At 38.6% G+C, this 54,691-nt stretch overlaps 2 protein-coding genes across 3 annotated transcripts; both read right to left on the bottom strand.

Annotated features, from left to right (window-relative positions):
- Positions 1 to 493: 493 nt before the first annotated feature.
- On the bottom strand, positions 494 to 23,837 carry itih3a.1 (inter-alpha-trypsin inhibitor heavy chain 3a, tandem duplicate 1). Its single transcript, XM_084101382.1, has 22 exons — positions 23,190 to 23,837; positions 22,960 to 22,992; positions 21,962 to 21,985; positions 20,720 to 20,874; positions 20,498 to 20,602; positions 20,253 to 20,415; positions 18,924 to 19,034; positions 18,651 to 18,779; positions 17,313 to 17,429; positions 17,050 to 17,218; positions 9,234 to 9,359; positions 8,874 to 9,055; positions 8,472 to 8,660; positions 7,892 to 8,031; positions 7,556 to 7,713; positions 7,363 to 7,392; positions 6,957 to 7,010; positions 6,752 to 6,865; positions 5,215 to 5,416; positions 2,932 to 3,104; positions 1,650 to 1,761; positions 494 to 1,563 (listed from the first exon to the last, which is right to left on the bottom strand). The coding sequence occupies exons 1-22, from the start codon at positions 23,307 to 23,309 to the stop codon at positions 1,425 to 1,427; spliced, it is 2,745 nt and encodes a 914-aa protein (XP_083957508.1). The 5' UTR covers positions 23,310 to 23,837; the 3' UTR covers positions 494 to 1,424.
- A 108-nt stretch (positions 23,838 to 23,945) lies between these two features.
- itih3a.2 (inter-alpha-trypsin inhibitor heavy chain 3a, tandem duplicate 2) lies at positions 23,946 to 42,342 on the bottom strand. 2 transcript variants are annotated; one of them, XM_084101380.1, is made up of 20 exons: positions 42,069 to 42,342; positions 33,134 to 33,300; positions 32,929 to 33,033; positions 32,654 to 32,816; positions 32,437 to 32,547; positions 30,983 to 31,111; positions 30,775 to 30,891; positions 30,522 to 30,690; positions 30,166 to 30,282; positions 28,956 to 29,137; positions 28,662 to 28,847; positions 28,446 to 28,585; positions 28,199 to 28,353; positions 26,353 to 26,379; positions 26,050 to 26,205; positions 25,811 to 25,933; positions 25,493 to 25,694; positions 25,196 to 25,368; positions 24,340 to 24,451; positions 23,946 to 24,251 (listed from the first exon to the last, which is right to left on the bottom strand). In XM_084101380.1, the coding sequence occupies exons 1-20, from the start codon at positions 42,180 to 42,182 to the stop codon at positions 24,113 to 24,115; spliced, it is 2,787 nt and encodes a 928-aa protein (XP_083957506.1). In that variant the 5' UTR covers positions 42,183 to 42,342; the 3' UTR covers positions 23,946 to 24,112. The 2 variants fall into 2 exon arrangements, with proteins under 2 accessions (XP_083957506.1, XP_083957507.1); XM_084101381.1 differs by having other exon boundaries at positions 33,134 to 33,288; positions 42,069 to 42,240.
- Between the last annotated feature and the right edge of the window lie 12,349 nt (positions 42,343 to 54,691).

Here is a 54,691-nt window from a genome sequence, read left to right as displayed (position 1 = left end):
CATTGCACATCACCTCATTTCAGAAAATGGTTTGTTGGAAGATTCAGTCTCTTTAAACCCCTCCTTTCTGAGAGCTTCCTCTGATCTGATTGGTCAGATGGCCCAGTCTGTTGTGATTGGTCGACTGCTTGAGTCAGAAACACAGCGAAACCTATTACATATCTGAAATTCAGCTCCGGATCTTCATCAGCAATTGTTACACAGTGATATGAACAGTAATAATGGTGTCGGTTTTACTGTGTTAATTCGAGTCCTCGTCCTTTCGAAGTGCCTCAAAATGGATTCGCAGGACAGAAAACAGCATCATCTCGACATGTCGGCAACATGAACCAAACCTTTCCAGTCTCAGTTGCAACTACATAGTTTAAGGGACGATAAGTCAAGTAGACGTTGTTCACGGGCAGCCAATGAAGACTACAGGCTGGCATTTTGCAAAGTTGTTACAAACCTACATGGATATGTAACAGGAAGTGAGACTGTAATTGATGACGACTTGTTTCAGCAGTTCAGAATTTATTGTTTCGTTAAGGAGACAATACATTTATTTGTCGTGCACTTTGTTATTGGAAACTTTGCAGACCTTTTACATTCACAAACAGCTGTATTACACTACATTAAAGGTCAAATTCAGAAAAAACTTTATAGGGCACTTTAATGTATGTTAAATGTCACATGTGTTTACATTTCAATCTTAATTTATATATTTCATTTTTATAGATATATATATATATTTAAATGTATATCCTTATCTCATGCTTATAAGTTCCAACTAGTGTTGTCATGATAGTGGAATTTCTAACTTCGATACAACACAAATTAGTGCAAAATATTGGAAATAATGTGAAAGTGAAAATAAAGTGTATCCCAAATTGTTGTTAAACTCGCAGCACACGCAGAGACTGATTTTGTTGCATTTACTGAGCTGAAAACACTGGATCGCGAGCTGCTTGCGTGCGCACTGAACACAGAGCCATGCTTCACTCTGAAACATGCAGCACCGCTGACTTTATACTCATTTAAACGACAAGTTTTGCTTCATCTGGGGGACTTTTTGCTGACGAATAAATGGGGAGGTCTAGGTGCAGGTAACACGAAGAAAGAGAACTTCTTGTTAATTTAGTACTGACATCGAAACAATAAAAAGATGATTGAAAATGGGCAAACCTGTTCTTTAAAATACACACTGTGGTGTTTGTTAACTCGCTGACGGAGAGAAGAGAGAGCGAGAAACCTCAGGTGGTGTTAGTGTATCGGAAATTAGTATTCCAAATCAAACTAGTATTTTGACAACAATATTTCTAAGTACAAATGATCTGGTCAAATCACATTTAAAGGCTGATGGCCTGATCATTTTGATAATTTCTCTAATCATCTGTTTGATAACATTGTCAATCATTGATTTTTTTGGCTTTAGAGGCTCATTGTTAGACTGTCTTGAAGAGGCCAGAGACGATGTAGTCTGTGTGAACTCCATCCAGGAGTCCGGTGCCGTTATTGTGAACGAACCAACAAGGCACTTGCTCTCCGTTCTTCACATCTTGTCTGAAATCTCTCTGCCAACCCCTGTTGACACAGAATAACGCAGTGTAATTGTGATCGACCCCTCCATGTTCAATGAAAGGGTAAACTGCACAGTGTCTTAAATTCACCTGGTAACTACAAGCTCTTGTCCCTTAACAAACATGATGGCATCTGGTTTCTTTGGATCCTTTCCTGGAAACGGTTCACTCACTTCAAACTCCAATCCATGGTAGAACTGACCTAAAGAGCCGTGAACAAGTTCAGAGTGAAACCGTCACAGACTGTCGCTCAGTAGAAGTTAAGCTGAGTTGACAGCATTTGTGGAATAATGATGATTACCACAGACATTGACTTTCCTCTTGTCCATCCTTTTTTTTGGGGCTAATTTAGTAATGTTTAAGCAATTTAAAAATATTCACCGTTTCAACAGTATAGCCACATAATGTAGAAATATGTAGGCTGACGTTATCATGATTTTGGTGTAAAAAAAAAAAGTTTATTAATCTTTTCTGTGCAAAGTCATATCCAATTTTACAGCTTTGTTGCCATGACAATGGAACACCATAATCCCTAAAACGACTGTAAAAAAACTTTACAAATCTAATAATATGTTTTTAACAGAAGAAACAATAAGAGATTTTATAAGCCTACTTTTCTGATTTAAAAAAACAAAATTGCCTCCTTTCGCTTCCATTCTTTCTTTCTTTCTTTCTTTCTTTCTTTCTTTCTTTCTTTCTTTCTTTCTTTCTTTCTTTCTTTCTTTCTTTCTTTCTTTCTTTCTTTCTTTCTTTCTTTCTTTCTTTCTTTCTTCCTTCCTTCCTTCCTTCAACATTACTCCACAAATGCTGTCTATTGAGCTTTACTTGTACAGTACCTGGACAATTCTTTTAAAGGGGAACATGGCAACTCTAGCCATTTCTTCGCCGATTTTCACTTTTGTTGTCGGGTGTTTTCTCATCGAGCTCCCCCTACAGCTGTGGGCCGTATATTTCACAACACTGTAGTAAAAAAATCTCACTTTCGGCACCCTCCTCCCCCCTTCTACCGCTGCTCATGTGCATTTGTTATTATGGGAGCCGGCTAACTTTATCGTGTGGAGCTATGTCTACTGAGGTGGGTAATACATCATACACAGTATCATATGGCGTGTGTGTTTATGTTGAATTGCCGTAAAGCAGTTTGTGTTTCTCGCTCGTTCTCACGAGACTTCCTATTTCCAACTTACTGGGACGTTAGTCCCCATGTTGCAAGGTTGGTTTTCCGCCGGGGAACGCTAGCCATTCTCACCAGAACAGGTTATTTAACCATCCAAATGATTTCTAAACGGATTTATTAAGTTGAAATAGTGGCCAGGTTCCCCTTTAATATGACATATACTGTATATTGTAGTAAGTCCTTTAAGTGTTTTACCAAGCAGGCCATGGACATTGCCTGAAAACAGGTGACTGTCCAGAGTGTAGAACCCGAGGTAGTCTTGATGATACGGATGTTTCTGCCAGACTTTGTGCAGGATAATAAGAAACTTGACTGAGTTTCTCAGGGTCACTGTTAAACTGCGATCTTTGATCACCTGCAGATCCATGCTGGAGAAAGAAGGACAAAGTTCTGTGAGGAGGTTTAGTCTTTTTCCAACTCCTTTTGAAGAGTACACATTTTAGTTAGCTCACAATGACCTGACATGAATGAAGTGAAAAGATGATGTGTGCTTCTCGAACGGAAGGCTGTGTCCTTCTTAGTCCAGGCTTGTGTAAGTGAGGCTTGTAGGCTAGACTCCTCAGCATTAAATGGCGGAATGAGTTGGTCTATTAAGTGTGCAGGGCTACGTCACACATGTTCCTGCCCCAACTGTCACGGCACAAAATACTATTAAAACTTAATATAATGCATTTAAAAATCTTTATATTAATGCAATACAGCCGTCTGTGGTCTTCCAGTTTAGTATTAAGTGATTAATTTAAACCAAAACAAAAGATAACATTTACAGTCCCTGACAAAAGTCTTGTCGCTTATCTATTTTGTAGAAACACCCGCTATTAACCTGACTTTTAATTAATCAATTGGTGTTAGAAATAGCTCATATGAAAAGCTAAAACCCTCCCAAATGATGTTTAATGCACTGAAATAAATTAGTTTCACTGAAAAAAGATTTATCATTTAATAAAGACAGAAAGGTCAAATTTTGGCAAGACAAAAGTTTTGTCGTCTATACAGAAATTGAACAAATTTACTGCAAATACAAATATATGTCAGCAAATTAAGTAGTGGTGCTGTGAGATCCAAATTTAATATCTTGTATGACTTCCATGAGCTTGAAGGACTGCATCCATGCGGTTTGGCAAGGATTCATACAATTTATTGATGAAGTCATCAGGAATAGCAAAGAAAGCAGTCTTGCATGCCTCCCAGAGTTCATCAATATTCTTTGGTTTCGTCTTCCATGCTTCCTCTTTCATCCTACCCCACATATGCTCAATGATGTTCATGTCTGGTGACTGGGCTGGCCAATCCTGGAGCATCTTGATCTTCTTCGCCTTGAGGAACTTTGATGTGGAGATGGAAGTATGCGATGGAGCACCATCCTGCTGCAGAATTTGGCCTCTTTTATGGTTGGGAATATAAGAGGTAGCTAAGATTTCTTGGTATTTTAGACTATTGATGTTGCCTTCCACCCTGATGCACTGATTCGACCATGGAGGCCATTTCGAGACAGAATCCGACAAACTGTTCTGGTTGACACAGGGACTTCAGGTGACCAGGTCTCGTGGAGCTCTGCTGCAGTGGAAAATGGGCTGGCCTTGGATTTTCGAGCCAATAAACGGTCCTCTCGAGCAGTTGTCTTGCGGGGTCTGCCTGACCTGGGCTTGTCAAAAACGTCTCCAGTGTCTTCAAATGTTTTTTTTTATCCTCTGTACTTGACGCTGAGACACATTGAAGGTGTCTGCCACATCAGCAGTGGATCTGGTCTTCAGCCTCTTGATAATCAAAACTTTAGTCTCAGGGTGAATCTTAGGCATGTTTACAGAGGTCTAGTTGCAGTTGATGTGAAGGTCTAGTGTACTAGGGTTGTTTTTATACACACCTGAGACCTAATTGATCCATTATTAGTCACAGGTGAAGCTCATATGACAAGGCGACAAAACTTTTGTCTTGCCAAAATTTGACCTTTCTGTCTTGATTAAATGATAAATCTTCTTTCAGTGAAACTAATTTATTTCAGTGCATTAAACATCATTTGGGAGGGTTTTAGCTTTTCATATGAGCTATTTCTAACACCAATTGATTAATTAAAAGTCAGGTTAATAGCGGGTGTTTCTACAAAATAGATAAGCGACAAGACTTTTGTCAGGGACTGTATGCCTTCATCTCCGAAAACATTATACTGTATTTGTCTTACATTTCATAATGAACCTTGTCTAAGATTATTATGAAATGTAAGACAAATACAGTATAATGTATACATGAAGTGCCGAATCGTTTTCCGTCAGTTCTTTTTCAAGAATTGGAATGTGTGCAAATGATTCTGGGGGATTTAAGAACGCGAAAATGAGCTGAATGAAGGACGCGAAACGAAGGCCGCTGCCTTCTAATAATATTTCAATTTGAGACAGCCTTTGACGAAGCTTGATGAATACATATGAATATGCAAGATATGCAGCCTTCCGATTGAGAAGCACCCGAGATCCTGCATCTTACTTGGGCCCTTTAACCGTGGCAGTCTCAGTCCAGAAGAGTTTTGCTTGTTTTCCCACATCAGACACTGAGATCTCTTTTGTGCTCACTGTCAATCTGATGCCAAACTTCTCATGAACGATTCCAAAGCGCCCAAAATAGGTGTTTACTTTTTCCCCAGGGATGACCTTCTTATCGCCAATGGTTTGTCCATTTACCAAAATACCTGTGGAGCACCAAAGAAACAAATAAAAAATACTAAAACATTGAACTTCAGAATAGCTCAGAAGATAACAACAGACATATTGTCCTCTTGAATTCTGTCATTGGTGAGTAGCTACTCTGGGGAGCTTAAGCCCCTGATTATTGTATACTGTCAGATAATACAGATTTTAATATAAAATTTGTGCACTTTGTTCGCCCTAGCCTAGTGGTGATGGAAAAATAGAAAAGGTTTTTATTTATTTAAACATGTTAAACACCGTTGACTTTCATCTGCTTTTTCAGCTTTTCTTGAAATGGCTAATAAGCCAATAAGTGCTCCTCTGCCGCCATCTACTGGCTATAGTGGTAATTTCATGTCTTTTTTATTTTTAAATAAAAGTGTTTGTTTGCCATCAAGTGTTTGCCAACAACTTTTAGTTTTGCAAATGGGAACAATCTTTGAAGGATGAACAAAGAATTTTTTTTGTCATCACATTAAATATAGACATTAGATTTCTATCTCGCTTGATCTCGCAGCAGTGTTATTAATACTATGGCGAATGCAAACTTTTTCTCTCTTGATCTCCCAGGTCTGTGTTGTAACGTTGTCGCGTGATCGAGATCGGCCTGCGGTGAATGGCACCAAATGGCACCCTAAACACTCGCGGTCTTTGACTGTCGGGAAGAAGTCTGCTTTCATAAAATTGACCCATGTGACTGGTTTTGTTGTCCAGGTTCACAAATGACAAAAGGGACACCATACGGTCGCATGGGCTTAATGGACACGCGCACGCGCAGCCATTGTAAGTCCACAAGACCGAAAGGGCATATAAAGTGTGCCATTTGGGACAGGGCCTAAACCTGCTCTGAACTTGCTGTGCTGTCTATTATTGGTCCAAGGTCATAAATGGTGCGTGCTGCGCAGCTCAATCTTGTAGGGAGGTTTCTTACGCTACTTCTTAGGTTTCTTCAACAGTGCGAAACCAGTCGATGCAAAACAAACAAACTGCAAGAATCAGTCCCAGTATGCTTTGCATGGGACTGCATTAGGACAGTAAATAAAGCAATTAAGTGTTATGTGATTTGAGTAAAGGGAAAGACTTGTTAGTGAGATTTCTGTTATGTTGGAGTTTTTGTTGTTACCAATTTCCTGAAGGGGCTTGGAAAGCTGCACTTGACAGCTTGAGAGAGCCACAATTCAAATAAAAATGTTGAATAGTTTAAACCTATTAGATTTAATATGAATCAATAATGCCAGGAGGGGGAACCACGTTTACGATAGAAGAACTGTGTTCTATACAGCTATTCCTGGGGAATGTTAATGTACTTTTCTGCTAAAATAGCAAGTTGTTTTTACCTTTAAGCGGGTCTCTAACCAGGTTGAAGATGGTACCAGGCTCGTCATCAATGTTGAAGCACAGAGCATCATTCTTTTCTGGCAGCTCAATGATGAAGTGTGGATCTCCATCAACTATTGACAAATTGTAAGAATAACACCGCTGATGTGACTTATGAATCTTTACCTACATTTCACATGGCCAGTACATGGTTTTAACATTTACCATAATATGTAGGTGGTGCGTAGCTCACATGTGAGTGGCTGGCCGGTATGAAACCTGCAAATAAGATAAAATAAATGCACCAAAATAGTTCACTTGGCTTTAAATAATGTAAAATATAAAAGAAAGCTTTAAAACTCTAATTTGCACATTAGTACACTATAGTCTCCATGCTCATGGCGTCCTGGACACCAGTATTTAAACGATTCATAAACAATTAATCACTGCCTGGCCAGCTAGATTTCGCTATGGAGATAACGGGTAGGATTATCATGATTGTTCGGTTGCTCAGCACATTGTGATTGTATTTTAGAACATTTGTTGTTTGTTTTTGGACTATGAAGGAGCGGATAATGTGATAGTGATGTCAGACTTAACCAGATTAATAAGGGTTAGTGTAATGGCTTACCACCATATCTGACAAGTTTTCCTCGTTCCTCTGTGGATGAATGTTGAGAAAAGAGTAAGTGTCATAAAACTGAATAAACATTAACAAAATCATCGAGAACACTGGAACTCGGTTTCTAAATGTATGGGCTTCTCCTCTGAGATTTATTTGCCATTTCCAAACTTCTGTTTGCTATTTGACAGTTTAGTCATACCTTCAGTCAGCTTGTCGGCAATGAACATGTCGCTTTTGGTCTCATCTTCAGGTTTAGTGACGACCATGGAGGTAAGCGGCGTAACAAAGTTGTACTTTAATGAAAGGCTTAAAGCTTCAGCAGTGGTGTTTCCTTTCTCCTCTGGTGTACCTTTGTCTCTGTCAAAAAATATTTTTGTATTATAATTGGACTTGATTCAAATCTTCTGGTTAAAAAATTATGAATAAAGTCAGAGCAAATTAAAATCAGTAAAAAGTTTATACTAGTCATTTTCACATTAGGTTAACTATGTAAGAAGGCTTGTTGATCTTTGATAGTTTTAGGTTAGGAACTGACTTCTTATCCAGGAGCTCCTGGATGGTCAGATACGCCCAGAGACGCTCAGTGAAGTCCCCAAAAATATACTCTTCATCAGGAAATATGGTTTCCCACTTCTGAGCATTTGTCTGACCTTTCAACTCAAAATTATTTTCAAACTGTTGCAAAACAAACAAAGCAGGATTAGTCCCCCAAACAAGCTCACCACTGATAATGATGGAAGTTCACTGAGAATTTGATAATAGATATTAATGATAATATAATATAATTCAATTGTTAAAATAATTGCCCCTATCCAGCTTAATATGCAGCAGCAGCTTTAATAAGCCTGACATAGCAACAGTAGCTCAACCAATGGTGTGAGTTTGGGGCAGAGCTATCTGTCTATGTCCAACCAATGGCTGACGAGGGGAGTGTGCCTCTTTAAAATTATCTGCATCATAAAGGCTTTTTTTTTTTTTTTTTTACTTACAAGGAGATGATTTTGCTGCACATACACCCAACAACCAATGTCCGCATTTAAAACAGATTTATATACAAATTACAATTACTATGGACCATGTGTATGTGTGTCTGGAACTATAGATTATTTACTCACCCCTTGTGCGGACACTTCAATTGCAAAGTTGTTTATGTCATTTAAGTCATTAAGTCGGCCAGCGACCATGATCTCCGAGCCGTTGAATAGCTGTTTAAAATGGCTTCTTGTCAATGAGTTAACAGTGTTGTCTGGATAGTGAAAATTCACCTCTGAAAGTAGAGGACTTGACACTTCTTCATAAAATCCCTGGGTGGAAAATAATAATAATGGTAATATATTAAAATACTCCATAACGGAAGGTATTGCTAAAGTTGAAAAATGTATCGTTACGTTTTTAGGACTTTATGATTCTTAAAGTGATTTATGAGATTTTTTTGAATGAAGATTGATTTAATTGAAAATAAAAAATAAAAAATTACTTAAGGAATCAATAATTTGCAAAGACCCCAGTTGTGATACCTGTAGCTGAAGCGGAGCATCTGAGTCCTCATAAATCCTGCGAACCTGGCCATTGTTCTGCTTGCTCAATGTATCCAAAAATCCATAGTCTGCATCGTTACCGAAGGCCAAACTGAACAGAGTGATATTCCCATTAATTGCATTACGAATGCTCTCTTGGATCTCAGGAAGCGATCTTGGCCCTAAGAATTAGTAAAATTTATGATTTAAGATTTACCATCACAGACGACAACAGGCGACAAAAATGAACAACAGCTACAAATAATTGATTAGTTAATCTATAGTCTGCTCTTGAGCCCAGCTTTTTTGAGCTTTCTTAGTCTGGAAACATTAAATGGTTGTTGGTATGTGCATACATACATCGGTTTGGTTCCCCATCAGTCAGCAAAATGATCATCAGGACCATATTCTCTGCGGCTGTCCCGTTACGCTGTTCTTCATACAGCATCTCCACACCATGAATGACAGCATCATGCAATTCTGTACCTGAGACACAAACAATAGGTGCTCGTGTCACACATTTGATTAGTGGTGCAGAATATATTTTGTCTTTAAAATGTGATATTTTGTCATAACTTTAAATTTGGAAGTAAAGTTTTCCCAGTTTTTTTTTTTTTTTTTTCAGTGTAGACGTTTGCAGGTCTAAAATAATGACTAACACATTTTAGATTCTTATAGAGTAACTTTCCTGATTTTCAATCTGCTTTGAAACTGTAACTGAACAATGTTCCCTTGTTCTCCTCATTACCTGGACAGAGAAATTCATGTTTATTTGTCAGTAAAAGTTAGCCTGGTCCTCCTACCAGACTCTCGTACATTTCATTTGTACAGAGAGTCTGGCCACTCTCCATTGACGGCGGGTATTCTGTTGAAGTTTAAAACTATTGGATCTGCCCAGAGTCACTCTGGATCTGCCATAACCAATCGCTAACGTTCGGTTGTGACGCACGCAACCCTACAACTCAAACTAGCACCGTTTGCCAATCACGTCTAGCAATCGGCAAAGCAAACTGTGGTACACGCCATTTACCAACAAGCGATGGGTAATTCGCAAAGCACAATGTTATTTTCTGTTTTCCCAGCACGCTACCATAGAACGGCATAAAGTAAGCGGTTTGAGAAGTAAGAGGCGGGGCACCAGTTAAAAAATGTCAAAGTTAAAGTTCACGCAAACAGGTATTAATAGACAAGGTTTAGTCAAATATTGATTGTTTATAGCTGAATTAGTTATATATACAATTATACACAACCGATTTTATTGGTTTATAGCCTACAGCAATCTTATTGGCGTAGACGGTTGAGGCATGAGCATAGCCTGCATGTACACGTCTGGTACGAGATTATGAATGATCTATGACGCTGTTTGGCCGTACTACAGAAATATTAAGTGATAACCATGACGATTTCAGTAACAATCAATTGGATAATGTTTTGATGAACTTACGAATCAAGTTAGATGAAGTTAGCCTACTGTAAAAATGTATTCGTATAGAGCTCAATTCACATCGTTTTCGTTTCAAAGTTTTACAAAAAGTCATATTGTAAGCTTTATTGAGCAGGTTTATGGCTGGACGATATCACGAAATATGTTGCTGATAAATGATACACTGTTTGAGAGTTAGCCTAGTTATACTATTAAATTAATTTACCCGATATATCAGTGCCACTTTTAGTGGGCAATGAGCATGACTGCATGAAATCTTCAACTACGGGCACTTTTGGCCTTGTGAACTTGAGGTAAAAAAAAGTGTTCAAATCAAAATTGTCACAGTCTAACAGTTAAATATAACTACTCTAGTTTAATGATCCATAAGAGAACGCACTTACATTATAAGACAAATTGGTGTTTTTTGACATATTTTCCGATCCGCACTGAACAAATGTCATTTCCATCACATGCAAATATTTGATTATTATTTAAAATTATTATGATATACATAATTTCTTAACAGTGTAAGACCACTTTCACACATAGTTTTACCAATTTATACCTATATTGCAATTACCATATATTTGTTGATTAAGTAAATTAATTGTCATGAGGCCCAAACACAAAGCTTACATCCACCACAACCTGAAATATAATATTGCATTGGTTAGATACATTTCAGAAAAATAACTACTTGTGTTATTACATTAAGTGGAACATTATCCCATAAACTATGCAGTAATTTTTAATGAGTGATTCGAATTTTGTACATATTTTTTAAAAAGTTATGAGGTGGTGGAAATGACTGGGTGTTGTGGAAATGACAATGAATGGACGTCCATGTAGAAAAACAGAAAACATTTATTTGAAACCCATTTAACAAATCATTAGTCATTACTCTGTTTGGTTCCATAACCAGATGAACAGTTACAGTCTTACTGTAAACAACTTTAACCACAAATAGTGAGACCTTTATCCAGTTGACCTCCGCAGCATCTTAAAAATAGATGAAAAGGCATTTAAACAAATATATATTTGAATAAATACATAAGCGCTGTACATTTCAATAAATAAAATATTCATATGTAGCCACTCAATCTATGAATTCCACCTTGTAAGCATAAATGTCATTTCCACCTCACCTTTGTCATTTCCACCCAAGAAGGTAATGTGGTGGAAATGATGGTAATGTGGTGGAAATGACGGTGGTGGAAATGATAATCCTACAGTATTTTGTAAAAAAATCCAAGCTAGTATTACAGATTAGCTATGAATTGGTAGTTAGCATTGCATGCATGCAAAATACATCTATTTGTGTTAAAAAATCTATTTGTTTACAAACTCATTTATTGTTACGCCATGTTTGGAAATGACATACAATAAAAATATTTTCATTTAAAGCAACATTTACCTTGAGTTTTCTTCTCCAAGTTGCTGAAGAAATGTAAAATCTCCTCTATGTCAGACATGTGCTGTGATGTCATTGTTCATATCCATAGAAACTACCCAAACAATCTTTCAAAAAAACTTTTTAAAGGGACATTACAGTGTTGTGGTGGAAATTACGGCAATACTGTGGGACAACTATATTTTGTATATAAAATCACATTAATAGTTGTCTGACCTTAAATACCTCAATTATGTTTTGATTCTTTTACTGATACTTTATTCAGTCATATTAAAAAAAAATAGATAAATAATTTTTTTACACTTCTTTTTCATTATTGAAGGTCAGAAGTCTGGGTGTGGGACAAACACAAAACAGCAATATTTGCATGTATAATGATGTTTAAAAAGGCGAAAAAATCATCGTAGACTACTGGTAAAAAGTTCCTAAAGTACTTTCATTGTAAATTTAACTATGAAAGTGTTAATTTTTCAAAATTAAATGTTTTTTTATAAAATATGATCAAAGGACATGAAAGTGCCCATAGTCTAAGAATTGCCCATAGACAATATTTTTCCGCATGCTATGGCTCCGTAATTTTACTTCATTCATGCTTCTTCGTTTTTCCATTAGGATCTGTGAATAAACACAACATCTGGATTTTACACAGATGGTGTAGGCCTAATAATTCACTGTATTTCAGTAAAACATCAGATAAATCCGAAAGTGTGATTTATTTTATTTTAAAGCAAAACCACCGTGACAAATAAGACAATAATAGGCTACCAAATAGAATACAAGCCCTGCATGGCCATTGGGTTTTGTGCGTTCAATGGGAATAAAAAACGCGCAGTGCTAAAATGTGAAAATAAATAAAGAATTTTTTTTTTTTTTTTTACTAAAACAGATGTTATTATGTCGATCTTTAGCAAATATTATTATGTATACACGTGCTCAAGAGCGTATTTAAGCAATAGGCCTACATGTTCATATCACTTCTCTGCTGGGTATTTTATTATTTTATTATATTATAATTTTACAGATTTACAGCAGTGGTTTTTATGGTTATGCAGCTAGCTATATGTGAGTGTTAATATTTGAAACCATTTTTACATACATTACATATGGAGATTAAAACATGAACACACAATGCGGGGGTGGATAAATAAATAATTGGATTTTTAATATGATGTCACAGTTGTAGGGCCTATGTTAACCGGTTGACACTTATTAGAAAACATGAATCTTTAAAAAACAGGGCTTTACAGAACCAAAACCAATATATAGGCCCTCATATTTTATTAACAGGTAAACAACAAGGAAACATGAGTTCGCCATTAAACATTGTATTTGCACTTTGTAGGCTACCAAATAATTGGACAACAAATCTCGTTAAAAAATGACAACAAAAAACGGTCGTGCTTTAGAATTTATAATCAGCAGCTTACATTCTTACAGTGAATTATCATCAAATCATCCCGAGTTTGTGCTGATCCACGGATCCTGATAGAAATATAAATAAGCCAAGTGAATGACGCGCTAATGACGCGTGTCTTAAGAATGACGCGTGTCTTAAGTACAATACAACAATAGTCAATAGATCTTAACTAAAATTACCATGGTAAACAGATAATAATACGATTAAAGTTAGCATTTAATATTTCTTTAATAAGGCCAAATCATTCACAAAATCGAAAAACTCTGCAGGACAGCAGCCCTCCAGAACCGAGTTTGGTGACCCCTGGTCTACTCTTCACCAATAAGATTGCGGTATTATAAACCAATTAAATTGGGGGTGGGCGGAGCGACACGTGTTGACCCGCCCAAATGTGTCGCCCTGCCCCATCGTCCAGACTGCACTCTGGGGTACTTGGTTTATTATGACCATACAGCCCTTTGACTGGATTATTTCTTAAATAATTATATAAATGTATTATTTGACCTACACATTTAGTTACGTTTGCATATGTTTGAAAGTGTATATTCGCTTATTTATCCGATTTAAAGAACTTAAAAAAAATGATTTTATGTCATTTTACATGGACAATATAAAAGGGTAGCCTACTAATGTAACGAGCAGACATTCTGCACCAGGAACGATATACCTACACTGTATGCCTACCATATGCAATGTGTAGCCTATAGGCTACTGCAATTTTTTTCGTATTCTCAAAGCTTCTAAGAATACTCTCAGAAAACTCCTAATTTATCTTAAAACTTATACGTAGGAGTCTTCTACGGATCTGAAAGCAACTCTGAGTGAGGAAAAGACAAAAACGTTATAAAAAAGATGTGATTTTTGTTATAACTTTATGTCTGATAACTTTCAGTAGGCTGGACCAGAAAAGCACGAACACGTGGATTAAACAAATCACAGTTATTAAAACTATATTGACAGTCAAAAAGTTTTGCTTATAAATGTATGTAAAATAAAGTAATAAAGAACTTGCGATTATTGTAGGCTACTGTGCGCGGTGCGGGCTGCAAACGCAGCCGGTGTGAAAGCACAATGGGCACGCCCGCGCAGCAAACGCTCTTCCGACGCGCCACAGGCGTGCTGTATGAAACCGGCCTTAGAATAATTTTAATGTGGCGATCGGGTGCGGATATCTATAAATCAGAGAAAATTATGTTGCGGGTGGGTGGCGGTGCATTATTAATTAGAAGCAGCCGATTCGGGTGACGTTTAATATGATCCGCGCATCTAATGTATAGCCTCAGTATTAAACGACCAAGCTTTAGATGATTTTTTTCCACAGAAAATGAATGACACAAAACCGTTTAAAACTTAAAAACCATACATATGAAATAATAGCCTACAATAGAATGCGTTATGCAATGATTTAATAAATTCTGTTGGTTGGAAGTCTTATTTCTCTGATGATTGGCTACACTGAATTTCTGAAAAATTCTATAGTTCATAAAACGTCTTAAGTGTGGCTTAGGCTACCCTGTACCATCTGGAAGCCTTACAGCATGGCCACCAGTTTGAGAACCACGATTAGGCTAAAATCTGTGTTAACGGACTTTACAATTATATTACAAAATGGAGGTGTGAACTTAAAGATATTAAATTCGATATTTTATTAAGATATTACATAAGAATGGGGTTGCTCATGCCAATATCTTATATCGTTGGATTCTTTATTGGATTATAGGCTATTCTATGTTCCAAATATAATTGCTTTCTACTAATTCAGCTATAAACAATCAATATTTGACTAAACCTTGTCTATTAATACCTGTTTGCGTGAACTTTAACTTTGACATTTTTTAACTGGTGCCCCGCCTCTTACTTCTCAAACCGCTTACTTTATGCCGTTCTATGGTATCGTGCTGGGAAAACAGAAAATAACATTGTGCTTTGCGAATTACCCATCGCTTGTTGGTAAATGGCGTGTACCACAGTTTGCTTTGCCGATTGCTAGACGTGATTGGCAAACGGTTTGCCAGAAATTCCAGAATATACCCTGACCTCTCAGCCACTCCCCCTGTTCGCTGATTGGACCGGTAAAAATTTGGCCGGAGACAACCCAAGAATATACCGCAAACCCATGACGGAGTACTGAAGGAGAATGAAAATTGAGCGGAAGTACGTGGAGGGCGGAGCCAGGCTAAGTAAAAGTCTGCTGGATGATGTAAAATGCTCCGGGGCTTTCGTGACAATTATAGATTATACTTCCACATTTTGTATCCCTGTTATTGTAACAACGGTTATTGCAAGGGTAGGTTTATCACTGCAATTTGTATTGTAGGCCTACTTTGTCTACGCTTTAAACAGCAGTATGATAAAAATGGAAAACTATATGGCAACAGCTTTCTTACGTGTACACCATTACGTTTTGCTTCGGGGCATTGCGAATTGGCAGTTTCTTTCAGTTTTTCCCCTCCGTTTGGCCTAAAATGAAAGCTGTGTTCGAAATCGCCCCCTATACCCTCATTCCCTATTCCCTACATTACTCCACAACTCACTTGAAGGAGTGAATGAAATCGAGTTAGTGAATTCGGACACAGAGTGTGCCGGAGGCTTAGCAAACTAGCGACTCCAGTGGTAATGAAAAGATTTATCCTGAACTCTGTCATGGAAACTAGCATTTTTTAAACCTTAATTGAACAATTTAAAAATCAATTAAAAGGAATTTATACCTATATAAAATTGGAAAATTGGATGGATGATTCAGCTGTGGGAATGCATGCCCTCACAGTTCATTATGGGTATTCTCTAGCTGTTGAGTGTACAGCAGTTGTACACTCGTTATTGTGGTGCATTATGGGATTAAATGAGTACACTCAATAGTGTCCACTATGGTTTCCGACACCACTACACAAGGCTGTTCCCTCAAATAGTGCTCTATTTAAGGGTATAGGGGGCAATTTCAGACACGACCATTAAATACTGACTACAAACAAACACAGGGCTTTCAGATTTTCTTTTGCAAAGTTCTCCATTAACGATAGTTTGCATCCTTTAGCCGCTGCCTACAACGTGCTGGATTCTTCACTGGAAAGTGGAAACCAAAAGTAACTCGCTTCTGTTAAACGTTTACTCTGTTTTTGCGCCCGGGAACAATACAAGTTGACACCACCATTATGACTAAAAGTTTGCCAATAAATATTTCCTACTAAAGCAAAGCATTATTTGACTCTGGTAAGCGTATTCATAGCAGACTGGTGGGAGTGACCTTGGACAGCAACATTCCCAGTGCATTATGGGTGTTGAAGTTTTCCTACCTATTTGGCAAAAGGGAAGACAACAGCCTTTTTTTCTTTGTTTTCTCTAGTCAGGTAGTACCAATTTATTTATTTTTTCGCTTTTGTTCTGTATATTGAAAGCCCATTTTGCCTGTGGTGAAGTACACCTTTAATGTAAGGTAAACTATATTAAGTGAGATTTGCTGTTCTCAGTGCATAGGCAACTTTAGGGATTCTTTCACCAATTTAAGTAAATATGAAATTCTATATATTTATTGACATTCCCAGTTAATATAACATGGAGCAGCAAAATTAAAGCAATAATCCAGGTTTAATATGAGTAAAGCTCTGTTGAGAATCTTCATGAATTACGTATTCACAGAATACATGTACTATGTTTATGACAAATGATTAGAATAAATCTGCCTAGAACAGTAGTTCCACCCCTTTACAATTAATTTAGCATATTTGTAAAGGAAGAATTAATGTTCTTTAACAAATAAAAGCTTAAATTTTTGCTTTTAACCCTCAAATGGTTCCTTTCCTAGTCACGTTGCATTGTACTGTTGTGCTTTATTTAATGTTTTTATATGGATTGCACCAAATTAATCTTGTTTATAATTTGTTCAGTGATAATCTCAGTTTATATATTTCATATTCATACTTACCCCCTATAACTTCAATTGTTTTGACATATTCCTGGGCTGCATGCACATTTTCCTTTGTTGCTTTACTTAAATGTGGCCGCCATACAACAAAGGTGTTTGAAAAGACGATGATCGCAAAGTAGTCATCCTCTGGTAGTTCACCCAGGATGGTCACTAGGGCCTCTTTGGTCTCGTTTCGGAAACAAACGGACAAATTAACTGTCCCAAGTACTGACAATCTATTGAAAACAGTATTTTCTCATTTAACAGACATCATAACTCACCTGACTCATTTTTTTCCCCAGCATAGAGTAGCTGTTGTCTATCACAAAAACAACCATCTTTGGTACTCGTGGAAGACTGGCTGGTGCAAAGAAATGCACAAAGTAACCATTGACAACCTGTAGATGACACACACACACACACACACACACACACACACACACACACACATCTATTTATATATATTTCTATTTTTTTAGAAAGAAAGAAAAGTAAAAAGAGTAAAGGAAATGGAAGGGAGAATGGACTAATGACTGGGATATAAAGGTGCAGTAAGCGCCTTGTAAACACAGTAAACACACTTGTGGGTCAGGCCAGGGTGTCAGTTGAGTGTATAAGTTGCATTGACATACCATGGCTGCCTGGTCATGTCAATGCAACTAATATATTTTTATTCATTGCATGCAGGATTAATATACTAGTTACTGTATGTTACTATGTGTTACATATAATTTGTATTGTTACATAAAACAGAAAAGTAAGTAAATTAAAGCGATCTGGTTGTTATATTCATGTCATGTGAAATCAACGGCACTGCCAATGTATCTATTCACGACATGATTTTGCAGCGTTGAGTATTGTAGCTCATCACAGGGATTTCTGTTGGAAATAATGACCAATCAGAGGTGTTTAAATTACCGGTAGTGAGAATCCGCTCAGTGGCTCTCAAAATGTCTTTCTTGTCATTCGTTCGTCATCTTCACTTTATTTGCATTATTTTTGCTGGTGGAGCATTATTTTGCTCTTTGAGAGCATTTGTATGGGTGCAATGATTGTTGTGGTTCGACCTGTTTTAATTTCTCTACAAAACATTTGCTAATTATTGCCCGCTGTGAGCTGATACAGTGACCGGTCCACCGTTCTATTCAACTATACATAATCAATTCAACTTTATCTTTACATTCTTAACTTTAATGCTGATTTTGGTTAATATTAGCCGTCAAGCACTCCCTTTCGCTGCGCTCCGATGTCACATGACTGGGAGCTAATTACCGCGCAAAATGTAGAGTCGAAGACAGAAAATGAAAAGAACACTGTGAGATTTCTTTTGTAAGCTGTGTAAAGTTACAGATAACGTTAGTCGCAGAGTTGGAGATGCCGATCATGTGGTGAATGTGGATCCACCTGCGGAAAAGAAGGCTTACAGTTTTTGAAAAGAGTGTCTGAAAGACTTTGAGAGGCTCGCTATAAAAAAGATTCAGTGATCTGCGTTCACTATAAAGCCTGTGGGACAGAGGTGAGCCACTCAAGATTTAGGTTCGATTGTTGAAGCTTTTCATCATCAGGATGCTGCCGATTCAGTTGTCATTTTTACTTTTATAATCATAATGAAATCTGACCTGAATGTCACCAATGTCATGAGCACGGTTGACATCATACTTAATGAAGAAATCTCCATCAATGAGTGTGCCGTCACACTCAGAGCATTTCCTCTGTTGATCCAGTGTTGGAGAGAAGGACACATGGGCCTGAACAAAGGTTACAATTTGATATCATTATCATCACTACCATTATTATTGTCTAGCAGAGATTCTGTTTAGTTATTAGTTAGTATACTAAAAATGCTTTACACTAAGTGGCATCCATTCATCCAAAGTTTTTTGAATAGTCACCTTCTTATCACTGACAGTTTTGTCCACTAGAGGGAGCAGCTCATTGGTAATGAATGTACCATAGGCGTCCACAAATGTAATTCCCTGAGGCTCATAGATATCTGCCACAATCTGAGGATGAGAGACAGGACTAATTAGTCATTTATTTCAGCTTTTAATTATAATTGCATAATATGAATTCAGTCAACAAGTCATTCATTGTTTAAATGCGAGGTGTTCAAATTAAGAGAGGAATTATTACTGCTAAAAATTTTGGTCACTTTACAATACTGTCTCATTTGGTAACATTAGTTATTATTTAACTATACTTCTACAGCATTTATTAATCTTAATGTAAATCTCAGCATTTACTAATACGTTTTTAAGATCAAACGTCTTTAAACACTAAGACGCAAGACACTTTAACAATGGCATGCATAATAGATCTATGTAATCATATTAATAGGCAGGTACACTGCTAAAAATGATTTTGTGAAGTAAATGCTACAGAAAAAAACAATGTAATTTACATGAAAAAGTTAGTTCAGGCAATAAAAAAAAAAGAAGTAAATTCTATATTAGTACTCAATTCAAGCGTATAGAAATGAAAATGTTAATATCAATGTTATAAAATTAAGTAAAATTACTCAACCTTTCTGATACTGGTGTTCCCATCATGCACTGGGCCTTGAATAATTAATGAGGTTGATTTTTCACTGTTTTCCAGCTGTATTATAATTGCTTTTGTTGTTAGGATTAGTAACTTGCCATTTTGTGACATTTGGAGTACATTTTCTACTCAAAATGACACATTCAAACACAAAAGCGATCCGTCAAATTTTACCGTCATTGTGTATTGTCTACCAAGTATTGAGGTCTCTGCGTTCACATGAAGCGCAACCTCTGAACTGTAGATATGGTGTTTCACATAATATCTATTGTATAAATTACTTAGATATTTAGTAAGCCATATACTTAAAACGTGTGGTTTAATTCAGTGTTATATCGTTTGAGTGAAATGTATTGCAAAGGAAACTTCAACTAAATAAATATTACTCAATCTTTTACAAGTTAAAATTACTTATTTTCTTTGTTACTTTCACTTTACTTAGTTAAGTAGAGTTTACTTAATTCCATATGTGAAATTTACTTAAAAAATAGGCTATTCGTGCAAAAACGTGCCAAAGAAAAATTAAGTAAATTTTACTTATTGTTTTTTTTTTTCAGTGTAGTTGACAAGTAACATGTCCATGAACATTAAATTTTTTTAAGTTTTCCACCACTTCACTTATTAAAAATATATCATGTGGCTTCTCAATTAAAATCTGCTGCAGTCAGTTAACAGTGAACCTGGAAGTGCTGGACCAGCTGTTTGGGTTTGACTCTGATCATGAGCTCATATTTGCCAAACTGTCGCTGAAGAAGTTCCTCATGGGTGAGAATAAATACGACACTGCTGTCTGCTGCGACGTTCACAGAAACAGAAAACTTCTCCATTTTTCTACCTGAAGCCCTGAAATACCAGAACACCAGTTAGTTAGTAGGATTTGAGCAACAAGCAAGTTCATGTTGACTTCTTATTTTCTTCTTCTCACTTGACTAAACCAGCAGTCTGGCCAGATGACACAGCCTTCTGATACTGCTCCTTGGCCTTCTCTTTTTCCTTCACTACACCTGTATATGTCTTGCCATCAATCTCCCTGAAAATCCAAAAATGTCACGACATTAGTAGCAATAATTTAAAAAAAAGCAAACATAAAACCGAAATGCAGTAGATTCTCATGGCTCATGCTGAGTTCTGATGGGAAAGGACTGACATGCTAAAGTTGGTGATGAAAGACTTCTTGGGTAACTCCACCTCAAAGGACACTTCCTGTGAGATGTTGGCCTTATTCAGAGCTTTCGTGGTCATGACAGTGTGGGCGAAACGTGATGTGACTTTACAGTCCACCTTCACGCTCTGTACCTCTATCTGAAAAAAAAAAAAAAAAAAAAAAAAAATGCAACGAAAAGGTGATATACTTTGTCATTTCAACAATGACAACAATTCTTTCCTATGGTACATTGCTTGGTAACTGATATATAAACCTCTTGTTGCAACAAAAGTATTTTTATTACTGAGTAGTTTAAGCAGTCCCTTTCAAAGGACCTTTCCAAAACTAGCTGAACTTTTAGTGAAAGGACAAAATATTCCACAAACAACACATGTTGCAACCGCGATTGTCTATTGACTTAGACAGCGGTCATTTCAGGATAAAGGTTGAGCTTGTTGAGGTCAGTGTCAGCTGCACTATAAAATGTCAAATAAACTATATTGTAATTAACTAATTTTATTCGTCAAATGTTATGAATAACCACAGTAAAATGGCACGCAGAAACATGCACACACAGCTAAATTAAAGGGTTAATTCACCCAAAAATTTGAAATCTGTCATTAATTTCTCACCCTCATGTCGTTCCAAACCCGTACAACTTTTGATCATCTTCACAACACAAAACACAATCTGAGAGATTTCTGTTCCTCAATTGACAGTCTATGCAACTACTTTGATGCTTCAAAATGTTCATAAAAATATAGTGAAACGAATCCATATGAATTGAGTGGTTTAATCCAAATTTTCTGAAGAGACACGATTGCTTTATATGATGAACAGATTGAATTTATGGTTACTAAACCGCTTAATTCATATGGATTGGTTTTACGATCTCTTTATGAACTTTTTGAAGCGTCACAGTGGTAGTTGTGTAGACTGTCAATGGAGGGACAGAAATCTCTCAGATTTCGTCAAAAAGATCTTCATTTGTGTTTCGAACATGAATCGACGATGACAACAACATGAGGGTGTTTTTGGGTGAACTAAATTAATTGAATAAAATGTAATAAAATATAATTCATTAACTTTATATAAATTAATAACTGTATCATTAGGCAACAAAAGTATTTTTTTTAAGAGTCAAATCAGTTAAAGATAGCTCATTAACTGCCCACATTCATTTCAAATGGACTTTCAAATCAATGGATTGACGAGATTGTGTGAGATATAATGAAGAGTTCCCACCTCAGCACTGCTCACACTTCGCTTCTGTTAGGAGGCAATTGGAAAATTTATTTTGTATGACAACTATGTGTTGTTGTAAAATGTTAATATAGTCAAGCTAAACACACACACACACACGCGCGCACACACACACACACACACACAACACACACACACACACACACACACACACACACACACACACACACACACACACACACACACACACACACACACACACACACACACACACACACACACACACACTCCAATGGTCTAAAACTCAAACTGGTCCTCGCAAAGATAGTTGTACAAGTACACACACACACACACACACACACACACACACACTCCAATGGTCTAAAACTCAAACTGGTCCTCGCAAAGATAGTTGTACAAGTACACACACACACACACACACACACTCCAATGGTCTAAAACTCAAACTGGTCCTCGCAAAGATAGTTGTACAAGTACACACACACACACACACACACACACACACACACACACACACACACACACACACACACACAAATAGCCAACTTAATGCATTTGACTACTTTCTGTACATCAGTGGTTCTCAACCTTTTTGACTCAAAGTCTTTTCATTATTGGCTTGGATATTTACTCTGGTGTTTCTGCTGTGATTATGACATTGCTGCTTGTTTTTGAACAGACACCTGACATTTGTTGATTACATTCATTAAAAGTCCCGTAAACGCAACCGTAAAAGTAAAATCTCTACCAGTTAATCGTGTCTACTGGTATATCGCCCACCCCTAGGATTCATGTATGCCTATTCATGCACCAGCATATCCTACATGTTCACAGCAGCGTGTCTGTGTATCTATTGGCAATCACAAGTCTGTATTTGCTTTTTAAATATATATTTGAAATGAAATGAATTGAAATGATGTTGGCAGAGGCCCCCCAGTTGGCCCCGGCCCCCTGATTGAGAACCACTGCTTTATGTAATCTATTGGCAAAGCAGTCTTTTAGGAACATTGTTGCAATACCTTTAAGAGTCTGGCCGTGCTGGTTTCACTGTCCTGGAGGGGCAGAAGAGGACACATCACTGTACATATAAACTATGACGGCTGAACTGTTTTCCCATATTTGATACTGTAATGACATTGAAGACATACTGCAGCTCATAATGTTACTGATCACTGCTGATGTGTTAATGATTATAAGGCACTTTATTAGTGCAGCAAAACATAAATTAGGATAGCAAAAGCAGACCTACCCATTGCTCGTCGCCTTTTGTGATGACCAGGGTCTCAAAAGACCCTAAAGTAAAACATACGCACACAAACACACAAAATATCCACCCTGTAGACATGGTGCACTGTCTGCTCAATCGCATTCAGGACTACTGAATACTCTGAACCCTTGTGTACACTTTAAAGCAGAGCACAAACCTGATTGAGTGGGAGTTGGTGGATTTGTGATCTTTGTTCCTGAATTCTTGAATTGAGTGCAGTATTGATAATTTGCCTCATGGTATTGTCGTTTTAGACTTTGAGGGTGCGAATTACGATGCAAATGGTTTGTTAAAATAACCACAATATTAATGACAACAGTAAAATAAGAGTGCTGTTTATCTGTTAGTCAGATGCACATGAAAGTTGTGTTCGTTACTATAACAAACCCTACACACTTTCTTTCAGAATCATCATTGGTTGGTAGAAAGAAAAATTCAATACATAAAAGCTTTTTAATTAAAATGAAGATAAGCAAAAGACCCACTTGTCATGTGAGGTGTATCCGGTATAAATAAATATATTATGAATAATGCAATGAAATGTCAGTCACTAGTGAACGAGCTAGAGAAACAAACAGGTGTTTTTTTCTTTCTCCCCCCGTTCCCTGACCCTTAATTCACACCCTGCTTGATGTTGTTCTTGCTCACGCAGCTTTCTTCCCTCAATGAGTTACTAACTGATTTCATGTTGGACTTTGTTCAATCAATCAATATTGAAACAAAAGATGGAAACACAAGGAATGTTCAGATGGGTGTTTTATTTCATAGCCGTTGAATTCCAAGCAGCTTTGTCAGATATGGCATTATTTCCAAATAAAAACTATCACATTATATACTTAAGACTACATGAAAGCTAACAACATGTACTTTGTCCGTAGTGCAAAGTTCAGTTGGACAGATGTTGTCTAGATTGTCTTAAAGAGACCAGAGACGATGTAATCTGTGTGAACTCCATCCAGGAGTCCGGTGCCGTTATTGTGAATGAACCAGCAGGGCACATTGTCTCCATTCTTTACGTCCTTTCTGAAATCTCTCTGCCAGCCCCTGGAGTCATGTGAGATTCAATGAAAATCTGCATGAAAATCTTCAAGTGTGAATTCAACATTGCATATTTACGTTCAATTTCATTTACCTGGTAACCGTGAGCTTGTTTCCTTTCACAAACATAATGGCATCTTGTTTATCAGGGTCTTTTCCTAGAAACAAGTCACTGACCTCAAAGTTAACACCCTGGTAGAACTGACCTGCAGTAAAAATAGAGACCAAAAAAGCTATTGTTAACGTCAAGATTAGTGGAGTGGAAGTCTAGTGAGGTTGCAAGTAGCAGCAGTAATTTAGAAACTGTGTTCTTATACACTCAAAACTCGGTCCATCATGAGCATTTCCCCTACTTTTACATTTAGATTATCTGTGATGTCATCTAATGCTCAAGGTTAATATTTAAAAATGTTAATAATTTAATGTGTTCATTATAGGCTAAACTATAGCATATCTCAACATGAATATCCATTTTACAGTTCATCATACTGTACCTTATAATGTTATGGTGCCCAAATTTATTTAGATAACATAGTATAGAATTTTAACATCAGCCATTTATCAGTTATCGGTGTTAACATATAAAATTAAATTACCTAGATAATGCACTTATTAATGCACCCCCCCCCCCAAAAAAATAAACCCCCTCCTATGCCAAATGACAAAATAATCTGACAAATACACTAAACGATAGAGTATTGCTTAGTAAGTGCATAGTGTATAGGATGTCATTTGGGATTTTTTTTAGACAGACAGCAATAAAAAATACAAAATGTTTAGTGAAAATAATGAAGAACAAGCTTGATTTGATAAAAAATCCATAGTGTAATTTTAAAAGACATCACTAGTTTCATCACTAAAAAAAACAACAAAAAAGTTAAAGTTCCCTTAAGTTAAAGTAAAGCAGCTGTAAGGTTTTCTGCTAATATTTAAGAACATCTTAATTTTACCAAGCAGGCCGTGAACATTGTGTGAAAGATGGTGACGGTCCAGAGTGTAGAACCCGAGGTAGTCTTGATGATACGGATGTTTCTGCCATATTTTGTGCAGGATAATGAGAAACTTGACTGAGTTTCTCAGGGTCACTGTTAAACTGCGATCTTTGATCACCTGCAGATCCATGCTGGAGAAAGCAAAAGATGGAGGATTGAGCTCAGTTTGATTCTCATTCAAGAATAATTAAATTCTGCCTTTTATTTTACTATCACGGACTCAGCACAGTTTAATGTAAATTTATTGTCACTTACTTCAGTCCTTTTATAGTCCTGTTGTCAGTCCAGGACAATTTTGTCTGTTTTCCCTCTTCAGACAGTGAGATCTCCTTTGTGCTCACCATCAATTTGATACCAAACTTCTCATGAGCAATCCCAAATTGCCCAAAATAAGTGTGCATCTTCTTTCCTGGGATGACCTTCTTATCTCCAATGATCTGGCCGTTCACTATAATGCCTGAATATTAATTTTTTTTTACACAGATATGAGTAGAAAGAGAAGATGGAAAATAAACCTAGTTCCAATTACCCACATCAAAACAGATGTTTCTGTTTACTGACAGAATGAATCACCTGTAAGCGGGTCGCTAACCAAGTTGAAGATGGTTCCAGGTTTGTCATCAATGTTGAAGCACAGAGCATCATTCTTTTCTGGCAGCTCAATGATGAAGTGTGGATCTCCATCAACTAACAAACCTAAAGAACAAGAGACAAACATAAGTAACAGGTAATAAATGTTTTTTTTCTTTACTAAAGTAGTTCTCTTTAAAATGTATTGAAATTCACACCACAAAAATGACATCACTTCTCACCAAGATATGAAGGGAGTAGATTTTGTTTTTTTCTGGCAGAGAGTTGTCTTTGGAGGTTTTTGGCGGGGAGTAGACCTTGGGGTCTTTTGGCAGAGAGTCTGAGATTTTTGATACCACTGCTGATCAACTGAGGTGGAGCATAAAGTGCACCGATATCTTCAAGGGTAGAATTGTGCGATGGAGACAGAGAGAGAGTCTTCATTCAAAAGTTTTTGCAGAATCCATTGTATAGTAAGACATGACAAGATAAGACACCTCTAAATGTTCACAATGATGGTTAAATCTAAGGTTAATTCCTCTTACCAGGTTCTGTTGTGTCCTCTCGCTGCTCTGTTAATCAAAATAATACAGTTGTTAATGTGTCACATAAGCACCTCTGCAGAAAATTGTAGCTTCAAACGGTCACATTTTTGGGCCATCAGTGTTGTAATACTTATATTCAAGGCAGCCTAGAGAACTCATAATTTCTGTATTGCCTTTTTCCTTGAATTTTTATATAGGCCTAAGTCACTTTGGAATAAATCACAGCATGTTTCATGATAAAAAACGTGACTTTGCAGTCCGAAAAATACAGTAGGTTATAGCAAATTATTTCACGGACCCCCCTGGCATTTGAGAACTGCTGGTCTACACAGGAGAAAGCCCTGTCTAGGCTCTTCCCCGGTACGGGTTGTGTCGAGCCATTCGTTAGTTGAGTTGTTTGATGAGAAGAAGATTAAATGTAGTTGCAATAAGCGCGTTAAGAATCCGTACAACTGCAGCAGCGGAGGACTATTATTAGAGTATTAGAAATCTAATATTCTAATATTCTACTCTTAAATCAAAAAACGACTGAATGAATGATACACGGATTCTCTTGAACCACCACCACATTTGCGCCAGAAAACTACTGCAGTGCAGCTCCTTAATTGACCGTTCGCCAAGACCCCTGCCCCCTTTAGTTACTGTTGCTATGTCCAACAAGCCACGCCGCTCTCACGCAGTGAAACATACATCGCAGAGCAGAGAGGACACTGACAACACACTAACAGACAGGACAGACCAGGTTACTTTTGATATGTAACAAAGTCTCAACTTTCAAATTTGGTCATTTTTTAAAAGAAATTTAAACAATAAATACCGTCTTGTGGCTCTTTAATGTGTCTGACAGATCGCTATAGAGCCTCAGTTAAAGCTACTCGTGAACCGATCATCTCTTCCTTCTAGTTAATGTATAGCATCAAATAAACATGAATGAACATCAGAAGGAATATTGTTTTAACCACGGAAAGACGTCAGTACACTCCGTTTTTCAAGTTCAAATCCTCCAATGTTAATCTACTAACTCTCCTGACTGCTTTGTCGGACAAAAATGGCGGATTCGGCGGATTATGATTGGTCAGATCACCCGTCGATCAAACTCCCTGCGAAGGGTCAATTGGCCAAAATTACTGTTCGACTTTTCTGAGACCCTCTACTCTTCCCTGTGGATGACCTGTGACATACTTTCTGTCCGATCTGAATTTTCTGCGTTTTGAATTTTAGAAAAGAAATTTTTAAATTCCACATAATATTTAATTTTGTTAGATTACACTATTAATTCAAATTCAAATAATTTTGTCATATTATAAGCTCTATACTCATGCTGTTCCAATCCCGTAAGACTTTTGTTCATTTTTGGAACACAAATGAAGATATTTTTAATGAAATCTGAGCCAGTTTTGTACTGTTCATTGACACAAATGTTTCAAAAAGTTCTTAAGAGAATGTAAAACTAATCCATATGAATTGAGAGGTTAGTCCAAATTTTCAGAAGAGACAATCACTTTATATGATGAACAGATTTAATTTAGGCTTTTATTCACGTATGAATATTCATTAACTCACACATCAGTTGTGGTAAATGGAAGCTCAAGGATGTTCATGCAATGACATGTGAAAACCAGTGAGGTTTAGCTTCTGTTTATGTTCGCTGAACAATATTTACAATGTTTCCAAAGATGAACGAAAGTCTTATGGGTTTGGAACGTCATGAGGGTGAGACAAAATGTTCAGTCTTGGGTGAACTAACCTTTTAAGCCATACAGGTTTGGAATGACATGAGCATAAGTAAATGATGACTGAATCTTCATTTTTGGGTGGAATATGGCTTAAAAACATTACCAAGTACCTTCAGTCAGCTTGTCAGCAACAAGCATTTCTTCATCCTCGGCCTGTGGTTTGGTGACCACCATGGATGTAAGTGGTGTGACAAAGTTATACCTTAGAGAAAGGTCTAGAGCTTCAGCTGTGACATTCTCCTTGTCCTCTGGTGAGCATTTCTCTCTGTCAACAAATTTTATTGGACATTGTATTATTTTTTGTAATTCTCAGGTTGAATAAGTTGAATTATTTGAGCGCATATGTCTCACGCTGACATTTTATCCAAGAGCTGCTGGATGGTCAGATATGCCCACAGTCGCTCTGTGAAATCGCCAAAGATGTACTCCTGCTCAGGGAACACACTGTCCCACTCTTCAGCAATTGCTTGACTCTGGACCACAAACTGGTCCTCCAACTGAAATTGGATGTATGGCACTTATGAAACTGTACAATGAAACTGATTGTTATTCAACCAATAGTGCTTCCCTTACCCCATGTGCAGATACTTCAGTCAGAATGGTGTCAGTCTCAAGTTCTTGTAGGCGTCCGGCTACCACTATCTCAGAGCCTTTGAAGAATTGCCTGAAGTGACTTTGTGTCAAGTCAGTTACAGCATTGCCAGGATAATTTAGGTTCACCTCAAAGAGAAGTGGGCTAGCCACCTCTTCATAAAAACCCTATAGAAAAGGAAATCATTCAAGACCCGGCTATTATCTGGATCAGGCTGCATATATTAAATGTAAGGTATTATATTTATTGATTGAGAGTACAGTTGTCAGGTCTACCTGCAGTTGAAGGGCAGCATCTGAGGCCTCATAGACTCGTCGAGCGAGTCCATCATTCTGCTTGGCCAACTTATCAAGGAGACTGTAGTCCACATCATAGCCAAAGCCCAAACAAAAGAGACTTATGCTTCCATTAATAGCTTTATGGACATTTTCTTGGATTATGGATAGATGTGTCTGCCCTTAAACACACATTATTAAGTGCAGAAGATTGTTAAATCTATATAATTGATGGTTTGAGTTTTCTAAAGCAGGGGTTTTCAAACTTTTTGTTGCCATGGACCTACCATATAATAATCCACTTGTAAGTGTCAGCCTTCCTAAAATATAAAGGCGACTCTTTATTTTCATAAACCCTGTTTATACTACTGGAGAAATGTATTGTTTCCTAAATTAAATAAATGGCCTTTTTATTAGGGCTGGGAATTGCCGTAGACCTCCCGATTCAGTATTACAAAAATATTTAGCTGCCGATTCTGTATGTATTGCATTTTTTGTATGTATTTAGCGTTTTATACATTTTAGCCCTCAGTGTCCTGAATGCTATTAATGCTATTAATAATAATAATAGATTTAAACCAATGATGTGGAGTCCAGTAATTAAGTGTCTTCAAAAATGAAGAACAAAAACGCATTACAAGCAATAAAACTGATTGTGTTTTAAATATGTATCTGCGGAAGGCTTAAGCTGCCAAAATTTTCCGTACAAGAGCAGTGGACTGTGCTTTTCTTTTTCTCAACATTATTAATAATATAATATAATAAGCATAATCAACATCATAGATAGCGGCAGCTCGCTTTACGCTTCATTTACCACTGTAAGACTTTTACTTTGGTATTTTAGATGTTTTGTCCTTTCTGATTACAATCCCTTAATCAATTCGCTTCACACAAGTTTATTTTGCAGAGGCGAATACCTGCTTGTGCCTGACTATTTTAACTTGGCACATAATCTTAAAAATGTGAGCTGTGAGCTCATCTGTTTTTCCTATTTTTTTTCCCTATAAAGCCATAGCACTCCTCGGTACCCAGTTTGAAAACCCCAGTTGTAAAGCATTTTGAATGCCCAATAAAGACAACACCTTTTGAGCTAAGATTACTTATCTTATTACTTATAAGATTATTACAAATTAATTGATTTAGTTATAGTAATTATTACCAAAGAAAGTTTAAAACAGACTTGTATTCTCAATGCAAAGCCAATACACACCAGAACTGGGTCGGCCATCAGTCAGTAGGATGATCATAGACATGTCTGGGAAGAAGTCACTTTTTTCTGAGGTAAGCATGTTCACGGCATACAAAATTCCCTCATTTATATCAGTCACTGTTGGAAAAATATGAGATAATGTCAAATGTTTAAATACAGCAGCAGTGATTATGGCATTTAATGTGTGGAATTCTATGCAAGATTTTCCCTCAATAAAACCAGTAATTTACTGTAAAATAGAGGTGTTATACTGTGTTACATGAGAACCATGGCTCTAAGTGTCAAGAGTACTAACAGCTAAGCCATGATTTTAACCTTGTGCAGGGTTTACAGAATGACTTTCGCTTCATACTTACTGTGTCTTGCTTCAATAGTCTGGACGAATTCTTTTGCTTCTTTCACATTTTCTGGTGTAGCTTTGCTAAGAGATGGTCTCCACGACTCTATAACGTTATCAAACGTGACCAGCCCAAAGTAATCATCTTCATGCAGTTCACTTAATATGGTCATCAGAGCTTCTCGAGTCTACTAACAGATAATCGGGCGATGACTTATAAGTGTGAACTAGGAAAGTGGATGAAAAGTATAGAAAGTATTTGTTGGACTTGCCTGTTTCATCTTCTCTCCCTCCATGGAGCCACTTCTGTCTACCACAAATACCACATTCTTAGGCATTTGTGGCAAATTATCTGGAGCAAAAAAGTGTACAAAGTAGCCATTTACTATCTGAAACAGAAACACAAGAAAACACCACCATCAGAATAATGCATGATTAGTAAGAAATGCATTGTAAAAAATGTCTTTGCTGATATTGTACCTGAATTTCTCCTATATTCTGTGGGTGGTTCACATCATACTTGATGAATAAATCTCCATCAATCAATGTCCCTTCACAGTCTGAGCATTTTTTCTGCTGATCCAATGTAGGAGAGAAGTACACATGTGCCTGAGGACGAGCATAGAGGATCAGTGTTATGAGGATAGCAGGAAGTGTTTAGACATTACCGATTTGTTTTAGACTCCTTATTAGTGAAATGAGATGCTGTGTGTTCTGGTAGTAAGATTGTAGTTGTAATCAATCACTGGATCAAAATGCTTATTAGAAACTGTCCCTTAGTTAGGACACAGTGTAAGGAGGAGCTAGTCAAACAAATTAAACTCCAGGGGCCAGCTCCAGGTAATTTGAGAATTTAAAATAAACTGTACTTTTTTTGTGTGAGACATTGAGTTTCAGTTTCGAGATAAAGTTGCAATTACAAGAAATTAAGTAGCAGTGATGAGATATACTCATAATTGTGACATTTAAAGGCACAACTAAAAACAAAATTGTGAGATATAGTCACAATTTGAGAAATAATCAATAGCCCCTTTGACACATACAGTCTTTACTGGTAAATTATCGGTAAGAGATTATGCGTGAACAGGACCTTTTAAAAAAATACCGGTAAATTGGTTCTGGCAATTTACTAGTAAGGGAAGTTGTAACATTATCAGTAAATTACTGGTAGATGCTCTGTGTGAATGCAGAATGAATGAAGATTACCGGTATGATCACGTGTGAAGTCAGGTCACGCTGACGTAAGAAGTCTGCTTTGGGCCAATCATAAAGTTCTAATGGGGATGACGTGATTACTCTGCGCTGTTTACAGTAAGATTTTTAACAGTTTTTCTATGTAAATATGCGCTAGATGGACATCTTTGACCGTTGCACCACATCTCGCTCGAGACTCAGCCTTCTTTTTCGATCATCGGCGTTGTGACTCTGCAACTAGATACTATAAAGCGCGTCTAGTGTAAAAGCGCGTCTTCTGTTTGATCATCCCTTATGCCTGTCATTCAGACGTCAAAAAATGTTGATATGCGGGCTGATGAAGACACCGGCGCAGCGTTTAAAGATCACTTCTGACTGACAACACAGAATTGACCGGTATTTTGGTGCTAATGTGTGAATGATCTCTTGCCAGTAAAAAGCCAGAACGCCGTTGCTTGTGTGAACACCATATTTGTGTATTTACCGGCAAAGTCATTCTGGTAATTTTACGATAATTTACCAGGATTGCTGTGTGAAAAGGGGCTATTGTCTAAGAGATTTATATATGTATATTCACAATGGTTGCAATTATAAGAAATAGTTACAAAAAGTTGCAACTGCATTTTTATTTTATTTTGTTGTTTTGTGTATTTTTTATTTTTTTATTTGACTAAGATATAAACAGCCTTCCATATCAATCCACCAATGTTGGGGGATTGTTTGAGAGTTTTCATTCTAACCTTATTATCAGCGACGGTTTTCTTCACTAGAGGAAGCAACTCATTGGTGATGAATGTACCATTGACATCCACAAATGCAATTCCGTTAGGTTCATAGATGTCTACCACAATCTGTTGATGAGAAGACAGGACTGATATAACATAGTTTACAGGATTTCAATATTTCCACTGAATATGTGTAGTAAAAAAGAGTTTGAGAGAGAAACTAATGATGAACCTCAAAATTCTGAACCAGCTGTTTAGGTCGGACACCTATCATGATCTCATAGCTGCCAAGATGGCGCTGTAGCAGCTCTTCGTAAGTAAGAGTGAATGTGACGTGGCTCTGGGGTGGGATATTCACGGAGACTGAGAACTTCTCCATGTGCCTCCCCGAAGCCCTGAAAAAGCAAAAACAACTCTGATATCTGATCATTGAGATTAGCAAATACCGAAAAGCAAATATGTGTACTCTGTCAGCATTCCAGAGCTTTGGCGTTGACCTGTACTCACTTAACCAGACCAGCGGTCTGGCCGGATGACACGGCGCTCTCATACTTCTGCCTGGCCTGCTCCTTTTCCTTCACTTCACTGACATATATCCTGCTCTCAATCTCTCTGAAAAACAAACACAAAGAATTTCATTAGGTCATAGTGGGTTTTGGGCATGTTGCAAGTGTAATGTATTTATAGCTTGTGTAAACAAAGGAGGACTAACATGCTAAAGTTGGTGATGAAGGCTGTTTTGGGCAAGTCCACCTCAAAGAACACTTCCTGTGATGCATTGGCTGTGTTCAGGGCTTTGGTGGTCATGACTGTGTGAGCAAAGCGAGACGCGACCTTGCAGTCCACTCGCATACTTTGCACTTCTATCTGAGAGAGAGACTGAAGATAGTAAGAGAAAGTTAAGGAATCTGCTGTACAGTTGTCACTTATATTTACACACACACACACACACACACACACACACACACACACGCACACACACACACACACACACACATATATATACAAAACTAACACATTCTCTGCCATCAATAATGGCATATCCCCGACAAAGACTGTTGCTTTCAGTGCTGTGCAGTTTTATGACTAACTTTGCAAAACCACGCCCACTATTTTTTGCTTGTAATTGAAAATAGGGGCATGTGAGCTATAGCCAAGGAGTCAGTGTTTATGTCTGTTTATTCCACATACTTAACATTAAATGACCTTAAATGGCACTGCTGTGAAGAACTGTTCTCTTACTTGTCAATGTTTTACATCAACAGAAGGTGAGAAATTTCACATGTAATATGTTTAAAACTATATGGAACTTCCATGGAACACCAAAGGAAAAATTAAGTTGAGAAATGTAGTTTCTGACCAATTCTACATTCTCTCTTCTATCAAAGTGGATAGGACCAGGGCCTGTCAGGCTCCAAAAATCAGCATCAAAGCGTCATAATATTAATCCATTTAAATTGTGCACTATTTTTCAAGTTAGGGTTGTCAAGGTACAAAGTTTTCAGTAGTCAGTACCAATACCAGTACAATTTTGCAGTTCTCTGTACCAGTTTCGGGACCAGAGCAAAAGCTGTTGAATGAAAAATCAGTCCTGTTTTGTCTCATCTGTTGTTTATCACTGTCAATCATCACAGTTTATTATTCAATTGACAATCTAGAATTGACAATCTAGTGTACTTAGCAGCATGAAAAGCTAGACTTGTATTCAGATTGTGAATGGGTAATAAACAGAAAGCAACAAAAGAGCCTCCCTTTATAATCACTAACTGTGCATTTACACCGCCGCCAGCGAGAGCGGCAAAATTCGCTCTGGCCGCCCTGCCAACAACGCTGTAGAAACATCTGACGTAGATTGAATGCTTGGTCTTTTTTTAAACTTTATTTAAAGGGGCCGCAAAGCAAATAAGCATGTTGATCGTTATTTGTGCAGACTGACCAAATAGGGTATAAGTTAACCTCATTGAATCTTTTAAATGTGAAAGTAAGGGCCTTCTTATCAAATTCACATGATCAACCTCTCCTCTATTTTGCTTGGGAACTAATGTGGTCGGAACCAAAATTTACTCGACTGCATTCTCTGGAATCCTCTCAAACGGAGGACTTCTACATTACAATTGGTTGCCGCCAACAACAATAGAACAAAATCATTTAAAATAAGAGCCAGAGCAAATACTTGTATTACATTATATTTTTTACATTGTATTGGCATTTTTACATTCGGAAACAAACTATCTGCGAAAATCAGATACTAGCAACACTTCCGTGGATATTCTGTATCATAGCAACCAAAGCGTCTCAACTAAACAAAATGCTGCCCCGCCAAAGCGTTCTGAAGTGCCCGCAGCAAGGCATTTTCAGAAGGCCGTCTGGAGTTTTCCGCTGAATAAAAATTCTCTGGTAGACACATAGCCTAAAGCAAGGTTTATACTCGATGCGTCCGCACGAGCGCGAAGGTGCGCACGCCAGAAATGACGTCATTGAGGTGTGTGCGGTCGTGCACGTTGGGTGCGCAAGACACCATTTCGCTTGGCGGTGTGCACAGCTTTTTTTTGTAACAGCGAAGATCCGAAGATGCACGACTTCGAGCCGAATCTGGCCGAGCATGTACGTCTCACTGCACCGGCACCCAGTTTGTGCGTCTTAAATTAGTTGCTTACATTTACAAAATGAGCCTATAGCAGACATAAACCTTTATTAATAAATTTTTTTTATAAAATGTCCACGAAACTTAATGAAATGTTTAGTGAAATTAGAAAATATTTAAGAGATCGTTAATTTCGCTGTATAGCCTACATACATTTTTTTCTATCCACATATTTTGTTCTAATGTCACAAGTAATAATCTCAGGTTCCCTTTCAAGGGAACTCCCGTTGCGTCGAGAATGACGCTATGGGGAACGCTTTGCGTGATGACGTCTTGAAGCACATGTAAAATCAGTCCAATGGTGTGGCGGAACGTCAGAGGCGGGTGACGTCACGTACCAGGAAACTATAAAAGCCGGCCCGAAACAGAAAACGAAAGCTTTCTGAGTCTTCAGTCGCGCTCTGTGTTGAAATCTGTCCTTGTTATTTGGTGTTGTCTGTCTATATATATATATATTTATTCAGATATGGCGAGCAAACAGCAGTATCGAGTGTGTGTCCATCCCTGCCCGCGTTATTTAACGGGAGGTGACACACACATTCTTTGTGTTGTTTGTTTGGGAGAGGAGCATGCCCAGTCAGCACTCGAGGGTGGTGACTGTGTGCATTGCTGTGCGCTTCCATTGCGGACGCTCCGATCCCGGTTGGCTCGGTTCAATCCCGACCACGTTCCCCAGGGCTCGGGTCCCGCCGCGGCTGAGGCTCGGCGGCGATCTCAGACCTGGGGTTCGCAAATGGATCTGTCAGTGGATGTTGAGACGGGCTCTGCCTTATCTCAGCCTCTTACTGACAGATCCAGTGCCTCTCATCAGGGTGTGGAAGCACGCGCTGCGGTTTCTTCCCCCCCGATAGAGGCACCAATACTGCAACTATCCAGCTCTGAGGAGTTGGATGTTGTGAGTATTGAAGCTGAGTCTGAGGATTCGCCACCTCAGTCTCATGCATTCGAAGAACTGCTCGATGTAGTTACAAGAGCAGTTGACAGACTTTCTCTTGAGTGGCCAGAGGATAGGCAGGACGTTTGTTCGAAAAGCAAGCTCGACGAACGCTTCCTGCCATCTCGTACACAGCCTCAGCGTAGGAGTCTTCCGTTTTTCCCCGATCTCCACACCGAGGTGTCGAGATCGTGGGGAAAACCTATGTCATACAGAGTATATACACCTCAAACATCACATTACTCTTCCATCTACAAATATAAAGAGTATGGTTATGGGGAGATGCCGAAGGTGGAAGAGACGCTTGCGAGCTATCTCTCTCCAGCAACGGCATCTTCCCTGAAGGCTCCTACACTTCCCACCAAACCAGTTAAATTCACTTCCTCCCTGATTCATAAATCGTATGCAGCCGCTGGTCAAGCTGCAGCGTGTCTGCATACGATGTCCCTTATGCAAGCATATCAGGCAGAATTACTGGGTGATTTAGAGGAGGGCGGGGGTATTGGTCCCGACACAGTAGCCGAACTGCGTAGAGCCACAGATTTGTCTCTCAGGGCCACCAAGGAGACCGCTAAATCAATCGGGCGGTCTATGGCAGCCCTGGTGGCCACTGAGAGGCATCTGTGGCTCAATCTGAGTGACATCAAAGATAGAGAAAAACATGTTCTTTTAGATGCTCCGGTTTCTACTGTTGGGCTATTTGGAGATGCAGTGAACAGTGCGGTAGCTAAATCGCAAGAAGCTTCAAAACAGGCTGCTGCACTCTAGAAACTTCTCCCCCGCCGCTCTTTCATTGAGGCTGCTGAGCGGGAGCAGCCTCACTCCTCTAAAAAGAGCGCTGATCATCGTGCCACTCAAAAGCAGAGTGTGTCCTCCCGTGCTCCCCCACAAAAATCTCGGGGACACGGAGGGCGCGCTCAAACCCAGCAGTCTTCGAGGGGTAGAGCGGATCTGCGGACCGTTATTACTGCCAAGAAGGCTGCTGGGAAGAAATCCTGACGTCCGAGGGCTCAGGACAAATGAGGGTAGTCCCCCCCGAAGCAGAGCGGTTAACACCTCTTTTTACGGTGCCCGTCTCTCTTCGGTACCCTCAGGGGACCGTTCTGCTAACCCTGCCGCCTCCGGTGTTACAGGGCGCAGCGGTCTCCGGCGAGCACATATCTCAAGGACCACCCGGAAACGTAGTGGCCTCGGGATGCCCGCCCCCTCCGAGGAGGGTGTTAGAGCAGTCTGTTCGATCGTTCCCTGCCGGTGCGCCGTTACAGGGCGACGAATTGACTGCTCAACAACAACAAAATCCAGAAACCAGTCTCGAGAGGCTGGTACCTCTAGTAGAATCTTTGACAGCGTGGAAGCTACTGTCAAATGTTTCTCGTTGGGTCCTGCAGACTGTGGAAAAAGGGTATCAGATACAATTCAAAAAACGCCCACCTCGGTTTATGGGGGTCCTGCCCACAGTGGTGGGCCCCGAGCAGGTTCTGGTCATGGAACAGGAAGTGAACACTCTGTTAGAGAAAGGGGCCATAGAATATGTACCTCCCTCCGACAGGGAAACCGGGTTTTACAGCCGGTACTTCATAGTTCCAAAGAAGGACGGGGGATTGCGTCCCATTTTAGATCTTCGAGTTCTGAACGAGTCAGTCATGCAGCTCAAGTTCAAAATGTTAACATTGAGACAGATCGTGCCACAGATCAGGTCCGAGGACTGGTTTGTCACGATAGACCTCAAGGACGCATATTTCCATATTTCCATCCGTCCGTGTCATTGGAAGTTCCTGAGGTTTGCTTTCGGGGGCAAAGCATACCAATATCGTGTTCTTCCATTCGGCCTAGCTTTATCACCCCGCACATTCACCAAATGCATGGATGCAGCTCTGGCGCCGCTGCGCCTCCAGGGTATTCGCATCATGAACTACATCGACGATTGGTTGATTTTAGCTCAGTCGCATCAGTTGGCGGTTCAACATCGAGATGTTGTTCTCGCCCACATGAAAGAGCTGGGGTTACGGCTGAACGCCAAGAAGAGTGTGCTTTCTCCTCTCCAGAGGACCACTTTTTTAGGCGTGGTTTTGGACTCAGTGTCGATGCAGGCGCGCCTGTCACCGCCACGTATAGAGTCCATCCTTGCAGCTGTGAAAAGTGTAAAGCTAGGCCAGCTACTCACTGTCAAACAGTTCCAGAGACTGTTGGGTCTCATGGCAGCAGCTTCCAACGTGATACCTTTTGGACTGCTGCACATGAGGCCCCTGCAGTGGTGGCTCAGGACCAGGGGGTTTTCCCCGAGGGGCAACCCATTTCGCACAATCAGGGTCACGCGGCGATGCTTACGTGCCCTGGTTATGTGGAAGAAACCTTGGTTCCTGTCCCAGGGCCCAGTGTTGGGAGCTCCTTGTCGTCGCAAACTGCTAACGACGGATGCTTCCCTCACGGGTTGGGGAGCGATCCTGGAGGGTCGCTCATCTCAAGGTCTGTGGGAAGACCATCATCGTTCCTGGCATATCAATCGCCTAGAGATGTTAGCTGTCTTCCGGGCTCTGAGGAGCTTTATCACAGATCTCAGGGGACACCATGTGTTAGTACACACGGACAACACGTCGGTAGTCGCCTATATCAACCACCAAGGGGGTTTGCGCTCGCGCCCGTTATCCAACTTGGCACGCCATATCCTCTTGTGGTCCCAGGGGAAGTTACTGTCACTCAGGGCAGCTTACATCCCCGGGGTCCAGAATATAGGAGCAGACACTCTGTCGAGGCAGGGGCCGAGGCCCGGGGAATGGAGGCTCCACCCCGAGGTGGTGGAGCTGATATGGAGGGAGTTCGGCCAAGCACAAGTGGATCTGTTTGCGTCTCGAGAGACGTCTCACTGTCCACTTTGGTTCTCCCTCACGCATCCAGCTCCTCTGGGACTGGATTCTATGGTGCAGACGTGGCCGAGGCTATGTCTGTACGCTTTTCCCCCAGTTGCTCTGCTCCCGGGAGTTCTGGAGAGAGTTCGCAGGGACCGGGTTTGCCTGCTTCTTATAGCCCCGCGCTGGCCGGGCAGAGTATGGTTTCCCGATCTTGTGTCGCTCCTCGACGGGCCTCCTCTGGAGCTACCCGTCAGGAGGGACCTTCTGTCCCAGGCGGAGGGCTCGATATTTCACCCCCGCCCAGAACTGTGGAACCTGTGGGCTTGGCCTCTGAGGCCTGCAGTTCGCTCTAGGGTGCCACCATGGGACTTGTCCATTGCACTTCAAGGCCTGTCCCTGGCCCCCTTTGAGCCCATTGAGGAGGTTCCTGAGAAGTTTCTAACTTTGAAAGCTCTTTTTCTTCTGGCTATCTCTTCTCTCAAGAGAATTGGGGATCTTCAAGCATTGTCGGTTGCTCCGTCATGCTTAGAGTTTGCTCCGGGTATGGTGAAAGCTTTTCTACATCCGAGACCGGGTTATATCCCCAAGGTCCCCACTAATGTGGTCAGACCTATTGTCCTGCAGGCCTTCTGTCCTCCTCCCTTTCAAAATGCTGACCAGGAGGCTAATAATTTGCTTTGCCCTGTGCGGGCGTTAGACGCGTATGTCCACAGAGCTGCCCTGTGGCGTAAAAGTGATCAATTATTTGTGTGCTTTGGGTCCCCTAACAAAGGAGGTCCAGTGTCTAAGCAAAGGATGAGCAAGTGGGTGGTCGAGGCTATCTCACTTGCTTATGAGGCGGCTGGGCAGCCTTCTCCTTTGGCTGTCCGGTCGCACTCGACGAGGAGTATGGCGGCCTCTAAGGCCCTTATTTCAGGAGTTTCTTTACAGGACGTCTGTGATGCGGCAGGCTGGTCCTCACCGCACACTTTCGTCAGGTTTTACTCTCTGGATCTAGACTCTGCTCCAGGGTCTCATGTTTTGTCTTCCTAGTGCTGCTCTCCAGATTACACACAGGACAGACATTCGTAGCTATGGAGGCGTTGGTATAGACATTCCCCATAGCGTCATTCTCGACGCAACGGGAGTTCCCTTGAAAGGGAACGCCTCGGTTACGACTGTAACCTCGGTTCCCTGAAGAGGGAACGAGCGTTGCGTCGCCTTGCCATATCTCCTTCATGCCTGTCAGCTCGACTTCAGACTTTTACGAAGCTTTCGTTTTCTGTTTCGGGCCGGCTTTTATAGTTTCCTGGTACGTGACGTCACCCGCCTCTGACGTTCCGCCACACCATTGGACTGATTTTACATGTGCTTCAAGACGTCATCACGCAAAGCGTTCCCCATAGCGTCATTCTCGACGCAACGCTCGTTCCCTCTTCAGGGAACCGAGGTTACTTCTTATACTTATTCACCTTCTTTCCCACATTTAGATAGGTGGGCAAATGCATTTTTGTCTCAGTGCATGCATTGTTTTAGTTTGACAGGGTCGGCGCTAGCTTAGCTTAGCACAATGAATGGAATCCTTAGTTTGTTGCCAGCTAGCATGTCCTGAGTAAAAGTGATACATTTAAAAAAAAACCCCACCTAATTACTTCATGTGGCCTGCGTATTCACAACGAGTACAAATAGCGATGCAGATTAACACTAGGCGATTTCCTAGGCAGATATTGACTTGAGACTATATTAGGGTGAAGCACTGCTACTTGGGCGCAGAGATATCACGCAACACATGAAATCCCACAACTTCCGTCAACATACCGGCTTGCAACGCGCCACATTCACACCACCAGTTCGTGTTGGCTCTCATCCTCACGTCCTCAGACTGTTGAGCGATCGCAACCTCCTCCTCCTGTCGTTCTATTCGTTCTATTTCCAAAGCACGCAGCTCATCTTCTGAAAACTCTGGTTCATAGAGGTATGGTTCTGGATCTTGACTGTCTGAGAAGTCACCCTCTTCGTCTCTCACAAAATCAGCCATGTTCATTGCCATTCATGTACTGTAGGAAAAATAGCCAGCTACTATTCACGCCGGTATGTTGACGGAAGTCGTGGGATTTCATGTGTTGCGTGATATCTCTGCTCCCAAGTAGCCGTGCTTCGCCTGTGCTTCACCCTAATATAGTCCCAAGACAATATCTGCCTAGGAAATCGCCTAATGTTAATCTGCATCGCTATTTGTACTCGTTGTGAATATGCAGGCCACAAGAAGTAATTAGGTGGGGTTTTTTTATTTGTTTTTTTTTAATCACTTTTACTCAGGACATGCTAGCTGGCAACAAAGGATTCCATTCATTAAGCTAAGCTAAGCTCGTGCCGACCCTGTCAAACTAAATAAGCCCTATTTCAAAAAAACGGTGGAGTGTTCCTTTAAAGGCCCGTTCACACCAAGTACGATAACTATAAAGAAAACTATATGCTCCAGAAGTAAACACGATGCATTAAGAGCAGGGGGGGTGAAAACTTTTGAACAGGATGAAGATATAATTTTTTTATTTAGTACAGCCCTTCGGAAGCAACAGAAGATACTTGCATGTTTCCCGGAAGACAAATTAAGTATAATTTACCTTGATCTTCAAATTCAAAAAGTTTTCATCCCCCGGCTCTTAATGCACCGTGTTTCCTTCTGGAGCATCAGTGAATGTTTGAACCTTTTTTAATAGTTGTGTATGAATCCCTCGGTTGTCCTCAGTGTGAAAAGATGGATCTCAAAATCATATAGTCACTGCTGGAAAGGATTCAAATATGCAAAAGATGCTGAAAAACTGAAGAATTTTCAGGACCTGGAGGATTTTTCTGAAGAACATTGGTCAGTTTAATTGTTCAGGACAAGGGTCACAAGAAAAAACATCAAAAAAACAAAAAAACAAACAGTTGTGGATCATCCAGGTAACGACGCACAATATGAAGAATCAAGGGTACATAAACTTTTGAACGGGTCATTTTTATAATTTCAGCTTTTTTTGTCTTGTGGACTATATGTAAACATCTTTTATGTAAAATATCTTATTCAAGGCAGTACTAAATAAAAAAATAACATGCATTTTTTTATGATCCCTCTTATTTTGTTGAAATTATTCACATTTTTCACAGATTCTGCAAGGGGTTCACAAACTTTCAAGCACCACTGTATGCTCTTTATGTAGATTTGAAAAAACATGAAGCACATAATGTAAAATCTTACCTGTTTTGCTGAATTATTGTTTTGATCTCTGATGGCTGTAGTGTCTTGAGCTTTAGCAGTAAGAATCACACAAATACACAAACACATCCACAACATGACTTTCATTGCAGACATGGTGAAGCCTGGCCCGAACTGACTTCAACTCTGCCTGTAAATGTTCTTAAACGAGAGTGAGAAAGAGAGAGACCGATGAATGAGTGCCTGTGTGTGTTGTACGGGCACTGTAAGAGTTGCCAAAGGGGTGTGTGAATGTGCCCAATAATATTGTACATTCTCTACTGCCTACTCACTCCATCCACCCAAAACAGCAGAATTCACCAATGACACCCGACTAAATTATTTTCTAATTATTTTCACCCAAAAAAGAGAATTACCCCATGATTTACTCATCCTCAAGTCATAGGTGTATATGACATTCTTCTTTCAGATGAATACAATCAGAGTTATATAAAAAAATGTCCTGGCTCTTCCAAGCTTTATAATGGCAGTGAATGGCTGTTTCTGTTTTGAAGTCAATAAAAGTACATCTATCCATCATAAACAAACTCCACATGACTCCGGGGGGTTAATAAAAACCTTTGGAATATTTTTTACTTTGTGTGGAATATTTTTATGACAGAAAACCGAAACAGCCAATCACTGCCATTACAAAGCTTGGAAGAGCCAGGACATTTTATATATATAACTATATAACAATATAACTCTGATTGTATTCGTCTGAAAGAAGAATGTCATATACACCTAGGATGACTTGAGGGTGAGTAAATCATGGGCTAATTTTCATTTTTGGGTGAACTATCCCTTTAAGGGATAGTGTACATTTTGCAGATTGTTCTGCAAGAGAAACCTCTTAAGGGTGATACAAGACCTTACTGCGAAATTATCCCGCTTATTATGTGGCTACTTGGCACATTAATAATTAAAGGGATATTTCACCATTTCACCGGTCATTTATGTAGTAGAAATGTAAAATTATTTTAGAAATTTGTGCCTTCTAGACTGAGAAAAGCCATAAAATGTATTTTTGGCTCATGTGGATGAAAGACAACAACTCCCAGAATGCACTTGCTTCGCTGCCCTACGAGGCCACTCCCAAGCTACGCCTACCGGTTACAGAGGGCAATATCGGAAGAAATGATACAACTAGGCTACTAGTCAACTCGAAACTGAAAAGACGCCGTTTTATGGTGAGATCCCCCTATGGCCAGGTTGAAAACATGCAGAACGAGCGCCTCCTACTGGCTGTAGTCTCTCGCCTCTGGAAAAAAAGCCTCCGATGACGCAAAATGAAGATTTTTGCGTCATCGGAGGTTGTTTTCCAGACACACAATACAGAAATCTCTCGTCTCAGGGGGACATGAGGGAGGGAAGCACGGTCATTCAAAATACTACCGGGTTTCTACTGATACAAAGCTTAATGCTAATTGGTGAAGTATCCCTTTAAACAAAATATTAGTTTGACATATTTTATTTGATCTAAATGTCAAGATGAGCGGTCTGTTATTAGCTGTAGCGTTGTTTGTTGTCCAATAACAGACCACTAGATGGCGCAATTAAAAATATATGTAAAAATATAAATGAATATAAATGTCCACTAAGCATGGGCAAGTTTCTGAAAGGACTGCCAATGCCAGGTAAACGTAAAGCAGATGAATCTACTTCAAACTACTTCATCTACCAAAAACAACAATTTTTCTATTAAAAAAAGGGAGGCTGTTAGAAAAAGAAACCACTGCATTGCTCCATGGTCCGGTTCTGACGTTCACATGTACATTGTAGGTGCTCTCTGCAGTGAACAGGGGTCATCAGGGGCAGGCTACGCAGCCCCATACACAGCAAACTGCAATGCATTGTGTGTTCTGACACCTTTATATTATGGGCAACATTACGTTTTTCAGCAATTTGTGCTAGCTTTTCTGTGTGATTGAACCAGTGGGCTAGCCTTTACTCCCCACACATGCATCAGTGAGCCTTGGGTGTTCATGACCCTGACCCTGACCCTGGTTCATCAGTTGTCCTTCCTCGCACCCCATTTGGTAGATACTAACCACTGCATACCAGGAACACCCGATACTAGACTTGTGTTTTGGATATGCTCTGACCCAGGCATCTAGCCATCCATATTTGGCCTTGTCAGAGTCACTCAGATCTTCTCACTTGGCCATTTTTCCTGCTTTCAACACATGAAATTCAAGAACCGACTGTTCACTTGCTGTCTAATATATCCCACCCCTTAACAGTTGCCATTGTAACAATATAATCTGTCTGTCTGTATTCTGTCTGTCTGTCCGTCTGTATCTTGTCTGTATATGTCCTGTCTGTCTAAGAGCTAACGGTGGCGTTTGCTAAGACAAACACCAACATTATTTTAATTTATTACATTTATTATTATTATTATATATGTAACCCTAACTTTTTAAATGTTGCATTTGGATGTGAAGTGAAAATATAAACTAAAAATGCTGTTAATGTATAAGAGATGTAGCCTATATACATTTAAATTAAATTATCCTTGAAACACAGAAGCTTTTGAGTACAGAACCTCTCATTTATCAGAAGTGCCTCTTACAAACTGCTTTTATACAGTATGTTCAGAGAGTGAGAGTTAATTTGCCGTAAGTTATGTCGAACATCGGCCAAATGAATCAAACTGCTGAGAGAAATAGAGAGAGGGATCAAGCGTGTCAATGAGTCTGTTCATGGTTTTCGGGACTTCAGTGTGTCATGTCTGGTCATTGCTAGGGCGTGAGTGTTTGTGTGTGTTTTGCTTTTCTCCCCACTCCCTTTTTAACAAGACTGAAGTCAGATATGATGTCAACATTTATCGAAAGGTAAACATTAAGTCAGCGCTTCAGAAACACAGCTCAAGGGTGGCTGCAAACGTCCCGTCAATGTGCGTCAAAAATATTTGCATGGGATCTACCTCTAGGTCTCCTCTTTTTTTTTCTTTTCTTTCATTTCTTTTTTGTGTATATAGCCAACATCATATAGGCCAGGTGTTTTAAAACCCACAGGGGCCACAAGGTATTGCTAGAGACTCTACAAAACAACTGAAAGGAAAAAAAAATAGAATATATGAATATATAACACTGTCGCAGACTAATAATATACTGAATATAAAATACAATAATTATATAATACTGTTATTATATTTATTACTGATATTTGATACATATTTGATAATATTGCAATTTAATTTTTTCTAAATATTAAATCATGAAAATCTGAGATTCATTGGGATTATTCTATTGACCACACTACTTTTTTAAGTAAACAATCTGTATGTATTGTCAATTTACAACATTAAAGCAATTCTTTATTTTTATTTATTTCCTTATAAAAAGACAATTATATATATATATATATATACAGTATATATATATTAAAATACAGCTGCTCTTATATTTTAGGACAAACATCCTTTGCAAAGGGATCATCAAATTTCGGGATGGGCTGGTCTTTTCACGTCAGAAAAATTTAAAGCTCTTTTTTTTTTTGTAATTCAAGACATACAATTTAATTGAATTGAAATAAAATTGAAATAGATTTGAGTAAGTCAAAACTACAAAAATAAATAAATAAAATAAAAATAAAAATAAAATAAAATGGAAATATATACAGGCCACGGAATAATAAAGTTATTTGCGACTTTTTATCTCACAATTCTGTCTTTATATTTAACAATTCTGACTTTTTTTTTCTTGCAATTGTGAGTTTATATCTCGCAATTCTGAATTGTTTTTTTTTTGCAATTGTGAGTTATAAAGTCCTATTCTTAGGACAAAAGACAGACTTTATAAAGTCACAATTGTGACTTTATTACTCGCAATTGCGACTTTATATCACACAATTCTGAGAAAAAAAGTCAGAAATGCGAGAAAAATGTGCAATTACCTTTTTTTTTTTTTTTACTTTTCATTAAAAACAATTGAAAAAAAACAAACAACTTTCATATCTAAAGTTTTTATTATTTTTTTTTACTGATATTATAATGAAACAATGTGTATTAAATTAGAATATGCGAAATGGGGGGCTGGTGACCATTTGGACCCCACTGTACTTTTTTCATCTATGCTCTCTAAATATCCATGTCTCTAAACATTATTTTGGATGTTCTATTTGTCACCATGGCTGTGGACATTTTTAACCCCTATAAGAGCATTTTGAATCCGTGTTTAGTCAGTAATGCATGTTAAGTCTGTGTGCTGTAATGAAGATTTTAGTTCTGTCCTGTGGTTCCTGCAGTCTCACACACACTGGGAAGGGGTGAAGGTGTGCTGGCAGAATCTCCAGTTAGGAGGTGACATCATCACCGAAACATCATTGCCATGGAAACAATGCAGGCAAATGAGGAGTTTGATCCTACTGAATGTTAGGTCCTTTCTCACAGGACGTTTGTAAAAAAAGAAAGAAAAGAAGCTAGACTCAGAGGTGGGCACAAATACATCAAAAACTATTTTGTTACAAACTACAAATACTGGCTCATGAAATGTAACAAAATAAAATACAAAATACTGATGTGAAAAATGTATTTAAATAAAATACAAGTAATTAGTATTTTGAAAATACAAAAATACTCCAACAATAATCTTAAGTCTTTTTTTTTTTTGTATTACTGAAAGGTCAATAACACAAATAGTAGCAATAACACAAATATGAGAAATGTGTAAATTCAAAATGGCGAAGTAGCAAAAAAAAAGAGACAGAGAATTTGTCACAAAATCAAAATTCCATTTTAATCATAATATATATGATTAATCATATTAATCATAATATGTGTGGGTTTGTTTTACACACAAGACTCTAACTGCCCTGATCGCGTATGCCTTTTCCATAGAAGAATCGCGCTGCGTGCGCAATTATTGGAAAACTATAGGATTGATGTAGCCTGACTTCGTCATACTCATATTCTAGGCAGAGTGTGAGTCTGATACTGCTCCATAGGGCTTTGATTATGAGGCGTGTCTTAACCGAACCAGGAAAAAAAAAACCTCTGCACTCAATTGGATAGACCTACAACCAATCAGAGCAACGCAGTAAGTGATGTATGTTGAGCGACGCATAGTTGTTAACAGAGCTCAACTGCACACATGCAGGAAGAAGTAGTAAAGTAATGAGTAAAGTAATAATAAAGCACTCCATGAGTGCGACCAAAGGAGAAACCACAATGACCACAGGGTTTTCATTGCGTCCCATCTTCTTAGCGACCATCGGAGTCCGCTGATAAATTAAACTTTTGCCGAATCCCGTAGGAAGGACGGCAAACACATATTTCCGATCGACATATGCCTTGATTGCGGTTCTCTGTTCGTCTTTTAAAATGAATGCGCTGTCGATTTCTTTTATAACAGACGTGATAGCGGAACATCTCAATTCTCCTGCTGCAGTCATCTTTGTTGAAAACCTTTGGTGACGTGGGTGATTATGTAACCGCAGATCATCTGTCCATCATCGATTAAAGCCCGCCCTGGCAATTTGATTGGCTCGGCCTTCTGGGAGCCGAGCATAATTACTCCTCAACGGATCGAGTCCAGACCGAACTTCCCGACCAAAAAATGTTGTGGGCGGGGTTCGGGCTGGCACCCAGGCTAGGATTGGTGATTATTTTATACAAAATCCGACGGAATATCAATATTTCTCATATGTAATACGTTTAAAAACGTGTAAAACCTGCAGATGGATGTTATATTGTGAACGCTTGCATAGTATGGAGATTTCAGTGGAGTTACGACAGACGCGCTGTTTCATAATAGGTATTGAGGTCCTTTTATGAATGACAACACAGTGCATTGATCTCATAAGGCACAATTATTTTCTCTATAATGCTGTTCAGTGTGCAATATGTGTGTGTGTGTGTAGACTGTATATTTTTCACAAAACACTTTACCTTAAAGGGATAGTAAGTTCACCCAAAAAGGAAAATTCTGTCATCATTTACTTATCCGTATGTTGTCCCAAACCTGTATGAGTTTCTTTCTTCTGTTGAAGTAAAAAGAAGATATTTTGAAGAATGTCTGTAATCAAACAGTTGACGGAAGCCATTGACTTCCATAGTAGGAAAAAAAATACTATGGAAGTCAATGGCTAGGCTACTGTCAACTGTTTGATTACAGACATTCTTCAAAATATCTTTTTTTGTGTTCAGCAGAAGAAGGAAACTCATACAAACTATCCCTTTAATGCCGTTTTTAAGAGGAGCAGCACAACTTCTTCTCCTGTGTTCAAAAAAATGACTGTAAAAAAATATGGACGTAGTGTCCGTGACGTCACCCGTAGGGGTTCAAAACTCATTCACTTCTTGGAGGGAGCCCGGTCTACAGGGTGTCACGTGATTTTCGTGCATCTAACCTGGACATTGCCATTGCCAACATCAGACCGAAAATATGGCAAAATCATTTACTATGGTGATAAGCATATGGTGATTTTTCTTAAGTATTTAAGTATTTGAAATACTCTAAATACACTCCCTCAAAATATTTTGTTACAAACTACATTTTATTTTTTCCACACCTGCAAAATACAAATTACAAAATACACTAAAGTAATTAAATACGTATTTAAAATACATTTAATTGAAATACTGCCCATGTCTGGCTAGACTGAGCAGATTTAAAAACTTTTTCAAAAATGTGGTAAGATGCTCTGACCAATATGTCTGCAAAACACACACAGAAAGTGTCCTGCAGGGCCTGTTGCTCTCTGCCACTTGTCTTTTCTCTTCCCCGAGCATGAATATCAATGCGTCATTTCAGTTTGATTGTCAGTGCTCTCCATTGGATATTAGTTTGTGTGTGTTGAACCCTCTAACTTGTGTTTTGCCGCTTTTGCCTTGATTAGATGTCTGAAGTATATTTCCTCGAGGGCGAGGGCAGAAGAATTGACCCAGATCATGTCGGAAGTTCAGGAGTTGAGCTGTATTTGAAGGAGTCTGAGAGGCCAGAGGGAGATTGGGGCGGCTGAGGCCTGCTAACTCAGAACAGATGTGCTTTTCAAAGTCAAGAGAGGGATAGATGTATGGCGGCAATAGATGTATGCTCAATATAGTCAATTTGACCTGTTTTATAGAGCTGCTTTACAGTGTGTGAAGCGCTATGAAACCTGTATCAGGTGTCATTTATCTACATAAACCCCACAGTAAAGATTTCCATCATGTCTTGGATGCATCTTGACTGTCCGGTGAAGGTTCGGGCGTTAAACACAGGATGGCAGTAGAGCCACAATATTGATCTAGATGTGTTATTCACTAGATGGCAGCACAAGCTGAGAGTTAGGTAGTTGACGTTTGAAAAGATTTATCTTGGTTTTCTTTGGTTATGTGAGTTTTTCTTATTTATTTCGACAGATTTACTTCTTATACTGCAACGTTTATTTATCTGTTTAATTTATTTTTATTTCTTAATCTGTCCATATATAGCATTATAGAAATATAGCCTAATTAACGAAATGTAATCTATATATAAATATCTTGATTTTATTGTTATATTTATTTAATCATAATTAACCAAAATGAATGGAACATCTATTTCAGGAAATAAAACCATTGAACAGACAATATTTAATAGTAAAATTATGATTTTTAGTACATTGCATTATTGGGACAGGATATTTATATTCCACTAGACATATATATTTTTTCTTTATTCTTGTTATACTCTCTTCACAGTGTTTAATATTGTTTGACAGGCAATACTTTTTAATTGTGTTGACTTGAAAATACGACACACACATCCAGCTCAGATGAATATGTGCGCTGTGTAATTATGTAGATTAGGCTTGTTCACAAAAAAAAAAAAAAACATAAATCAAGGTCATTAACCGCATATATTGCCTATCTCTGTTATCACAATTCATATTGTAATTTTAATTTAGAATAATAATAATAAAAAAAAATCTCTAAATTTTGTTTCAGTTATCATGGTATCAGCAAAAAGCCTTTAGTGTTCAGATTATTTTCTCTAAACCTCAACCTTAAGTGACTTTCAATTTTATCTCATTGTATTCAATTGTGTGGTTAAACTAATATATACAGTAATAAAAACTTGGTTACATGTCTGAATGTTAAAGTTGAACCTTTCGAATTACCATGACCATACATCACAATAACATGTTTTTCTTTGGCAAAGGAAGTCTGGTGGATATGGCAGATTTATCTTGATTTTTTTATATAGTGTCCTGATGTCCTGAACTATTTAACACTTTAATGCAATCATCAGTATAGTAACAGTGATTGATCTTTTCCCTTATTTAAAATACACCTAAAGTCATATTGTAGCAACACTCACTGACAAACGATGTTAATTAGGGGAGAAATGGGCTTGTTATCAGATTCTTTATTCTAGTGAATATTTCTCAAGAGTAGGTTTACCTTAAAACCCCATTTCTGGGAATAAACCCATCTTGTCCTGGCTGTTAAACCCCACCAGTGAACATTTCCACTGCTCTATACCCTATATAGTTCATGTTGGCCTTATACCACACTATATTGGGTAAGTTGTCACATTGGGCCTTTTTATGCTTTTCAGCAACTTCTAAGCTGTAAAATAAATGTGAAAAAAAAAAAATAATTATATATATATATATATATATATATATATATATATATATATATATATATATATGGCCCATAAATATTGTAAATCAGTAAATTCTATAAATTTTCAGCATGAAACAACCTGAATTTTTATGAAAAAAACATGTCTTGAGAATGAGCGTACCTTCATGTTATATCTGACCATTGTCTGTGGTATTATTGTGTTCACCTGTTTATCCAAAAGCAATTACAACAGGGTTAGGTTAACCCTGCCTCTGAGCTATTACAACAATATGATAGGACAGAATGCACAAAAATGCTGAATTTGAAACACTGCTAGAGAACAAAGAATTTGTGTAAACTGGCGTTTGACGCAAAACTTTACTTGGATATAGCCCATGTAACAGCTCTGTGTGACTGACAGTGAGTCTTTCAACTTTTTAAAATGGTTCTCTACTCTGTCTGTACTGTAATAATGCTCCAGTCTTTTAGATTTTTAATGTTGCTCAAGTCTGTCAATATTATATTGTTATTGCATTTGTCTGACAGTTTACTGTATTAATTGCTCCTGTATAGCATCTTGCTCTTGTTAGTAATGTCACTCTAGTCTCAGTATGTAATGTCGCTCTTGTTTGTCAGTATTTAATTATGATCTAGTCTGTATATGTCAGTGTCGCTCTTGCCTGTCGGTATTTAATGTTGCTGTATGTTAATGTTGGTATTTAATTCTGTCATCATTTACTCACCCTCAAGTTGTTTCAGACCTGTATTCATTTCTTTCTTCTGCTGAACACAAAAGAAGATATTCTGAAGAATGTCGGTAACCAGACAGTCCCTTTGACTTCCAGTATGGAAAAAAAGATAATACTATGGAAGTCAGTGGGGTCGATCAACTGTTTGATAACCCATGTTCTTCAAAATATCTTCTTAAATTCATGCAGGTTTGTAACAAACTGAGGGTGAGTAAATTATGACAGAATTTGCATTTTTTGGTGAATCCCTTTAATGTTGCTCTAGTCTAAAATTTGATGAATATAGTTTTTATAGCATTTTGCTCTGTTAATATTTTGGCGTTGCTGAGCTCTAGTCTGAAAGTATCTTAAATAATGCGATAATGCTTTAAGTGTATTTATATTAATAAATATTTAAAAACCAACATGCACGTTTCACATTCTTTTTGTGAGAAGAAAGCATCCCTACAACTTCTGAAAGTGAACAGCAGTGTTTCCTGTGGCATTACACAAAAAGTAAGTGTCCTTTTAATGTCAGTGTAAAGCAGGGGTTTCAGGGAGGCCTACATTAGGTTTATTTAACAACAGAAACTGAATAAATATAAAAATAAAAGTTCAGTCTTCACTCTATTAATTCAGTTTATACTGATTCTTATTAAAGTTACAAAAGTTATTCAGTGAGCAGTTTCTCTTTGTCTTTTGTTGTTTGATTAACATGTCAGCAGGGTTATTAGGCTGCTGTCACTTTAAGAGCTGCACAGATCCAATATATTGTTACACGCGCAATTTCTTTCTTTCTGAACTGTTTACTTCACTTAAGACGTAACTGACTGTTTACATGAATACTCACCAAGACGGGCATTTTAACATAATTTTGTGTGTATTTGGCCATATAAGCTGCAGAAGAGAACTGAATTCAGGATCACGTGCCGTCTGAGAGGTGGCTTTCTGTGCGTGTGAGTACTTTGCTTATTGCATTTAATAACATTAAGCATGTTACACGTATGTAACGGTTTTGTGTCGAGTCTCTTCTGTGCTGTCTGTGTCGACCTAAAACTTGGACTTTTGGAGTATTAAAATCATGCAGTTATTGCAAGTCATTGCGTTATGCATATATTTGCAATATTTCGATAAATTCTACATATCAAGCAGCCCTACAGTCTTAAAGGGATAGTTCACCCAAAAATGAAAATTCTATCATTGTTTACTCACCCTCAAGTTGTTCCAAACCTGTTTGAGTTTCTTTGTTCTGCTGAACACAAAGGAAGATATTTGGAAGAATGTTTGTAACCAAACAGATCTCGGTCCCCATTGACTACCATAGTATATTTTTTTCCTACTATGGAAGTCAATGGGGACCGAGATCTGTTGATTACAAACATTCTTCCAAATATCTTCCTTTGTGTTCAGCAGAACAAAGAAACTCATACAGGTTTGGAACAACTTGAGGGTGAGTAAATGATGACAGAATTTTCATTTTTGGGTGAACTATCCCTTTAATGCCACTCTAATCATCTGACAATATATTAATATTGCTCTTTTTTTATTTTTGTTGCTTACGCACATATTAAATAATGTGATCATCAAACATTAAACAGCAGATAAATCAAAACGGCCTTGCATGACTTCGTCGACCCAGAACGAGCTACAGGACTGTGAAGCTTTGAGATGTTGATGGGCTTGATCTACTCTGTGTTTTGATCATCGCTCTGAATCCGATGCGGATGTAGTCTTTCATAAAAATTTGTCAGATATTTATACAACAAAATATTCTGGGTGCCATGAAAGTTTTATGAAATGGTTAAAAAACCGTTAATATCTTAACGTCACTAGTCTGACAGTATATTAATATTGCGCTTATAGAATTTTGCTCTTGTTAACATTTTAATGTCGGGCTAGTCTGTTGGTACTTTGTCTCAATGTAGTCTGATCATATTAATAGCGCTCTACCCTGTCAGCATAAACGTTGCTCTAGTCTGTCAGTACTTTGTGTCATGCTTGTCTGCACATGTCATATGTAACAGGATCCGTTTCATTATCATTCATCCGGCTGAAATACTGAATGTAATGAAAAATCTAAACACGGCGTGTCACTGAACATGACCTATGACCTAATTCCTCTTGAACTGTATCTAATGGTCTTGACCCTAACCCTTAATGGTCCCAACTCCATCAAAGTTGTGTAAAGTTGCTCCGCTGTGATCTCCGTGTCCCGGTCCCGTCCTCACCCCTCGGCGGGCCGCCACGATCCCCTCACACCCCTCCTGTGCTGTACCTTTGTCCCTGTTTGAATATTTCACATTGCTGCTGCCGCTGGTGCGTGATGCAGGACTGAGCTCTCATTGTGTACATGCGTGTGGGAGCGCTGGTATGCGGGCCCTTGGCGTGTGGTGCGACAGGGCATGCGTGTGGCCGCTGACGCCAGTCTGCCCGCCTGTGCCCGCCTGTCTGTCTCAGCACGCCGTGTTTGGACACACCTGACCGAGGCTGGAATCACCTACGTGGCCGCCCGCGTTTTTATCTCTTTCCCGTCTCCTTCGTTCTCCGGTCGTACGTTGACTCTTTCGATCTCTGTCCTTGTTTCTCCCCGTGCTCCTTAGTGTGCTCTTTGTGTTTTACTGTCTCCCTCTTTCACTAATTTTTCTTTCATGTCTGGAGTGGTAAAGAAAGAGTTCATTTATTTCTCGCGTCTCTTTCTGAGCCTTGTGAATCGTATCATGTGATTTTGGGCTTCATTCAATCAGATTTGCTTGAATTGCTTATGCTAGTACCTTACTTCAAGTTTATTTCCGAACATGCCCACGGATGTCTTAAAAGCTTTTTTAGGTTTAGATTTGTCCAAGATTTTAATATCTTTTTGCACCCTAGTGGAACATTTTAAATATGAATTCTCTTTACCCAGTATGGAAATCAGTGTTGCTCCATCCAACCATGATTGGTTTCTTGTGTGGGGATTATGGGGGTTTCACACTTCCATTGACTGACATAGTTCAGTTATGTGGTCTGAACAATGAGACGCATGTACATTTGGATTTTGTATGCATGATCGAATTGCTATCAATCTAAAACTGCTCAAATATGTCTTAGATGGCATTTACACGTAGTCTTTTCATGATCAGATTGCTATCTGATCAGTACACTGTAAACAGTGTTCAGTTCACCTACTTCATTTTTTTTTGGAAACCCATTGCCTTAAAATGATTAATAAATAAACATAATGCTTAATTGAATTAAAGTTATGTGGACATGACAATTTGTTTGATTAAGCATGAAGTTTATTTACTTAATAAATTTAAGGCAACAGGTTTCCTCATTTTTTTTAAGTTAAGTCAACTGAGCACTTTTTACAGTGTAAAAATTCA

The sequence above is a fragment of the Abramis brama genome (genome assembly GCF_963993115.1).
Source record: "Abramis brama genome assembly, chromosome: 23".
Classification (NCBI taxonomy): domain Eukaryota; kingdom Metazoa; phylum Chordata; class Actinopteri; order Cypriniformes; family Leuciscidae; genus Abramis; species Abramis brama.
This window is presented reverse-complemented; position numbering and strand designations above follow the sequence as displayed.

What these genes read in the sequence shown, in the direction of transcription:
- itih3a.2 (XM_084101380.1), bottom strand. Translation starts at nt 42,182, where the DNA reads ATGTCTGCAATGAAAGTCATGTTGTGGATGTGTTTGTGTATTTGTGTG. An exon ending in TGATGGCCGACCCAGTTCTG is followed by an intron (nt 29,138 to 30,165) that starts GTGTGTATTGGC and finishes TGTGTGTTTAAG; the next exon opens with GGCAGACACATCTATCCATA. An exon ending in CAATGTTCACGGCCTGCTTG is followed by an intron (nt 24,452 to 25,195) that starts GTAAAATTAAGA and finishes TTTTTACTGCAG; the next exon opens with GTCAGTTCTACCAGGGTGTT.
- itih3a.1 (XM_084101382.1), bottom strand. Translation starts at nt 23,309, where the DNA reads ATGCGATTGAGCAGACAGTGCACCATGTCTACAGGGTGGATATTTTGT. An exon ending in ATGACATTGGTGACATTCAG is followed by an intron (nt 17,430 to 18,650) that starts GTCAGATTTCAT and finishes TGTCATCTACAG; the next exon opens with GTTGTCAATGGTTACTTTGT. An exon ending in TGATGGGGAACCAAACCGAT is followed by an intron (nt 9,056 to 9,233) that starts GTATGTATGCAC and finishes ACTAATTCTTAG; the next exon opens with GGCCAAGATCGCTTCCTGAG.